This window comes from Arvicanthis niloticus, chromosome 5, assembly GCF_011762505.2.
Source record: "Arvicanthis niloticus isolate mArvNil1 chromosome 5, mArvNil1.pat.X, whole genome shotgun sequence".
In the NCBI taxonomy this organism is placed as follows: Eukaryota; Metazoa; Chordata; class Mammalia; order Rodentia; family Muridae; genus Arvicanthis; species Arvicanthis niloticus.
In genome coordinates this window covers 15,726,213-15,797,203 of record NC_047662.1, presented here as the reverse complement: position 1 = coordinate 15,797,203, position 70,991 = coordinate 15,726,213, and the positions used below count along the sequence as shown (strand labels likewise).

The 70,991-nt window shown below is 48.1% G+C and overlaps 2 protein-coding genes across 2 annotated transcripts; both read right to left on the bottom strand.

Annotated features, from left to right (window-relative positions):
* Positions 1-620: 620 nt before the first annotated feature.
* On the bottom strand, positions 621-12,490 carry Nbl1 (NBL1, DAN family BMP antagonist). The gene is made up of 4 exons (XM_034503538.2): positions 12,329-12,490; positions 4,346-4,540; positions 4,105-4,216; positions 621-1,931 (listed from the first exon to the last, which is right to left on the bottom strand). The coding sequence occupies exons 2-4, from the start codon at positions 4,510-4,512 to the stop codon at positions 1,674-1,676; spliced, it is 537 nt and encodes a 178-aa protein (XP_034359429.1). The 5' UTR covers positions 4,513-4,540; positions 12,329-12,490; the 3' UTR covers positions 621-1,673.
* An 11,032-nt stretch (positions 12,491-23,522) lies between these two features.
* Positions 23,523-52,491, bottom strand: Micos10 (mitochondrial contact site and cristae organizing system subunit 10). Its single transcript, XM_034503304.2, has 4 exons — positions 52,334-52,491; positions 25,603-25,650; positions 24,765-24,874; positions 23,523-23,746 (listed from the first exon to the last, which is right to left on the bottom strand). The coding sequence occupies exons 1-4, from the start codon at positions 52,482-52,484 to the stop codon at positions 23,738-23,740; spliced, it is 318 nt and encodes a 105-aa protein (XP_034359195.2). The 5' UTR covers positions 52,485-52,491; the 3' UTR covers positions 23,523-23,737.
* Positions 52,492-70,991: the final 18,500 nt, after the last annotated feature.

The window sequence follows — 70,991 nt, the reverse complement described above, 5'->3', positions numbered from 1 at the left end:
GGTGAATGCTCGTGCCAAACTTGGCATGGATTCTGGCCCAGATTGTCTGGGTTTGATTCTTGGTGGCATTTAACAAGATGGTCCTAGAGAGATGACTAACTTCTCTGCACCTAAGATGCCTCAAGCATAATATATATAATATATATATATATATATATATATATATATATATATATATATATTCCAAATGGCACTGAGGGCTAGGTAAGATGATTTATGTTGTGCAAATGGACTAGTGCAGGGCCCGACCTTATATTCATCTGTAATCTTCGATTTTAGGGTTCATCTGTTTCATCTCTTTCTGGGGCTTGGTCCAGGTTGGTGACATGTACCAAAGCCCGTGCTGGATCACTGAGAGTAAGAGATGGCGAGAGAGATCCCAAGGGATCAAGTGTCTAGATCTAGCTGGCTAGGTCCAGCCACGTGTAAGCAAGGCAGAAACGCACACCCAAGACCAAGAGAGGAGCTGAGCCATAGGTGGTGCCATAGGGAAGCGAGAGGACCACCAGACGAGGGAGGATACAGGGATACCTCAGGTCAGTCCCGCACTGCCCAGACCAAATCCAACCCCCATCCCTGGGCCCAGCTGGGACAAGAGAGCCAGTCCACAGGGAAGAGAATAGAGGCGTTGAAGACATTTATTCGTGAAAACACTCGGGTTCAGGGGAGATGGCTACTGGTTACAAGCTCTAAGGCTCTCGTCAAACAGCCATGGGCCAGGGCACCCCCAGGGAGGGGGTGAGCTGGCAGCCCCCTGGACACAAACCATGGTGTCAGCATATCAGGGGACAGAGGGCCCTTCCTCACCACCTGCCCTGCCTTAGGGTTAAAGTGCAGCTGGGAAGAAGGAGTGGATAGAATAGGGCACTAGGGAAAGCCGAGGTCAGCAGGGTCCCTATGCAGGGGCTTCCTGTCCACTATGGTCCCAGGTGATGGAGTTAGATCATCACCTCTTTCAGAAAGACCAGCCCCCAAGACAGTGGGGCTGGCTGCAGCTGCTTCCCTAAAGGGTCCAGAACGTGGGGAGCAGAGAGTTAAGATCTCTGGAGGGAGAGACAGAAGGGATCTTCTCTCTTCAGTGACACTCCGCACCTGAATCAGCAGGGTCCTGCCCCAGCCTGACTCCTAAGCCACTGCATTGAAGGGGTTACTTCCTTGGCGGTGGGGAGTGAGGGAAGCCTTTAGGGAAACCTATGGGGCTGGAGCTTCCGACTTCTGCCAGCGGTCTTCCCACCCAGATCCTCCTGCAAAGGTGATTCGGACATGATACCCACCCTCTACCCATCACTGGGGATCCTGCCCCATTAGTTGTGTGGGTCCTGGACTGGGCCTGCCCTATTTGAGGCTCTCAGTCATCCTCAGCAGCTCAGCCCACTTCCTATCTATCCCAAGGGCGCCTCTCGAGAAGGCTGAAAGGAAAGACCACATTTCACCTTCCAAAAGAAAAGTCCTGAGGATGTCTGCTTCCTCCCCCCATCTTGCATATATTAAATTGTGCAGCTTGGCTCCAACCCCTCCCTTCAGATCTCCATGGCAACCATGCAGCATTCCAAGTCCATCCAATGCCAAAGGGGAAGGGGGGGGGGGGGCTTCTGCCTATCCCCTCCCTCTTCCCTGGAGGGTGGGACCCAACATTCCACAGGGGACAAGAGGGGAGGAAGAGTTGGGGGCCCTCAGTCCTCAGCCCCCTCTTCCTCAACCTGAGGGGCTCCAGGAGGTTCCTCAGGCTCAGGGGTCTGGCTACCAGGGTGGGGATGAGCGTGGGAGTGTGGTCCAGGCTGGGAGCCCGGCCCGTCTTCACCCTGCACGTAGACATTCAGGCCCTCGTGACTAGGTTCCTTGCCACAAGCCTGACAGCTGCAGTGTACAATCTTCTCCACCAGTTTATCCACTCTGGGCACCTCCTCGTGGCCAGGACACTCCAAGGTCACCTGAGGGGGGCAGGAGGAAGAAAAGGGATGTCTTCTGAAGTTTGGGCAGGTGGAGAGACCCCCAAAATAACACATCTTTGGGAACCAAGAATCCCAGAGTCCACCTGTGACAGCCCAGTGTTCTGTTAACCCATCTGGAGGGGCTTGAGGGGACTCAGCCCCTGCAAACTCCTATTTCTCCTTCTCCTTCTCCTTCTCCTTCTCCTTCTCCTTCTCCTTCTCCTTCTCCTTCTCCTTCTCCTTCTCCTTCTCCTTCTCCTTCTCCTTCTCCTTCTCCTTCTCCCTTTAATGTACTTTTTTTTTTTTTTTTTTTTTTTTTTTTTTTTGGTTTTTTGAGACAGGGTTTCTCTGTATAGCCTTGGCTGTCCTGAAACTCACTCGGTAGACCAGGCTGGCCTCGAACTCAGAAATCCACCTGCCTCTGCCTCCCAAGTGCTGGGATTAAAGGCGTGCACCACCAGTGCCCAGCTAATGTACTTTTTTAAAAGATTATTTTATGTATGTGAGTACACCGTCACTGTCTTCAGACACACCAGAAGAGGGCATCAGATCCCATTACAGATGGTTGTGAGCCATTATGTGGTTGTTGGGAATTGAACTCAGGACCTCTGGAAGAGCAGTCAGTGCTCTTAACCTCTGAGCCGCCTCTCCAGCCTCCTCTCTCATCTTCTTACACATCTCTCATCTTCTTACACACAGTCCTACCCTTCCTACCCATTCCATTCCTCCTGGCATGAGAGTAGGGGTAAACCCACCCTCACACATACACACTATGCTCCCAGTGAACTTGGAGACAAATCCTGACCCCTTTCTCAGTTCTTCAGGCCCTACAGGCTGGTCCTGGGCTGACCTCACCATGCCAGACCCTGCTGCACTAACAGTAACTCACTGCCTGATCTGCCCCCAGAGACTACTAATGTCTTCCTTCTTCGGAGAAAGTTCTGGCTCAACCCATCCTCCCCACTGGTCTCAAACTCTGCACAACTAACTTCTGGGCAACTTTTGGGTCTGAGCTCCACCCCAAGATCCTGACGAAGCAAGGTTCACTCTATAGCAACCCCCTTAGCACCCCAACTCCTGCCTTGTAGTAATGCTTTGAACTGTCTTCCTCCCTCCCCCTCTCTTCCACAGAGCATCTACCCCATGACCGCTCTTGGGCACAGGTGCAGGTGGGGCACAGGTACAGGTGGGGTACAGGTGCAGATGGGACGCAGCTGCAGGTGGGGCACAGGTACAGGTGGGGTACAGGTGCAGATGGGACACAGGTACAGGTGGGGTACAGGTGCAGATGGGACGCAGGTGCAGATGGGGCACTGGTGCAGGTGAGGCACAGGTGCAGATGGGGCACAGGTGCAGGTGGGGTACAGGTACAGGTGAGGCACAGGTGCAGATGGGGCACAGGTGCAGGTGAGGCACAGGTGCAGGTGGGGCACAGGTGCAGGTGGGGCACAGGTGCAGGTGGGGCACAGGTACAGGTGGGGCACAGGTGCAGGTGGGGCACAGGTGCAGGTGGGGCACAAGTGTCTGATATATTGGAAAAACTGTATATGTATGCGACAGTTGCCCAGTGCAAAGGTATACATCGCTTGAGAGCCTATGGCACAACTTGACTGGGTCAGAGGGTCTGAAACAGTGCCCTGAAGAAACAATACTTGAGTCAAGAGCTAAGAACTAGTAGAAGTTAACTAGCTGAGGGAAAGGGGATGGGGAGGGGGAAGGGAAGGGGTGATGGTTCAGAGCAAAGCAAAGCGCATATGCAAAGATCCTGGGGTGGAAAGAACAGAGCAGTTAAGAAGGACTAAAGTGAGGTGGGCTTGCTGAGTGTCAAGTTGTTGAAGAGAAAGGAGGTTCTAAGAGAGTGCTGGGAGACTGGTGAGCCAGACTGCGGGAAGGTGTTGGGGACACTGTAACTGAAACATTGTCCTAGGCACGGGGCTGAGTGGGGCAGAGAAAGGCAGAGATTCTGGTAACGGTGAGTGGAGACTGAAGAACTGCAATCTCTGTGACATGGATAGAGCCTCGGAAATATCTGGAATCTTCTACAGGTTGGTGTCAGACTGAGAAGCCCTGGAGCAAGGACCCCATGTGCCCATCAGGAACCCTGCAGCCCCCACACATGGCTAAGTATCCAAGGCCTCCGGCTATGGCTCCGGGATTGGGCAGCTGTACTCACAATCTCCCACATGGACTGGGCCGGCATGCAGGAGTCACAGTGCACCAGGGACTCTGTGGACTGCGGGAAGGTGTTGGGGACACTGTAACTGAAACATTGTCCTAGGCACGCCCTGTGGGAGGAAATGTCACTGAGCCTGACCTCCAGAGGGGGGCAGGGAGGGGCAGTCCCGGTGTTCCCCGCCCCTCCCTGGGCCCCTCTCCTCACCCTCTCCCCCCACCCCCCACCCTCAGAGTCCCACCTGTTCTGGATAGACTTGGCCTCACAGCCGCTGTGGCCCACAATCTGCGTGATGTTCTTGGCCTCACACCAGGCACTCTTGTCCGGAAACAGGGCCAGCTTGTTGATGGGTGGCGGGGCAGCCAGCAACATGACAGGGAGGACAGCCCCCACCAGGACCCAAAGCATTGTGCCCGTCACCTCCGGAGCCCTGGAACTAAACACAGGTGGCAGGTGAGGTGTAGTATAGCCTCGGAGGTTAGGTGCTTGGGAGCAGGGGTGTCTTCCAAACATGGGCTATGATCCCAGGATTCAAAGCCGGATCTCCACGGACAAACCAGTAACTTTTTTTTTTTTTTTTTTTTTTTTTTTTTTTTTTGAGATATGATCGTATGTAGCCCAGGCTGGCCTCAAATTAAGTCTGTTTCCAAGGATGACTTTGCACTCCTAATTCTCCTGATCCCACCTACTTATGGCAGCCCTACGCCCAGTTCCAAATACACCTTGGACCTCTCTAAACCTCAGAAGCAGCTCTATGTAGCATCACACGTGACAGCATTGGGGAGATTGAATGGTTTTCAGTAGGATAGTTACTGAAGTCAGACTGGGGGTGCTCCTCGGAGGTACAGTGTGGGCCTAGCTTGCACGAGGACTCTGGATAAACCCCAAGTAATCCTTTGATCACAGTCTTAGAGATTGCTGGCCATTGTTCATGCCTCCTAAAAAGGCACCGATACTCAACTCTATGCCACTCAGACAGATGTGTCTCTTCTTAAGATTCTCCACCGGGGTGTAGCACACACCATTACCCCCAACAGATCCTAACCCAAGTCAAGACCGGTACAAAGTTCTCTGCTTCGGGAGAAAGACACCAAATTCCAGAGTCAACCACGAGATGGCGCTGCAGGACAGAGTCTGTGTTTAAAAGAACCACTTGGAGGGGCACTTCTGCCACCTTCCCCAACTTTATCTCTGTAGGCTTCACCCACTCCCCCAGCCCACCCGACACACACTTCAGAAACAGAGGAGGATGGGGGTGTTCAGAGATACTAAACAAAGGGAAATGCTTCCAAAAGCTCCATCCTCGACCCCTGTGAGACAGAACACGGAGGAAAGGGATCCATCTGTCTGTCTGTCTGTCTAGTGCTTTATGACCCTGGACCTTCGAGTCTCAGTTCCTCCACTTGTCCTCCATCTGTAAAATAAGTGGCACTTTCAACCTGATAGTGTATCAGAATTCCCTGGGGACTTATGGTGTGAAAGCTCCCAGCTAGGATAAGATTCACACTTTCCCAGGGTGGTTCTGATAGGTCCAGTCAGAGAATATAATATACCCAGCTCAGATAGTTGGTAACTGTGTCTTAGTACAGTCCCCAGAGAGGCCTGGATGAGCGTGCCTGTGGGGCAGAGGAACAAAGACATATTCCTCTAGTCCTCTGGAAGCTAGGTACCAGGAGTGGGGAAGCCACGTACTATACCTACCTCCACTGCAAAGTGGCGGAGGTGGCAGAGGCAGGTGTTTTGCAAAGTGTCCGGGGAGGTGACAGTGAGAATCCAGGTGTACTGAGCAAAGGTGGGATGCCAGGGAGGGTCACCGAATGCTCCCCCTCTTCCCAGCTATTGCTCCTCCCGCTGAGAGGTCCTGGTCCCTGAAGATGATCTCTGTCCCTGGCTTGACAGGGATGGGGACAGCTGGGGGTGGGGCTGGACAGTGTGCCTGGATCCCAATAACTTTCTATTGTGACCTACACAATCCAGACTCGTCGACAAGATCTACAGCAAACCTACATTTTTAGAGCAAGCACACCCTAAAGGAATCTACTGGACTCCTCCTACCTGCTACACAACAGCCTCAGCCTCTTGCGCCTGATAGGGCCCCTGCCTTCCCTCAGGAACTAGCCTGAGCCAATGTGTGACTTGGCCTTCTAAAGTGTTCCAAAGCCTGTCGAAAAAGACCAGAGCTCCTGAGCCCTCCCTGTGCTGGACTAGCCCTCTCTCAGCATCAGAGAAGTCTCTGCTATGTCACCTGACTCTGTGACACTTTCTTGGCCATGACAGGCAGGGATTGAGTAAGAGCCAGGTAGGAAGTGAAGCTAAAGTCCCAGTAGGAGTTAGGATTGAGATCTGAGCTCTGAGTACCAACAACAGTCAAGAGATGGACATAGGAGTCGAAATGGAAGAGATGAGGTTTGAGGCTGCCAACCAACATCAGACTGGCTAAAGTGGAGATCAGCCTGGAGGTTAACCATGAAGCTACCTGAAGACAGGGACATTTGCAGTGTCCCTGGCCCAGAGATCAGGCTCTGTTACTGGAGCTGGCAGAAGTTGAGAAGAAATGAGTTAGGCTGAGTTAGAAAAACACCTCCTTTATCTTCCTTTACAGGTGCCCGGTGGGAACAAGGATTAGCCATGCCCTTCAGAAGAACGGTATATTCCAACCCACCAGACCCTGACCAGGATCTGGAAGCAGAACACTGGGATCACCCTTGAGCTCCCAGAACAGCAGCCTGAGCACCGATAAACCGACCCTCTGTCCCTGGGGTTCTCAGTGTTGGAACTCTGTAGCCTAGGAGCTGTGTGGGTGTAAGAAAGAGTTTATCTCTCACAGCCCACTTCCCTTGTGTAAAGGAGAAACACAACTCCTTCCCAGAACTTCGAGGTTCTTATGACAGCACCCAGCACCCAGTATACAATACCCAACATCCAACACCCAGCAGCCAGCATCCAACACTCAGCTCTAGCACCCAGCATCCAACACCCAATACCCAGCACTCAGCATCCAATATCCAGGACCCAGCATCTAACATCCAGCATCCAATATCCAATATCCAGCACCCAGTATCTAATACCCAGGACCCAGCCTCCAGCACCCAGCATCCAACACCCAGCACTCAGCATCCAATATCCAGGACCCAGCATCTAACATCCAGTATCCAATACCCAATATCCAGCACCCAGTATCTAATATCCAGGACCCAGCATCCAGCACCCAGTATCCAACACCCAGCATCTAGCACTCAGCACCCAGCACCCAACCAACACTAGCTCACTTTCCAGGAGGGATCATGAGTGAAGCAGGGCAGTGTCAGAAGGAAGGCTAAATTTTCCATTAGGAAAGCCCCTCCTCTGCCCCTCCCACCCTACCCAGAGGCCATGGTGCCCAGTGCAGGTTTAATCTGTTGATTCTACTTGTTTGTGTTCTCAACCAGCAGCTCGGCTCATCTGTGTCTAAGCAGCGGTTGGACTTTCCCTTCCTGGGCTTTCAGAGCCTCACCCAGCTTCTCATGCCTTCCACCCTGAAGGCCATGCAGAGTGCCAGAGAGCCAGGGCAGGACCAGAGTCATCTGTGCAATCAACACCCAGGCTCCGCAGAGCTTGTCCCAAGACAATTCCAGCATCAGAGAAGAGCCATGCCCTCCTGTGGGCTGTTTCATTCCCTGTAGCTGGCAAACCCTTTCTAGGTACCTTCGAGGAAGGTGAGAGAGAAGGGAGGGTGTAGCCGGAGGGCCCTTCATTTACCCACAGGGGCAGTGCAGACATGCCTGAGTGAGGGGGGGGGGTAGAAGATCATAATTCTGGGTTGAACAGAGGATTACAAATGGGTACTAGTGGGGGTCGAGGGAGGAAGCTCCTGGCTGAGAGTTTGCTGCTAGAGCGAAGACCAGAAAAGGGGATAGTGCCCCAAAGCCTCTCCTGCCTGGCAGGGAAATGTGGGTCCTAACTGCAGCTGCTGTTCAAAACGCTGTCCCATGTCAACTTACAATCACTGTATGGGGAAGGCCCCATCTCCCTCCACTTTCTACATGAAGACCGGGAACACACACGGGGCAGCTGGAACTTGTGTGAGCTTCTATGTTCCCTCCTATGTAGGGAAAGTCAAGTCTTGATCCTGAGCAAATCAGGTGGGCTGGCAGCCACCTTCACAGGTGGAAGTTTCACGAAGTGGGAGAAAGGGAAAGCAAGAAATGGGAGAGAGAGGTGTCCATGGAGTGGGGAGCTGGGATGGGATTTGGGGTATCCTGGGGGCTACCCTCCTCTCCCTGTCAGAACTCTGATGTTCAGCCACTGCCTCATCTGAAACCTGGCTCCACAGACAAGAGTTTGAGCCCCACTCCTGGATCCCCAAAGATGGTCACAACAGAACCTGGTTCCTGGGGTTTGGATAAGTGAGGAGTGTGTCCCCGCTGGGAGTTCAATAGCACCCTTAACACAGGTGGAGTTTATACAGGTGCCCACCCTGGCCACACCTCAGACTGGGGGATGGGGTGGAAATTTCGAGTGAACCTCTCAGGGTTCTAGATTCTGACAGGTATAGGCTTTCTTTCAAGCTCCCCGTAAGGGGCACTTTGCCTTTTCTGAATTGCCACTCAAACAGAAAAGAAGCGCCCACAGGGTGACATCCACAGGGTGACATCCACAGGGTGACCCATGCATCTCACACAGGCCAAGAAGAGGCTTGCCCATCTCTCCCAGGCAGGAAGGGGGCAGAGAGCACTGTGGCAACTTCCCTGGCCCTTGACTCATGGGGCCCTTCAGGAATGCCAGGGGGTGGAGCTGTGAATACACGGGGCTTGGCTCATAGCACACCTGCCAGACTCTAGCAGCTATCCTGAGACTCACCAGAGAGGTAGAAGCCCTGGGCCTAGCCTGCAAAATCAAACCACCAAAGACCATTCAAACTGCTCAGGGGTATGGCCTGAACAGGCATCTATCTGTGTTCCCCACATGACTCTGAGGCCCAGCCAGGTCAGGAGCTGTGCCCCACCTCCCGCTCCCCAGGAAAAAAAAAAAAAAAAAAAAAAAGGCCCCTTAATGTCAAGACTGACAGAGTTCCTTCAGTTGCACAACTGGGTTCTAATGGCTATAGCAGGATGGGACTTAGCTCTCAAGGACTTAGCTCCTAGCAATACCACCCACTAAAGCCTTAAAGCCTTTTGTACAGCAAAGGGGTGACTTGAAGTGTGGAGGGAATAATTCCCTCTCCCCAGTTTCCCCCTTTTTTATTTTCTATTTTATTTTTTTAATTTTGAGACAGGGTCTCACTTTATAGCTCTGGCTGTCCTGGAACTCGTTATGTAGGCCAGGCTGGCCTGGAACTCTCAGAGAACTCTCTGCCTCTGCCTCTGCCTCCCAAGTACTGAGATTAAAGTCATAAAACACTTATGCCTGGTCCCTAAATTCCTCTTTTGCTAAATATGAAAAAGTTAAGACCATTCAATCCCCACAAGGATTTTCAAGGGAGATTGTCCATACACACACCCCAGGCTTATACACACACACACACACACAGTCTCTCCTCACTCTCCACAACTACCGCTGGCTCAGGTTCGGATCTCTGCTCAAACACCTGAAGGTTTGTGTGCCTCAGTTTTCTCATCTGTAATGTGGGAATAGTAGAGGCCACTCCCCCAGGCAGCTGTAAGAGCTAAACTGAAGAGTGTATATAAGGTTGTCACTGTGGGGTTACAGCTTCAGGAAGTCACCATGAGCAAAGGCTTGCCCTCACCCCGGGCCTCTCTTATCCATCTTAGCCTCTAGATCCAGTTTAATCCTTAGTGTTTCTCAATCCAGGAAGCATCTGCCAAGTGATAGGAATTTAGGGGATACCTTGAGTTGAAACTTAAGCAAGCAGCAGGATGGCTGGGAACGGTTTCACAAGCTGCCAAGTGTCACTGACACACCTACTTGCCAGGGCAGGAGCTGAGGCAAGACTTCACCAAACTCTACCCCTTCGGAAGACAAGGGCCCTGAAAGTGTAACCCCTTCTAGAGCTAGCTACGAAGACTGCAGGCTATGCCTGGTGCCCACTGCGCATGCGGCTGGTGGAGAGGGTGTGGTGCTTGTGGCCGCTGCCCTGGGCTTGGGGATCAGCAGGGTGGGGCGATCCTCCAGGTCTTGGAATGAGTACAGGGACTTCCTTGAATGGATCAACTGAAAAACGCTGCTGGGGAGGGGGCAAAGCAGTATCGGGCCTGAGGTCCGGCTCACACCAGCCAGGCCTGGCTCCGGGTTCCTGGGTGCTGAGGGAGAGCGGTATCCCAGGATGAGTGTCATAGGGGCAGGACTGGTCACACAGAACCGTGTCAGTGACCTGTACTTCACCTCTGTACGCTTCACACTTACCACCTGTGAAATAGACGTCGGCATAGCCTGGGAACATCTGGCTTAGTAGAGTCCCTTGGGGAGAGTCTGGCTCCAGTGTGCCGCTTGAGGCCACAAGGATTCCATGACCCCAGGAGCACCACAGGGTGACTTTCCTTCCTTCAGCTCCAGGGCGAAGCCTGAACAAACTGTGTGGTGGGTGGGTTGATACCCAGGGTTTGTCCCATGCCACCCAGGCCTACCTCCTAGGGCCAGGCAGCCCTGGGTATTCCTATGCAAACAGTCAGGCCCCACAGACCCTTCTGCCCATAGACCAGAAACAGTCTCCAAAACTAATGTATGCTAACTACCGGCTGCAGGGCAGGCCTACACATCTGCTCAACAGAAGTTCCCCTCAGACCTCACCAACAACCCTGCCCACCCCACAGCCTCCGACCCCTGGGGTTGCCAGTAGGAGGAAGGAGCTGAAATTTCACTTAGAGGAGGCTGTATCCCTGGCTAAGACACAGCCTCCACTCCCCTGTCTACCCCTCCAACACACAGGCCCAGGAGAGAGGTCTGGCTTTTCAGGGAAGGGTGGAGAGGGGTGGGGGTCACCAAGGAAACGCCCCAGCCTTGTCTCTTCTTTGGCTCTAAGTCAAGGCAAACCCGCCCAAATAGTTCCAGCATCCGTGGGAGTCTCGGGAGGCTGGTTGCTCAGTGACAAAGAGTGGGGGGCTGCCTGTTGACAACTTACTTCCCCACCCTCAGCCTGTGCCAACAGACTGTTTTCCTGGGGTGTTCCGAGTTTCAGGCTGGTGGCTTCCAGCTGGGCAAAGGCCTTGGAAAGCCTGGAAATGTGGCTTTCTCCCCTAGATGCCCCCACCCCCACCCCCAGCCAGGCCAAGGCAAGCAGCTGCCCCCTTTAGTGACGCTTGTAAAAGATCATCGCCTGGCCCGGGAGCCAGAGCCGGCTGGAGGGCAGGTGGCCGGCAGCGGAGCCCTGCGGTGAACACTGCCTCACTGGGGTGGAATGCTTTACAAGGCTCTACCCGCTGGAAACGCCAGCTAGCTCAGGCAGGCGGGCGCTCACTCTTGTTCGTTCGCTCTCTCTCTCTCTCTCTCTCTCTCTCTCTCTCTCTCTCTCTCTCTCTCTCTCTCTCTCTCTCTCTCTCTCTCTCTCTCTTTCTCTCTCTCCCTCTCTGCCCCTGCAAGTGGGGGTGGGTGACACCGGCCAGACTTTCGAGCAGGGAAGAGCAGGATTTGGGGTCTTTTGTAGTGCCAGAGGCACTCTCCACGAGCCCAGCTGTGGGACCGCGTCTTGGAAGTCGGGGCAGGATGCTTTGATTTGGAGAGTGGAGGTCAGGGAGGCTCTCCGCGGCCGAGAGAAAACAGACAACCCGAAAGCAGAAACACAAGCCCAGAGAAAGTGAAAATCGAGGCGAGAGGGACAGCGGGAGGGACAGAACTAAGAAAGCATAGGGGGCGGAAATGGAACGATGGAGAGCCAGAGACCTGTGGATGGGAGACAGGGACCGAATGAGCAGCAGCTAGGAAGGGACTAGGAGAGATCCAGAGGACGCATGAGCCCAGTGTCCCAGCGCTGCCCGGCGCCTGCCGGGCGACACTCTCCCTCCTACTCTCAGTCCCGGCGGTGAAACTCCTACAAGAAACCGAGCCCCGGGGCGCGGCTGGCGACCGGCTCCGGACGCCGCCGGTGCCCCCTGGCCACCCGGGAGCCGCGCCCACGTCCCCAGCGCGGGCGATCGGAGGCGCCGGGCTGGCCGCCGGGCTGCGCAGTGCCGGGGTCGCGGGTTGGCGGGGAGCAGAGAGAAACTGCCGGGCTCGGGAGACACTGCAGATCGCGGGAGCAAAGAGACTCCGGCTGCCCCGCTCCGGTGTGCGGGCCCCGGGCGAGACTTACCGCGCGCGGCGGCCGCGGGGAGCGCGGCGCGTCCTCCTAGGGGTCCTAGAAAGTGGGGTGCGAGCCGCGGGGGTCGCAGGCCCGGGGTCCTCGGGCTGGGGCGGCCCCGCGAGGCTCGGCTGGGCTGCGCTGCTGGCCGTCTGCGGCCCCGGGCGGGCGCGAGGCGCGGGGGAGCGGCGGGCCGAGCGCCTCCGACGTCAGGGTGTCTCAGCTCCAAATAGGGAGTGAGGGCGGGGGCAGCGGCAGCGAGGGGAGGGACGCGCGGGCAGGGCGGGCGAGCGAGCGAGCGAGGGCCGCTCCCTCCGCGCGCGAGCAGGGGAGCCCCGGCCATGGGCCCCGCTCCCCGACGGTCGGGACAAGAGATGAAAGGGCACCAGGCAGGCACCCGGCCGCTTCCCAGGCTTTGATTCCTCCCTGCCTGGCTTTCCTAGGCTGTCAGGTCTTGCCAGGCCTTGGAGTGACAATAGTGGACCTTTGGAGTGGGAGCCCGGCCTTGGACACTGGCTGAGTGTGGCGCTCCAGCCTATTGGGGGTTCCAAGATCCGGAGCCCATCCGAAGCTGTGCCCGATCTTTCCTCGGGAGGTTGGATTCTGATCTGCGCTGTGTCCTTGCCCCTTGCCCCTCAGTTGCCTCCAAACAACTTAACCAGGGCATCCAGAGAAAAGTCTGAGAGGCCAAAACCGACTCACTCTGGCTCCTTGAAGAGGGGACAGTGCAGTTCCCCTCAGGGAGAGGCTAGCTACCTAAATCCAATAAGGTGGATTGCACTGGTGTAGCCTGGTCCATCCGAGTAAGAAGAGAGCTGCGGATTGGGGCTGTAGCTCACCGTGGCCTCTATCCCCAGCATCCCATAAACTGGGTCTAGTGGTGTCCATACAAGGCCTAGGGTCAACTAAATAGTAAGTTCCAGGCCAGCCTACAAAGAAGAGGAAGAAGGTGGTGGGGCCGCCTTTGCTCCTTGAAGGTGATAGCTCAGGGCACTGTATGACAGAATGGCGAGACTTGGGGACCCAGCTGTATCCGTTATACATGGCCATTTCTTTTGGCAATTCGTTTGCACTCAGCCCTGCTCATCTGACTGTCTCCAAGTTGCCAAGCATGGAGAGTGGGGTGTGGCAAAGAGGCCTCCTAGGGGCCTAGTGGTAACATCATGGCTGCCCTAGGCAATCTGCTCGGCAACTCCAGCTGTTGTGCTGTTCTTCAGCCTAGAATTTTCTGCCTCCCTTCATCTCCCTAATAAATGGAGAGGGCTCAGAGACAACGTAAGTAGTTCATCCAAAAGTTAAACAGTTCGAAGCTAAGGTTTGGAGGACCGTGCACCGCAAAAACCAGGCTTGCTACATTGTATCATGTGTAGGGCATTTTACAGCCAAAGCTTGCCAGCGGTCTCATTTCAGACCTTGGACAGGACTGGAGTGGATGTCTACATTCTGTAGATGCTGTAAGAGCCAACCGATTCCCAGGAGACATGTAATCCCTACAGTTGGAAGGTAAAGACTGAAAGGTCAGGAGTTCAAGACCAGCTTCTGCTAGTTACATGCTAACCAGGGCAATGTGAGACCCTAGCTCAAAACAAAACAGGAGCTGATGAGATGGCTAGGTGGGTAAGGCCACTGACAGCTGAGCCTAACAACCCGAGTTTAATCCCCAAGACCCATTATGATGAGAGAAAGCTGACTTCTACAAGCTGTCCTTTGACCTCCACATATGAGCTATGGCACAAGTGTGAACACAAACACACAATAAATAAATAAATAAATAAATAAATAAATAAATGTAATTTTGAAACCAAGCATATAGAAAAGGATATACCCCCACCCTGCCTGCAGAAAGAAAGCTCTGTAGAGTAATGTGCTTGTCAGATCACACATACAACCATTGGAGAAGGCTGGAATCCCAGCCAGTGCCTTGGCAGGTCAGTCCAGCACCCTCTCAAACACAGTAAGGTTCCAGAGCAAGTTTAGACACCTAATCAAGGACAGGAAGTTTGAAGCTGAGTTATATCACATAGCAGTGATGACAGACAGGAAGCTTCAGTGTGGGCAGAGGGCCTGCCTAGGAAGGGACTCAATGTCTTTTAGCAGCTACCATTTTATACCCAGCTAAGCAGTCTGCTGTATCTCATCTACTCTTGCCCACAATCCCATTGCTCCCATTGTACCAGTGAGAACAAAAGTATCATTAGCCACCACCCCCACACAAGACCACACTAATAGTGACTGACAAAGGCTAGATTTGATTGCGCAGCCCAGGCTCCTGTGCTCACCACACACTTTTGGCTGCCTCAGAGCCCCTCCCATTGGGATGTTGCACCCCTGAGATCCAGGATAATGGGGCCCCAGCAGGAAAGGCAGAACCTGTCAAGTCAGAGTCTCCAAGCTCCAGGAGATACACCTGGTTGGCAGCACAGCTCCAGCTGCCCAGGCAGGCCTGGCTGGCACAGGGCATGGGCTCATGGCCAGAGCCTGCTGGCCCTGGGCCAGTCTCTTGGGGCCAAGGTAAAGTGGGGCCCAGAGCTGAGAGCTGAATGCCCCTCTCCCAGCTCATTAGCAAACATCTGGGCTCAGGAAAATGACTGACCTGGAATGTGACTGGGCTGTGAGGAGCTGCCCCCTCCAGAGTCCCTGGGGAATGTGAGCTCCCTCCTGCAGGGCATGGGGCTCAAGCCAGCTGTTTCCTCTAATCCTGTCAGCCTGGCCTCCTTGGGGGTCCAAACCTCTGCAGTCTCAGGGACAAAGAAGAGTCAGAGCAGCCAAAAGTCTTCCTTCTTGCTCAGGCCCACAGCCTGAAAACATCCACAGGATCCCTGTCAGCGAGGTTAAGGAAGAGCCAGGCTCTTCCTACATAGCGTGACGACTCCATGTTCTGTATCATTCATGGATTCTGGGGCTCTGTGCAAATTATTGCATCCTTGTGCCTTGGTTTCTCAGTCTGTCCGATGCAGTTAGGAAGAAGGCATGTGCTAACATTCATTCATTTTTGTTTGTTTGTTTGTTTGTTTGAGACAGAGTTTCTCTGTGTAGCCCTGGCACTCACTCTGTAGACCAGGCTGGGCTCGAACTCAGAAATTCACCAGCCTCTGCCTCCCAAGTGCTGGGATTAAAGGCGTGCGCCACCACTGCCCGGCTCATTCATTTATTTAACAACTATTTATTGTGTCTGCTATGCGCCAGGCAGCCATGAGATGCTGAGCGCCTACACGAACTACACCAGGAAAGAGCCAAGCTTCCAGAAACCTAAAAACAGAGAGGAAGACATCATAGGCAGTCAACGGATGGGAGGATTTTATGGTTGTGAGTGAGTAAGGCAGTGGGGGAGGGGAGAGTTGTTGAGAAGCTTCCAGAAAACAAGGCAAGGAGGTGATGTTTAAGGTGAGATTCTGAGAAGGAGCCAGGATTGAGGGAGATAAATGAATGCAAAGTGCTGGGCACAGTTCCTGGAAACTAGCACGAGCTCCATAGAATGAAAGCTATTTTAGGGAGGATCATATGCACAGTGCAGCCAAGGCGCTGGACTCAGATTCCCTGGATGGAGTCCAGGTGTTAGCACAAAGCTTCCTCGCCCGACTCCAGGGATGTGCTCGCAGAGCCTCAGTTTTCTCATCTGGCAATTAGGAACACCAGTGATTTCCTGGGATGCAGCTGAGAGGTACAGGCAGTCAAAGGGAGCTGGGGGGGGGGGGAAGGGGGAGTCACAGTCCTCCATAGCGTTGACTCTGGTAAGTTGCCCTTGCTCAAGTAAGTAGCTGAACCTATGTTCCTGTAAGCAACCCTGCCTAAACTCAGTGCGTCAGAGCTAGAGGGGGTGGATCAGTGGTTATGGGCACGTACTGTTCCTCCTGAGGACCCAAGTTTAACTCCCAGCACCCACATTAGGAGACTCATAGCCACCTGTAACTTTAACTCCAGGGGAGTTTGATAATTCTTCTCTTTGGGCATCTGCATCCACATGCACAGACCCCTCATATATAAATGCACACACAAAAATCACACAAAAATATATGTGTATGTGTGTATATGTTAAAGTTTTTTATAATTCAGTGGATTACAAAAATACATATATACATAAAGACATGAAAGTAGGAAGGGTACTTACTAAGAAGGGAGATTCAGCAGGAAGGGAAAATAGGAGAGAAAACCGAGAGGAATATGGCTAAAGTATGCCATCTCTATGTATGAAATTGGAAATTTTAAAAAATGTTTCATTTGACTGTGTATGAGTGTTTTGCCTGCATGTATGTCTGTGAACAACATATGCAGTGTCCACAGAAGCTAGAAGGGGCCATGAGACTGGACCATGGGATTTCGTAGAACTGGAGCTATGAATGGTTATGAGCCACCCTGTGGGTGCTGGGGATTGAATCAGGGCCCCCTGGAAGAACAACTTAACCTCTGTGTCATCTTTCCAGCCCCGAGAGAATAAACAGATAATTTTGTTTTTAATTTTTACACAGAATCTCACTATGTAGCCCTGGCTGACCTGGAACTCTATGTAGACCAGGCTGGCATCGAAAGTCACAGAGATCCACCTGCCTCTGCCTTGAAAGTACTGAATTAAAAAGACATGTGCCACCTAGCCAGGTGAAGAAAATATTTTTAAAAGCTTCACTGAGGGGCAGGCACAGGAAGCAGAGCTCCACCCCCAGAAATGGAAGCACTATTCCTGTTGCACTGTTCTGTCCACAGAGGAAAAAGATTGGGCAACCCACACTCACTTGCAAATCAGTAGCAGGAAGATCTGGGCCCAGAAGCAGATTTCTGACTTTGGGCCTACGCATCCAAGTTGACTGTGTCTTCTGGGTCTCGGGCAATGGGAAAAGGGACCGTGGATAACAGATCTGTCCTCCAACAGTGTGTGAAGTAATTAATGTTTAGCCAGTCCTGGAGAGTAGGGATGAAGGCCAAGCTTGTGTTCTCTTCTTTCCTCACATCGTGCATGTGTGTGTGTGTGTGTGTATGTGTGTGTAAGTGTGTGGTGTTTGTATTTGTATGTGTGGTATGTGTATGTCTGTGTGGGTATGTATGTATGGTATGTGTGGTCTATGTGTGGTATTTATCTGTATGTGTGGTATATATGTGTGTGGTGTTTGTATCTGTATGTGTGGTATATGGTGTGTACATGTATATGGTATGTGTATGTAGTATATGTGTGTGTGTGTAGTGGACTATGTGTGTGTGTGTGGCATGTATGTGTATACATGTGTAGTTCTCTCCTTCCACAATGTGGTTTTGGGGATGGAACTCAAGAGAGTTTGTTGGTCTTTTCAGGGTAGGAAACTGAGAAGTAAGGCGAGGACTTACTTCTGTCAAGAGTGAGAGGAGTGAGAAGAACTGGCGTAGAGAAGAGAAACTGATGGATTCTGAGATGGAAATACAAACCCCACAACTGTCCATCTCAGATGACATGTCATCCCAGTTGAGTCTCGCCAGCAGAAATCAGCTTGGATGTGCATAACGGCCAAGATGCCAAGACAGGAAGGAGAGTGGAGTGAGCCAGCTGTGCCCCATCCCTCCTCCCCCCCCACTCCCCCCCCTCGCACCTTCCTACCCCGTGCTCCCCAATATGCCTCCCACAGCTGAGTTCTCATCAGCATCAGCCTAGCAGTGACACAGACTGGTTCCTAGTTCAGTCTCCCATTCTCCCCTTGTCTCTCCCATTTTTCAGCTCCCAGAGGACCACAGCACCCATGAGTGGGAGGAGGGTTTTCCTCTCTTCTCAGAGTTAGCCTAACAACCCACAGGGCAGGGGCTTCCTTAACATTTTTTTGTGCTCTAGGCAAATTCATCAGGGGAAAGAAGTGACAAGCCCCATCCTGACTGGTGGACTACAGCTCAGTGGTAAAAAGCTTGCCTAGCCCACCCGACATTCCAGGCTTGGACCCAGTGTGGCAGAAACAAAGCCTTTGTAGACGCATCTGCTGGGTAACGTGATGGATTCTGTGCTTTCTATTCTGTGGCTGTCTCCTGGCCCTCAAGGAGGGGTCTCAGTAGACACAGAGGATCTACAATCATTTCTATAGTCAACAGTTTTCTTGGTAAGGCAAGCAGAACTGTGTTTTATCTGGGGGGGTGGGGCAAAGTCTGGAGGACAGCGAGTCTTCTGTTTCTCAGGCACAGTCTACCATTTCAGGCCAAAACTGACTACCTACAGCCTAGATGGAAAGCAACTCTGGATGACATCGTATGTGACCATGTTATTAGCTCACTGGCCATTTAACTTTCTTCCTCAATAATGAAGCGTTCAACCTTCCATCTGAACTGTGATGCTCCAAGAGACAGGGCTCAGCACAGTCCAGGAGATGAGCCAGCTGTGCCTCCTCCCCTCCCCCCCCCCCCCGCACCCTCCTACCCCGTGCTCCCCAATATGCCTCCCACAGCTGAGTTTTCATCGGCATCAGCCTAGCAGTGACACAGACTGGTTCCTAATTCAGTCTCCCATTCTCCCCTTGTCTAGCTCTAGCGAACCAGATGCCGGGATGAGCAGAGGACACGCTATGCCAGGCAGGGGTTCTCAACCTATGGGAATAATAAACCCTTTTATGGGAGTTGCCCGAGACCATCGGAAAACACAGGTATTTACATTATTCATGACAGTAGCAAAATTACAGTTAAGAAGTTGTAACAAAAATCACTTTATGGTTGTTGGTCACAACACTAAAGGGTTGCAGCATCAGGAAGGTTGAGAACCACTGCTCCATAGTCAGCAGAAGCCTTTCTTCAGATTGAAAGTCACTGAATGGCAGCCATCAGTAAAGGCTACCCACTGAATGAGCAAGTTAGGTTTAGGGACTTAAAAGTATTACTAAAAGGAGATGGTGTGTCTTGAATCCCAGCACTTGGGAGGCAGAGGCAAGCAGATCTCTGTCAGTTGGAAGCCATCTTGATCTGAGTATTGAGTTCCAGGACAGGGAAGAATACATATTTATGAGACCCTGTTCAGCTTTAAAAAAAACAAAAAAACAAAAACAAACAAACAAACAAACAAAAAACAAGCATGAGGAGCTGGAGAGATGGCTCAGTGGTTAAGAGCAAGGACTGCTCTCCCAGAGGTCCTGAGTTCAATTCCCAGCAACCACATGGTGGCTCACAACCATCTGTAATGGGATCTGATGCCCTCTTCTGGTGGGTCTGAAGACAGCGACAGTGTACTCACATGAAAACCAAGCATGGGGCTCATGAGATAGCTCCCCAGTTAAGGGCACTGCTGCTTTTGCAGAGGACCCAAAGTTTGGTCCCCAGCAGGCATCTGGCAGCTCACAGGCACCTGCAACTCCAATTTCAGAGGATGCTATGACCTCTTCTGACCTTTGCTGGCACTTCATGCACCTGCACTCATAAACACATACACAGACATACACACACACAAAGTCTAAGGAAAAAACCCCCAGAACTATTTCCAAATAATAAATGGACTTAGAAAAAAAAAAAAGCTGATTTCAAACTATTCTTACGAATTTCAAATCAATAATAGGCCACTACCAACTACAACTGGCTTAAAAGCATGTCAAATCAAGTTTAAACTGGTTTCAACCAGTTTAAGTCAAATCAAGTTTAAACAAAATGAAACCACTTGGCAAGAACCGGAGGCAGTGTTTTTGAGGAGCACAGCCCAGGGAAGAGCCTGAGTTGTGGGTCAAGGCCAAAGCGCCCTTCCTCACCCCCCCACCCCCCCCGCATTGTTACCCACTACCTCTTGTTCTTCAGTGAGTTAGTGAGTTCACTTAGCTCCTGACATCTACAAAGTGAGGACAATGCTGTTCTCTCAGGGGACTGCCACGGAAACTAAGTGTGGTATACGTGTGCACAGTAACTAGTCTGTAAGACATGCTCAGTCAGTGTTAACTCGATGATCATCTAAGGCAATCAAAGTAATGTTGGCTCAAACTGGCTAGACAGAAAAGAAAAAATAACGGTAATGAAGACCAACTTTTTTTTTCCCTACCTTTCCTCACCCCTCCCCCTTTAAATTTTTTATAGAGACAGAGTCTTACTCTGTAGCCCCAGCTGGCCTGGAACTCAGAGAGCCACCTGGCTCTCCCTCCTGAGTATTTAAGGATATTGCCACTAAGGCTGACTTTCTACCCTCTATTTCTTCATTACTGAAGGGTCCTCACTTATCCCCCCCCAAAAAAAAAACTGCTGACATCACACAACACACCACACACCCCGAGCTTCCAGCTTGGAATCCCCAAATTGAGGGTCAAAGTCTATAATCCTGGACACACACACTCAGCAGCAGCCATGGTTCTCAGGCAGGTGTGAAGCTGTTTTGTAGGTTTTCCCGTTTCTTTGCCGTCCTCGTCTCTCCTTTCCATCCTAGCCTGCTACTGAAGTCCATGTGTTCGATGAACAAGTCAGAAAGCTACTTTGGATTTCAGGCTGGAAGTTGCATGGTCTCACCAATATGCATCGGAAGAAAACAGAGTGGAGTCAGGACACCTTAACTCATCCTTAACTCCCCCAAGGACAGGCATTTTCCACTGAGTGGCTGGCTCACTTACAGCTGCCTGCCCTGGAGCTTGTGGATTTTAACTCTAACAGAAACCACCTGACTGCCTGGCCTAATCCCATGCACCGTGTGCCGAGGATGGAACCTAGGGCCTCTTGCCCTTCAGGCACTCCCATCACTGAGCCCGAAGCTCTGCCCTAGACAGTGGATTATACGGCCGTGCTAAAAGCACACCCAAACGAACCGAACCACAAAGCCTGCAGGGTGGGAATTCCCCTGATCTCCTTTACAGATGAAGAAACTGAAGTCTGAAGACTTGGAACCTTCTGCTGGTGCCTGGCAGGTGAGGGATGGAGCAGGCGCATGGGTCCAGCCAGGGCTTGACTGTCCAGCCTGTAGGTCTGAAGTTTCCTACTGTATGGCTCTTCCTCTCCCTCCTTCCCACCCTTCTGTTCCTCTACTGCTGCCTATCCCACACAGAGCTGCTTGCCGGTCACAGGACACCTCCCCTGCGCCTGCCCAGGACATGTGCCCGGATACCACCCGTTGCTCTCAGCACACTTGAAGGAAGTGGCGATGGCTTCCAGATGAGTTTATTCTCCTAAATTTAACATTTTTTTTTTCAGCACTTAGAATTTCCACTCTCTCCCTTCCACCCCTTTGCATGTATGCAATTAGAAAGCATGCAACAGGAAACCATTCAGTCCGGGGGAAGGCAGACCCAGCTCCATGGACTACATCCTTGTGGAAACACTCTGCAGAGTTTATTTGGACAAGCTCAAAAATAGTCCTTCCAACAATGCAATCAGATTGAACCATGACAAGCAAAATGCAATTATGGGTTGGTTACATTAAAAAAAAAATGTAAACAGAGGTTTGAGAACCAACAACAAAAGCAAGATCCATCTCCCTTCGCCCAGTGCCTGTTTTCTGCAGCAGGATTGTGGGACTGCATTCTTGGGCCTTTTGAAAGCAGGGAGAGGGTGACATTCACTCAAAGGGACAGCTCAGCAAAATGCTCCAAAAGCCATGTCTCAGAACAAAGGCACGCCTCTGTAGACAGTAAATGTGGCCCAATAAAGGCTCCCCAGCCACTCAGAATGCAAAAGTCATCCACCTCAATGAGTTCAAAATACATATTGTTCTGGGCTAAATTACACAGTGTCAAGCTCAGACTGTATGTATTTATGTATGTTGGCAGCGCAGGCCACTTCTGGGGCGCCACGGCTTTGCTCTAGTATCCTGTGCCCAGCTGGGTGCCCATCACTGGATCCTTAAACTCATGAATTTCCTCATGTTTGATTCCAGAAGGGCAAAGGATAGGTGAAGCCAAAGCTTCCCAACCCCACAAGGGAGCAAGGCCTCCAGAGGATTTGAATTTCGAATGAAACTTCAAGTAGAATAGAATGCTTCCCCTTGCCAACAAGCTCCGAAGCTTCTGAAGACTCATCTGAGGTGGGGGCAGGGACTACAGGACAACATCAGGCTCTGTGCTTCCCATGCCCTCTGCAAGAGCTACAAGGTGGGGATACTAAATGCTCTGGGACCAAGACAAACAGCAGATCTTCCTTTGCCTGGCCCAGAATCACTGCCCTTGGGGGGGGGGGGGAACTGGTTCCTGGGGCACTTCTGCAGAATCCCAGGGTGCTGAAGGACCAGATTGGTGCAACAGAGGCCTAAAACCTCACCAGAGATGTCCCTGTCCATTCCATGTTTCTGTCGTTTTCTACCTAGAGACTCAAGGGCAGAGTTTTCCCTTTGTGTTTTTGGATGGGGGAGGGCTGTCACTCAACTCTGAAGGCAGAAAAGTAGGGGGAACTAGAGGGGCACTATATAAAAAGCTAATTCGAGGAGGAGCTGGAGGGGGAACCCAGCTGCAGGACTCTTTTTCTACTAATGGCATGGGCTGTTCTGCATGGGTTAAGAGGCCATGCAAAAACGGCCAAGCGGCTGAGACATGCCATGGCCGTGACCTGCTGTCCTGGGCACAGCGATCTTCGGCAGAGCACCCCTGCTGCCTGTTCAGGTCCATGGCCCCAAACATGTTTCTGGAAAGGGCAATAGAATAAAGAATAAGGGAGAAAAATGCAGAGGGAGGGGAGCAGCCACCCTGAACTTACTCACTAAAGCTCTTCTAAGGACCACCATGCCCTATGCTGGCTGATTTCCCTCCAGCTGCCCGCTCTGCTCTCTCTAGCTCATTAACTGTCCTTTTCCAGCTACAAGCACTTCCATCACCCAGAGCACTCGCAGTGGACACCTACAAAAGCCCGAGCACAGGCATGCTGCACACATCAAAAAACAACTGGAAAACAGTCTATGTCATGCCTCCCAAACCAACAAGGACAGACAGGGGGAAACTGCAGTGGTCATTTGTCCTCAGACCTCAGCATGTGCTTCTATCCAGGCTGTAACCACCGACTCCACACTGTCAATCAGAGCCCCATGCAGCACATGGACTGACACCGTGGAGCAGACTTGGGGTCTGTAAGTGTAACAGCAGGCGTGGCAGACTGGTGCACTGGTGAGCCAGGGCGCAGGCCGAGAGCATCGTCAGAAAAGTGCTCCTGAAGACTTCACCACGTCAGCACACGGGGAGGGGTGCCACCAGTCTTGGGTTGGGAAGGACAATTGTGCATTAGGGGAGAAGGGAGGGCATGCCTGTGTCTTCAGGAGGTCACAGAGGCCACAGCTAGGCCATTCAAAGAGATGCCTCCTGCAACATAAAGGAATAAAGGCCTTGCATTGGGCTTCCCGTTTTTAATTTATTTAAGACCTCCTTACAATTTCCAAAGAGATGATACAAAAGCAACAGACTTGGTTTCAAACACAAACAGTGGCTGGAGTTGAAAGCGTTGCTGATGGCACCGTCACAGGACGTCAGCGCACTCCGGGCACTTCAGTATTCCTGAGGAATAAACGGTTTCTCTTTCCTCCCACTGGGATGTTCTCAGCATAAGTCACTGCTCCTATGAAGCAAGGATACTGAGTTAGAACAGGCAGGAGATGCTCTGACACCACCTGTTGCAGCCTCATCCAACCCCAGGACCAATGGCTCTCCATCACTGCAAACGTTCTGTTTCCATCTGTTTCACAAGCAGAGGTCCCAGCCTGAGAGGGAGAAGACCAGAAGGAGCAGTCATGGACAGTCAGTTCCGACCCAGGAGGTCACAGGTGAGTGCCAAGCACAGCAGAGGCAGCAGTCACTAACTCTGGTCACTGGCAGCTCCCTCGCCTCTGTAAGACTCTTCCCTCTGCTGAGTGAGGATACAGTACCTCTCCCATAATCTACCGGGAAGGGAGGAAGAAAGACTATGAAGAAAGTCCCCAGGGAGGTACAGAGGACCTGGCCAGTGTTTGCCCAGCAGCTATCACAATACAGCCATCTCACATAAGCCTCCAAAGGGATCTGGTTCCTATGCAGAGAGAAGGATGACAACATCCAGGCACAGACTCAAGTCCAAATGAAGTTACAGCCATTTGAGAGTAGCGTGTGCAAGGCTGTAGGAACTGTAACATTTTCCACAGTACCTCCCAGCCATTAACCATCTCATATGTGGAATCACCACTGACCCATCATCCAGCACAGCTCAGCTTGGAACAATGGAAACAACGAAAAGACCCAGGCTCGGCCTGCTCCTTGTTGCCCACCTGCAGCCAAGCTCTGCTGTCAGGAGGGTGCAGAAGACGGAGCAGAGGAGCAGCCTGCAACCAGGTCGTGCAGCAGTCGGCCTCTTGCACTGACATCAGGCAGAAGCACTGAATGCTCTTAGAGAGGTCTCTGGTGCAACACCCACACGGTGGTTCACAAGCACCTGTAACTCCAGTCCCAGGGGATCTCGTACACTTCTGGCCTCTGTGTACCAGCATGCACACAGTACACAGACATACATGTAAAACGCATAAAATAAACACAAACATAAAACAATAAAATTAGTAAACCTTTAGAGAATTCCATCAAGGGAGAGACATCAATTCTGTACTTACTTTGACGTATTTTCCATGTAGGAGATACGGAGTCTGAAAGTCATGCTGACAGTTGGAGTAGGCCATCCCCAATCCCACGCCAGAACCAAAGGCTAATGGCCACATTCTTCCTATTGAGCAGAAAAAGAGAAATCCCAGCAGGGAATTGTGAAGAACAGATAAAGCCTCCGCCTCAGATGTGTGCTCACAAATCCTCAGCAGACATTATATTGCTGACACGTGACAGGCAAGCATACAGCACTGTAATCCAGCACATTAGGTGCCTGGGCTGCTACATTTGATGCAGATAGCGTAGTCTGTCATTTGTGCACCTGAACTATAGTTTCTTAGCCTTGTCAGAGGAACATCTATTAGTCAGGTGCTTGAATTGTTAATTACTGCTCTCACAACCCTTGGTTATACACAGTCGCTCGGAGCTCACTCACACACACCTACAATCCTCTAGTCCAGGCCTTGTCAGCTCTTCATGAAAAGAGGTCAAGGTAACCTGTTTGGCTTCTAGTCGATACTCAAACCAAGTTTTCCCAAGAAGGGGATCCTGTTTGCCCATTGCTCAGACTCTTAGGAAGAAGCAGGGACACTTCTGGCTCTCTCGCCTTTACTACCAGCAAGCCATATCTCCAGATCACTTCAGAAGTATGTGGCCATGCAGCCTGGCCAGCATGAAATGGATGTCATGTGTAAGACACAGACAGCCCTGACTCACTGCCTCCAGGGAACCCTGGAGATGGCCACCTCATGCAGACCTCACCCAGTCTCCATCTACCTCATTCGACAGTGGACAGACAGGATGGCAGGGTTGGTACAGACACTGTAGCGTGGAGGCAAAGTCACTTACTCTTAAAGAAGGTGAGGGAGAAAACAATTCCTAATCCAAAACCAGTACCTGCAAAATGGAAAACGGTGTTAGTGGGCAGTGATCCAGCAAGCCCCAAACCAGCTGAACTAAGAGCTCAGCGCTTTTCCAGATGAACATTACAGACCAGGCGGATAGCTTGGAAGTCTGTGGTCTGGGTTGCTAGCCTTTCTTACTGTCAGGGATACTGCACATGCCTTCTGTCTCGATGCTCACAGAGGAAATGAGAAACTTGATTCCTTATCGTTTGTCTTGAAGTGTTACAGGGTGGGAGGGTGCGGATGGAGAACCTAAGGTACTGCCCTAGCCTCTTTCTGTACTCCGACCAGCAGCCTCCTCCGTCACAGGAGACTCACTGAGTAGTCCGCCTTGTCACGCTGGTCCTCAAGGTGGTGCGTACCATTTTTTGAAGTGGAAGAAATGATCTAGAGAACAATTCCAAAAACTAAAGGTCGCACTATCACACAAGTCAGTGTCAAGAGAGAGGGGGAGAAGCACTTTCCTCACCCAGAGCTGAGGATCCTATGCTGATCCCTCACACATGACAGGCAAAGGCTCTAGCATGGAGCAACATCCCCAGTCATGTAGCCGAGTTAACGCCTCACTCTGAACCTCAGCTTGGAAAAAGTTCTGGCTTTCAGGATAAATTGAGTCAGAATTTACAAAACCCTAGTTTGGATGCCAACATTAGAATTTCTGCTTAGCCACACATAACTTACACTGTTATTTAGTTGTTTTCTTTTAAGAGAGAAAAGGACACAACGCATGTGTACGTGAACTGAAATTCACCTTAATAACAGAGTTGGTGTGATCAACGTGGGCGCTAGCTGTGTGTTCCCATCGAGTGCATGAAGAATGTCTACAGGCCCACTGTATAAGGAATTGCCCCAGGTTATCATCTACCGACACTTCTGCACTAGAGCCTGGCTCTAGCTGTTCTCTTTTTGAGACCTGCAAACCAAGAAGTTCAGTTCATCTGATGCTCTAGTTCTGGTTCTGAGAGCGAGCCTGACTCTGTAGCCCAGGATGCTCACAATTCTCAGTCCTCCTACTTAGCCCTACTGGGATTACAGGCTGCACTGCCATGCAGACCCAGATTATTCTGATGTTCTGTATGTCTGCTCCATGACCCAGCAGAGCCTTGGTCCAACCTTTTTATGAGTAAGCCACAAAAAATACCAGTTCTCACCTGCTACGAACCTGTGCTGCCGAAATCTAAGTTTTTGTTGCTGTTTTGTTTTGTGAAGCTACACCTTGCAGAACAGCCCTGGCTGGCATATGATACTTTGGAGTCCAGCGTAGCCTCAGCCTCTCAAGTGCTAGGATTCTAGGTGTGTCCGCACACCCAGCTTTGTGCTGCTGGCTGGGGTTCTTGGTTTCTTCCTACTGGGGAAGGGTGTGACTTGGTGGTACAGCACCTACCTCACACAAGGCCCAGTGCTCAGTTTCCAGAATCACATACATACATAGAGACATCACAGGGAGGGGCGAATTCTCTAGGTAGTGCAATACCTCAGAGTATTCCTCAAGCACACTAACTTTTCTGTTCTGAAGACAGAAAGCTCAGGTGTGTAGTTTTGACCCTGTAACTCTCTTGTCACTCATGCAGTCTAGACAGACTCTGTTAAGAGTTAACAAAGTATACATGCTACCACACAAATTGGCTTCTGTTTATTAGTGTACTTATTCTTTTAGTAGTGTGTGCGCGTGTTTGCTTTCACGTGTGAAGGCCAGAGAACTAGCTCAGGTGTTGTTCTTCAAGAACCATCGACTTTGGGTTTTTTAAGAGATGGCCTCTTGCTGGCCTAAAGTTCAACCACCAGAGTCCAAGGGATTCACCGATGTCCCCTCTCCCTGCTGGGTACAAGCACACCTCCAAAGCTGGGCTTTTATTTCTTTATAATGTGGGTTCTTAAAATTGAGGTCCAGTTCTCATGCCTGAATGGCAGGTACTTTACCAACTGAATCATCTCTCTGGTCCCAGGAAAATTATTAGCGTTTTCTGTGGGGGGGGGGGTAAAAACAGGGTCTCACTGACTAGCCTGGAATCACTCTGTAGACAAGGCCAGCCTTTAACACAAGATACAAGCCTTGTCATAGGACAAGGCCCGTTTCTGCTTCCTCTGTTGGAATTAAAGACATGCACCACCCTGCTTATCAGGCTTTCCATCATTCTACCACATACGGGACCGTGATGTGTTTCTTCCATAGACAGACAGGTACATAACATGTGGTCAACGACAGACTACATGTACATGTGTAGTGGGACCACAGATTTCCTGGGGTTGAAACAGGAACCAGCGGTGGAAGAAGAGACCAGAGAAAGGCAAGTGCAGAAGGAAAGCCCAGAGAATTCCCAATGAAGGGCCTAGCAGACGCTTTTAAAGACTCAACAAGCTCTGTACAGAGTTAAACAGGACCCCACACCAAGAGGGTTTTATTACCAGAGAGGAATGTTCACGGTGCATTCTCTGCCACCAACAAACCTGGGGAGAAAAGGGGAAAGCAAAACAAAGCAAAGTACCCTGGCTGGTTCAGAAGAAGACACCTCAAGCAGGCTGTCCAGGTGCCCCACAGTGTCACTGACATCACAGGTGGGAACAGTTCTGTGTGCTTTACTGCAGCTTACCTTCCAGGGGGTGTGACATGGAGCTGGAAGGAGGTGTCATGAATGATTCTGACCCGAGGAATAAATGCAAGCCTAGGACACTGCAACACTGCATGTGTATGTGGGGGTAGGGAGTAGAGTTAAATTTTAGCAAAAGAAGAAACTTAATGTAAAAAAAGAAAAATTAAAAATAGAGCTGGGCAGTGGTGGCACACGCCTTTAATCCCAGCACTTGGGAGGCAGAGGCAGGCGGCGCATTTCTGAGTTCACAGACAGCCTGGTCTACAGAGTGAGTTCCAGGACAGCCAGGGCTACACAGAGAAACCCTGTCTCGGGGAAAAAAAAAAAAAAAAGAAGAAGAAGAAGAAGGAGGAGGAGAAAAGATTACAGAATATGGATATAAAAGAAATACCATAAAATGTGTTTATATTTCAATCTAAATGCAACTACAAAAGAATAAAAAGTTTGCCAGGAATGGTGGTCATGACTGTAATCCCAGCAGAGGCAAGAGGAGCTCTAAGCTCAGACTGCACTGGTCTATATAGTGAGTTGTACCCAGCCAGGGCTGCATGGTGAGTTTGTATGCTGTACTCACATTACCCGGGCACACTGACCCTTACAGGATACTCATAAACCTGTTTTCTTCCAAAAAAAACCAAACCAAACCAACAAACAAAACAAAACAAAACAAAAAACCCCAACAACTAAAAACCACCAAGATAAGACGAGCTAAGGTTAATTTATTATTAACGAAAAAAACATTTAAAGCGTAGTCTAGCCAGTCGGTAATGGTGCATGCTTTAACCCCAGCACTTGGAAGGCAGAGGCAGGCAGATCTCTGAGTTTGGGGCTAGACTAGTAGTCTACAAAAGGAGTTCCAGAACAGCCAGGGTTACACAGAGAGACCCTGTCTTGAAAAAAAACTAACCCAACAACAACAGATCCCAAGTGTAGTCTGAGTATGCCATGCCCATGATTGTCTGTCTGTACTAACAGTCCAGGTGTCCAACTCCCCCAGAGCAAGCTCTCATGCTATACTGATTATCTGTGTTTTCTTTCTTTCTTTTTTTTGGTTTTTCTGTGTAGCCTTGGCTGTCCTGGAACTCATTCTGTAGACCAGGCTGGCCTCGAACTCAGAAATCTGCCTGCCTCTGCCTCCCAAGTGCTGGGATCAAAGGCGTGCGCCACTACTGCCCGGCGATTATCTGTGTTTTCATGATGCTGTTACACTCTGATGGCTTTGGACACAGACTCTTGCCACTTTGTCAGAGCCACCAGAGCATTCAGTATGTAAGTAATGCGCTGCAGGTTTGTAGCCCCAGAGAGCAAGTCGCCATGACTTGCCTATGTGTGCAGACCTACCCTGTTTAGGTCTAAGGACAAAGCCTGATGAAACAGAGAATTCACCTAAGGATACAATTCTATGAATATAGCTGCACATCTGACATACTGGATACATGGCCAGCCTATGCCAAGAAAATTTTAACTAAAATCAATCATGGCCCTGTCCAACAAAGCCTGTGCTATGAACTAGTTTGGTACCAAATTTAAAATTCAGTATCTAAAAATCAGTAATGCCGCCCCAATTTTCACTTTAAAAAGTCTTGGGGAAATAGTTTGCCAAAGCTGGTCTGTAAGTAGTCTGTTGAGGTTGACAAAATGAAAAGGAAGGTAAATTAACATTGAATGTTACTCATGAATGCCCAGCATCTCCTTTCCAGAAAACTCATCATTTTATTTTATGGCATGAGTATTCTGCCTGCAGGTATGTTTGTATACCATTTGCAATCCATGCCTATTGATCATGGATGCCAAAAGAGGCTGTTGGATCCCCTGGAACTGAGTTACAGAGGTTGTAAGATGCCATGTGGGAGCTGGGAATCGAACCTGAACAACCAAACCCTACCTCCACCCCGACCCTTCCAGGAAGAAGAACCAGTGCTCTTAACCAGTGAGCCATTTCTCAGCCCAAGAAAGTTCTTTTTATATCAAACATTTTCAGGCATGCTAGTACAATCCTATAATCCCAGCCCGTGGGAAAGGGAGGCAAGAGGATCAGAAGGAGTTCAAGGCCATCCTTACTTATATAGCAAGCTCAAACAAGCCTGAGCTACATGAGAACCTGCTGCAAAAACTAAACCATCTCTGGTAGTATGTCCTTGTTTTTGAGATGTAGAAAATAACTGGCCAGAACAACCTATCACTTATAAAGTAGTTCAGTGGGCCCAATTCTGCCAGTCTCATTATGCCACTGATCCCAGGACATTCAGGAACAGGATTCTCCTCTATTTTCAGCCCATCAACACTACCTTCCAAAGGAAATTGGAGTATCCCGGTTTCTAGGAATGAAGATACAGTTAGAACATGAACCATGCTCTCCATGCAACAGCCCAGAGTGCTAGGCAGCCAGGCTAGTAACAAGGAGAACTTGTTCACGTTCCTTCCCAGACTAACCCTACCATACACTCCACACATACTAGTCTACCTGGCAGGACTGGAGAACTTCAGAGGCCGGACACCACTGCCATCACTACACCAAGCCCTGGAATCTGCCATTGCTTGGCTTACAAAATGGCAGAAGGATTGGTTTCAACGCAACTTGCCTCATCCGGTGCAGCTGCAGAATGAGTAAGCAGCAGCAGAGTGGTACTAGAGTGTGAGGTAACGGGTTTGGACTGGCTCACAGAGGCAGGTCAGCAAACGCAGGTCAACTACAACCAGGGCTTCTGCATGTCTCCAGCTGGAGGCAAGGTTTTGGCAAAGGAATCTAATGCCCAGAGGAAACCATTGTGGTTGTTTCTTGTCCCTTTGACTGTAGACCTGCTCTTACATTCTTCCCAAAGAAAACAAGCTCTTTGACTTCCTAGCAGCGGACTACAAGTGATGCTCCTCCCACTGCTATCAGCACCACTCAATCAGAAGATGAGCTACACCCAGACCAACCAAGAACAGCCATCAAGAGTTCAGTTACGAACCCAGCCTGCCAACTCCTGCCAACTGCACTTATCTGAAAGTATTCAAAGCCCCAGGCTGATCAGCCAAACCCAGTTCTCAAGGAACCTTCTCTGTGGTCTTAATTAGACTGGGGCTGCTACATTTTTAATTCCTAACCGAGACTCTACCCTCCACCTCTGTATTGTTGAGACACAAGACTTCTCTGTACAAACAAAGGGTTCATATCTGCTTCACCTGTAATACTGCACTTGCAGTCAGAGATGCCGACGGTGGAATGCCGAGCTTACGGAGTCAAGCTCTCGCTCGCTTGCTCGCCCCTCGGTTCTCTTTGAAAAGGCAGCATGCTGCTTCAAAGAGTCCCACCTGGGACTGCAGCTGCTTCCACTCAAGACTGGCACCTCTAGGCCAGGTTTAACTTTACAACAATAAGATGGAAAGGTTTGCCTTACAATGAAAACAAGGCAGCACAGAGAGAGAAGCGCCTTCTCTGCCTTTGGCCACTTCTTGTTGTTGCATGACAAGCTCTTCTGGAAGAAAAGCCAAGGGGAAAAGTACAAAGCATTTTTCACCTCCCCTGAAAGCAAATATTTAACTACAAATGCAGTTTATATAACTTTAACTACGAATGCCTCCCTGCTCGGTGCTCTCAAAAGCCAATGCTGTCTGACATGACAAAGAACCCTCAGGTACAGAGTGCTGCTTATCAGCACACATATCCGAACGCACGGCAAAGTCCAACTGTCAGGGAGAAAGGAGAGGGACAAGGGGAAAACAACACGAGAGCCTTATGGAATTGACATTAGGCCCGGAGCCCGTGTTTTCTGCAGCCATTTCTTTTTAGAGAGGAAAAAGAATTGGCACAAATCCTTTCAAAAACATTATTTCAAATTCTGCTAACCAGGCAAGCTGGTGCGCATTTGCTGCCCCAGAGGGTGTCAGCAATCGGCAAAGAACCATTGTTTTGGGAGTGGAGCAGTCCCTTAGGTGATCATTTGGTACTTTTTTTTTTAAAATCATTTTTAATTTATTTATTTTATGAGTACATTGTAGCTGACACAGATTTAAACAAAGAGCAGAGAATGAAATTTCTAACCACACATATAGATAGCACTAACTTATCTTGTGCCTCCAATGCATGCTGAAGCAAACTTTAAAGGTACCAAGTGTACACTGTAAGCCAACAAGGCGTAAACACAGCATGAAACATTCAGACACAGAATCTGCTCCCAGGCTACAGGTTAGGCATAAAGTCCACGTCACTGTAGATGAAAGAAAACCCAACCTGCAAGAATCCCCAAGCAGGCTCAAATGCTGTCATCATCAGCCCCGCACAGAGCAAGCTGGAGCAAAGCAGTCTACTCTGTGGAGGCTGAAACTGCATCATGCTTCCAACAAGGGAGCAGTAGTCCCAGAGAAAAAAAACAAAGTCATACAGAAACTCCCTGTAGGACATTAAAAAAAAAAAAAAAATCACTGGTTGGAGGGAGCCTGGAGAGATGGCTGAGCAGTTGAACACTGGTTGCTCTTGCAGAAGACCTATATTTGATTCCCAGCACCCACATGGTGGCTCACAACCATTTATAACTCTAGTTCTAGGGGGTCCAATGCCCTCTTCTGACTTCTGCAGGCACCGAGCATGCATGTGGTACACAAACATACATTCACATAAAATAGAACATATGTAATAAACAATTTATTAATGTTTATTAAAAACCACTGGGGACTAAAGGCTGCAGGCCTGCAGTGCCAGCTACTTCTGAGGCTGAGGGAACAAGGGGACCCAGGTGTTTAAGGTCAGGCCGTACAACCCAGCAAAATCATCTTGGGGGAGATCACATGTTTGGGGGGGGGTTACCTATCACAGATTCTTTTTATTTACCAACAAAAACAAAAAAGCTGTTTGTTTGGTTGTTTTTTTTTTTTTTGGGGGGGGTGGAGTATCAAGACAGGGTTTCTCTGTGTAGCCCTAGCTATCCTGGTGCTCACTCTGTAGACCAGGCTGGCCTTGAACTGAGAGATCAGCATTCCTCTGCCTCCTGTGTACTGGATTACACTTATGTGCCACCACTGTACAGCCTCACAAAAACCTTCTTAAATGACCACTTACTAAGACCTCATATCCTACTGTACATTTAACATTTTAAAGAAGAATTCACTATTCATAAGCCTGGAGCCAGCATAGTTATCAGGGCTAAAACTTAATCTGTATCTAAAAATTAAACTGGAAAGCAACTCCACTTGTTTTGTATAGCTCATATGGTACTGTGAGGAAGACTCATGCACCTCTCAACTGCTTATTATAAATGTAAAAAGGTAAGAAATCGCCCAGTCCTTAAGTTCTTAGTTGCTGTGTGCCCAACAATGTCTGACAAAAAAGGCAAGAGTTAAACACTGGAGGACCACTCTCCTGATGGCTGCAGAAAGGCCTCAAGGCAATCCCCAACTTTAGGTCAGTCACTTAACCAGTTCAGCCACGGGGGAAACAGTCTGCCTCCCTCCCAGGGCTGCTGTAAAGCAGCTCCATAGACTTCAGGCCTGCCTAGGGAAGCGTGCAGTACGGACTAAGCTCAGTCATTGTTGTTGCAGAACTCAAAGATGTCAAAAGCCTAAGACTTAATCCTCTTCCAGTACAGCTCACTGACTCACACCATAGCGGTCATCAGGTGAGCTCAAAACCTGCTCTGTTCTACTCAGAGCAACTGGCTATATTTCACTGGCAGTAGCATCTGTTTGTATGAACACATCTGGAATGTGTGAGTGTGTGTGCATGAGTGTACACAACCTGGTTATGTCACTCAGGCTGGCCTTGAACCCTCAAATTCTGGGATTATAAAATGTACACCACCACACCCACCCAATTCTTGTCTTTAAGAGATAACCCCTTCAGCTTTATTGCAACTAGATCATTTTGCTTTAAAATATAATAATGAAGATTTCCCTAAAACTGTCTGGTTTAATAAAACTGTATTTACACACTAAGATGGACTGAACCAAACTAACCTATTTATAACAGGCATGTTTTCCTGTCAATCATGTTTCTATCGATGATATCACACAGTCAAAAAGGATTTGTTACCACAGAACAAACAAGAATGTGCTTTTATAGAAAAGAACACTTGGGTCTGACTTCAGTGAGAAACACATTTCTAAGAAACATTCCTGATTTATGAAAGATGCTCTAAGCCCAACTTGTAAGAGAAAAAATACAGTTGTAAGTCAGCTCTATATGGTGCTAATTAATCCTGAGGCAAAGACAGGCTATCCCAAGTGTCCTAGGTAAGTAAATGCTAGGTCCTATGGAATAGCCAAGATGCCAGTGCCAGACCAACCAATGGTGGCTGAGGGTGTGGATTGGCTTCTCAGGAGTCAGCCTTGCCTGGGCTGTGCAGGAAAAAGACTAAGGAGGTGTCTGTTCATGGGATGTTGCTGGCGTGTCTTCAGGGATTTTCTGGGTGAGTGTCAATCACAAGGGTTCTGATCAGGGCAGGCAGAACCCCTGCAGAAGAGGCATGGAGGGTTGAGTGTGGAAGTTGTTATGGGAGCACTCACTCCGAAGGGCTTTGAAAGCAACACCTGTAGAGTGCACTTCAACTGAAAGCTACACAACCCTCAAGACGACATGAAGCAAGAAACATGGCTGTAGACATTTTCCTGACATTCAGTTAATTCATACCCGTGTGGGAACACCATGTGGGAAAATGAGAAGCAGCTCAAAAATTGGTTATTAAAGGGAGGCTGAGGTAAACAGCAGACAGATCATTATGTAGAAACACATCAAATGCTCTCCCATGCTCATCGGGGTGCCTTGTTCTAAGGTCAGCAGTGGTGAGCTCTGTACTGCCGTGCAAGCTTCACTATGAAGCCATCTCACAGGAAGACATGAACAACTCAGAACGAGTAAGTGACTCACTCAAGCACACACACCTGAAAAGGCACAACTCAAACCCAGGCTGGATGACTGCACACATCCAGGAGGGGAATGCCGAGTCATTCCACAGAAACAGAGTTCTGGGGCGCGCAGACATTCCTAAAGAGGTGGAAAGGAGGAACGTGAGTGAAGCTAAACTCTGGTCCATCTGAGAGATCTGTGTGGAACACCATGGAGGGTTGACAAGAGATGCTTTCTGGGCAGAATCACACCACCTAACAACTGATGGAAGTGCTGTGTGTGTGTGTGTGTGTGTGTGTGTGTGTGTGTGTGTGTGTGTGTGTGTGTGAGAGAGAGAGAGAGAGAGGGGGGGGGAGAAAGGGAGGGAGAGAGGGGGAATTTCAAAGCATCTACACTGGGCTGGAGAGACAGCTTAGCAGTTGAGAGTAACTGGCTGCTCTTCCAGAGACTGGGCTCCATTGCCAGCACCCATATGGTAGCTCACAATCATCTGTAACTCCAGTCCCAGAGGGCTCTAACTAATGCCCTCTTCTGGCCTCTTCAGGCACTGCACACATGTGGTATACAAACATATAACCAGGCAAAACACCCATACACACAAAATAAAAGTTAAAAAAATTTTAAAGTCTACACTGTGTTTAAGAACTACACAGTAGCAGAGTGAAGGTCCTCACTAGGTAGGGCTTGTGTTCCTGGGTTTCTTCACTTAATCTTTACAATAAACTTCTATGTAAGACCTATTTCAGAGAAGAGAGACTAGGTCACAACAAAGTTAAATTCTTGCCCTCGGTAACACTTAGGTAAACTAGCAAGTCTTTAACCATTATAATCAAGTTAGACTCAGCACAAGAAACTAACTCCTTTCAAATGCATTTGGGCCAGTAATTCAGACATTCTCTTAATTATACAAACTGAATACCTACTGTGTGCTGTTTAAAGCTGTGGGAAATGACATCACCACATAAGTGCACTTGGGACTGGGGTAGGTAATGACCAGAAAGCAGAACTGTAAGGCGCAATCACAGAAGGAAAGAAAGGAGATGAGAGCTGGCAGTCAGCAGCTCCCTGCTGCTGTTATGGAGCTAAGGGAAGAGATAAAGCAAACCAGCCTTCATGTCATACTAAGCCACAGCCACGGCCTCATGGCCGGTGCCTGCTGAGCAACGGAGAGACAGTAAAGGGCTCACATGAGGGAAGCAGCCCAGCCCATCAGATGTGCACTGTATGCAGTTGACTCGGGCAGAGTCAAAAGTGTCATAAAGGAGGAGACAGCACTTAGGGGAGCTTACAGCAGGAGACATGGTGCAGACTTGAGGGCCCCTCCATAGTGTCAGATTTGTTCTGAGGTACCTCTCATGGAGCTCTGGGCCTGAGCAGCTGGGTAAAGTGCCTCCCCTGAGCCACATGCAGCCCCTCCTTAGGTACAGTCTTTGCAGTGTCCACTTGCTGCCTGTCCTCACCCAGCCCAGGACTCCAGGCCAGGCAAAGGTGAAGCCTGCTACCACAGGCAGGCAATACGAGGAAGGCAAAGGCAGGCTCTGGTAGCACTTAGGAACTTCTGAGGATCCAGAGTGGCTGTGCCTGGTGCCAATGTTTAGCTAAGGGATCCAGAGAGAAGGATGCAGCAGAAAGCCTCCTGGACAAAGATGAATGAAGATGGGAAAGGAACAAATGTTTTCTTAAAATATATTTAAAAAAAAACATTTCTTGTGTGTGGATGCTTGCACACTCACATGTATGAATGTATGAGCCTGGAAAGCTACAGAGGGCACCAGACTATGGAGCTATGATTTTAAGTGCCTGACCTGGGCTCTGTCTGGGAACTGAATCTGAGTCCTCTGGGTTTGTTTGGTCGGTTTGGTTTTTTGAAGCAGGGTTTCTCTGTGTAGTCCTGGCTCTCCTGAAACTCACCTTGTAGACCAGACAGGCCTTGAACTCAGAGATCCACCTGCCTCTAACTCTTGTGTGCTGGGATTAAAGGCGTGCGCCACCACCACCCAGCTCACCTTGGGTCTTTTCTAAGCAATACATACTTTTAACCACAGAGCCTTCTCTCCAGGCCCTTTCATTATATTAGAGTATATTCTCTAGGACTTTATATATAACTGGACTTGTGACGTCACAGAGACCAGCAGTGAGTCCCTTCCCAATACTGAGTTTCTTGGTGTAGGGCTGGTCCACAGCTGTTGCTCCACTACTCAACAGCAGAGCTGTTCCGAGTGAGTTTAGGAACATTCACGTAGGCCTGTGTGGCCTTGTTCTCCTTTCTCTTAGCTCCACCACTTTGGAAGAAACCTCCAACATTCAGGCAAGGTAATCCTATCTGCTCACATTTCCTCCTACGGTGTACAGCGCCATATCCTGCTCCATATCTCCGTGACACTATTGTCTGACGTTACAGCTCAGCAATCTTAATGGCTTTTCGGGTACCTCAGAATCTTACAGGTTTCCCCTGTGACTGCTGATGGAGCTGTCCTTTCCTGTACTTAGTTACCGTGAGTAAAGCCCCTTTCAAATACCCTACCATAGTTAGATGCAGAGCTCCCGTGTGCTGAAAACAAGTCCTCCGTCAGCTATATGCACTGGTAAGATTCCCCAACATTGAAAAAGAAAAAAGAGGAGGAGTAAAGAGAGGAAAAGAAAGAAGAGGGAGGCAGGCAGAGATGTAGGAGCCATGGAGAACCACGCATGTATGGGGAGCAACCCTAGGTAACAACTTATATCTAGGTTAGTTAATTGATTAACACTTCCAATTGTGTGGGCATCTTGTTATTTGAGCATTACCAAATATATAAAGCTATTGGATAATCTTAAAAAGAAAAGAAAAGAAAAAGAGCTGGGTATTTGTGGCGCACGCCTTCAATACTAGTTGAGAGGCAGGTGGATCTCTGAGTTCAGAGGCCAGCCTGGTCTACAGATCAAGTTCCAGGACAGCGAGGGCTACACAGAAAAAACCTGTTTTGAAAAACAGAAATGAAAACAACAACAACAAAAAAATCCCAATGCTGCCTTTCAGAAATCAGTTTTACAGTGTGAGCAAACCTAGTGTGTCTTCTCTGTAAGCTCTGCTGTTTGTGTCCTAGGGCCCTTCTCCAGCCCAGTCACAGACACACTCTGGTCTGTTTCCCTCTGAAGGGTTTGCGGCTGCAGCTTTTATACTCAGATCTGTCCATTCTGTCTCTGTGTGGACACAGCTGTTCCTGTAGTTTGTTGAAAAGATTTTCTTTTCCCCATTAAACTGTGTGTGTCAAAAATGAACTAGCCACACATTCTTGGCCTACTTTGGACTCCGTACTATCCTGTGTGTATATCCTTCCCCCAATACTGCCCTGCTTTGTACTTAAATAGGGCAATCTAAGTCTCCAGCTCTGTTCTTGTTTTAAAAAAAAGTTCTTGCTAACATCTGTAATCCCAGTACTTGGGGGTCAGTGCTGGGAAGATCATTCCAAGTGCAAGGCCAGCCTGGACTACAGTGAAACTGTCTAAAAGCAACAATAAAAAGCCCCTTTGTGAACTTGTACTGCTCATAATTTTGCACAGATTTTTCTAACTTTTGTATTTATTTTGTATGTGTTTATAAGTGTTTTGCAGGGTATGTTTACCATGTACATCCCTGGTGCCCAATGAGGTCAGAGGAAGGCACTGGGTCCCCTTTAACTGCAGTTATGGATGGCTGTGAACCCACAATGTGGGAGCTGGGAATCAAACCCAGATCTTCTCTAGGAGTAACCAGTGCCCTTAACCACTGAGCCATCTCTCCAGCCAACTTGTGGAGATTTTAAAATCAGGAGGTGTAGCTCAGTAATACAGCAGATGCTGCATGCGCCACTGCCTAAAGTTTGATCATAGCACCAAAAACCAAACCAACAAGTCAGCCTCTTAATTTCTATGCAAGCTTTAAACAGTATTTCTCTTGCTAGAAAAACAAACAATAACCAAAAACAAACAAATACTGATGTGGTGGATAGCCCTAGCCTCTTGTTGTCATGGTAATTCCACTCCTGAGAGGGGATACGAAGGAGGAGTGAATCTGGGGAAGAGAAGAAGAGGGGAAGAGAAGAAGAGGAGAAGAGCCGTTGAGGCAGTTGGCAGTTGGTGGAAGGAGAGAGGATGAAGACCTTGACCTAGGAAACTGCAAGTTGATAAGAGCTCTCATAGCCGGGGAATAGTGTAGTTTAATGGTAAATCTGCCCAATCTAGGCATGCAGCATTCATTTGATATTTATTGACTTGTGTCTTTATTCTATGGACTCCTCCTTATGGGCAAGAGATTTACCGCAACACACTGAAGCAGGAACTGTCTGAGCCAGAGGCCGGAACAGACACACAGGCTCGTTCAGGACTGTTTCTCAAAGAAGGATTACCAATTTCTCTAATGAATCTCTCATTAAGAAAAACAAATCAAACAAAACAGGGAAAGTGTTCATGTACCAAACACCGCAATACTGAGCATTCTGTCAATGTTAGCGTCTGCTTCTTCCCTCCCTGGATTCAGACAGGCTCCAATGGAGTGATGCCCTAACATTTCACTAGGGGGTCAATAGCCACAGTAAAAATATTACCACACCAAACAACTTCTATAAGTAAATATTTAAATTTTTACTTGGACTCAATCCTGAAATGCACTTGCCAAAGAAAGCAATTCAGCGTATTTACTAATAAACTGTTTCAGACCACATTTCAGCAAAGTATGAAACCACAGCAGAAGAAAATTTAAATGTTTCCAAGTCCCATATATCACCTAATTACATTATTCTGTAATGCCTGCAGGACATTGTTCTCCAGCAAGATCACAATGTCCGTTATTTACACCGCTGCTACAGTTTGCTTACATTGTTTTGAAAAAAAAAAAACACAGCAAACAAAACATGACTACCAATCCAACAATTAACATGGACCAACTTGAAAACCTCAACTCTAAAGAACCAAAGTCTTTTGAGTATCTAGTTTAGCGTGACTGATAGTGATCCATGAAGACCAGGCATCCGCTTGCAAAAGTACCAAAAGGCACTCCCTGGGAGCCACCAATGCTTGTGGTAACCCAAACTCATCAGATGAACTGGTACTTTAAGGAAAAACACTAACCCGCTTTCCTTTTCCATGACTTCATTCAAAGGTTTCTCAGTGAAATGTTTAGTAAACAGCTTTAAACAATTAATCTAAGCAGACTGATTCCTGGCTCTGCTGGCTAAGCTTTCCTAGCAGGGAGGACAAGGGCAAACTCAATTTTAGTGAACAAGATACTGGGCAACTTCCCCCTCTACTGACTGAGCTGTAGATAACCAGGATCCCAATCCCACCATTCCACAAAGCCACAAGTCACCAACAGCCACAGACAGGCTCAGTGCAGCGTTGTCTTGAGTCAGCTTGCTGCCCATCCTGCTCCTAAATTCTGCTGCTTGCCTCCACCTCTCACCTTGGTAGGATTTCACCATGGCACACCAACCTAGGCCCCACTTTTCTTTTACCCCCACCTCCTACCAATTTATTCTCAAGTACTTGAGTGATTTTTCTGATATCTGAGACTCTACCATGTCCCTCTTAAGGGACAACACTTAATGAATTTCTCTAACACTAAGGCGAGCTGTTACACAATCCAGCAGTTCCATCCTAGGCACACACCCAAGAGAAATGAAAACCTGTCTGAATAAACCTTGTAGGCTTAGATTTAAAACAAACAAATAAAGAAATAAACAACAACAAAGCCCTACTTTTAATACGAGTTCTTACACACTTTGAATCCCCTTCTAGTCCACCATCCAAAGGTAGGGGAGAAAGGATAGTAAATAGGACAGGGGGATATGGACCTACTTAGAATTACTGCTTTGGGGCGGTTCCAATCCATTTGTCAGGTACTGTCAAACAAAAATCAGCAGCGGTTGGCTGGATGATCCAGCAGAAACAGCCAGGCCTCCACTGAATCGGCAGGAATCAGACGGAGTGACCAGAGCCAACAGGGACAATGGCAAGAGAAGTTCTCTCTCAACAAAGTAAAGATCAGCGAAGACTCCAGACCAACGAAGCACTGTCGGATGCTGTCTATTTATGCTTTCTCCAAATATTACGTGTCGTCCCTCAGGCCTGACCTTAGCAAAACACCACTTGAGTCTTTATCAGCAAAACAACCAGTGTATCTGCAACACCAGACACATCTAGAAACGTCCACTTCACCTTGTCAAGTTATAGCAACAGTCCAAAGTAATAGTAGGAATCTGGGGGGACAGCTCTGTGAGAAAAGAGCACTTGCTACTCAAGTCTGGTGGTGACCCAAGTTCCAACTCCTGACACCCAGGTAAAAAACTAGACATGGTATCAAACTAGCAGTCCCTTGGCAAGAGGAGATACAGAGACAGGAGAATCGCTTAGAAGCTGACAGGCCAGAAGTCTGGCTTCCACAGTGAAGTCACAAAAGCAAGAGAGACCCTGCCTCAGAACCAGGAGGAAGGAGAACCAGCTCCAGAAAGCCATTGGCCTCTGCCCTCTACATGCATGGTGCGCTGCCAGCATTCTCTCTTGACACAGAATAAACTACTTAAGTGAATGGATGAGCTGTCCCACCACATTATCTGTGAAGAGCTTTTGGGGCTGCTTGGCAGGAATCTTGTTAGTATTCCGTCTAAACTCCACCTCCCCAGTTACCTGGCAACCGCCAGGTAGCCTGATCCACTATAAAAGGGGCTGCTTGCCCCCTCCTCCCTCTCTTGCTCTCTTGCTGTCTTACTCTCTTACCCCGCTCTTACACCCTCTCTCTCTCTGTCCCCTCCCCCCTTCCTCTCTCTCCACGTGGTCATGGCCGGCCTCTACTTCTCTTCTCTCCCCACCTTTGCCCTTTCCCCTGAATAAACCTCCTCCCCCTTGGAACCGCATGGTCTGGAGTGGTCTGTTCTGAGCTGCGGTCGGACTTCTTCTTAAAACAACAACAAATCTGACATAGGACAAGGAAGTAAGTTCAGGCAGGAATCTAGTTTTAGGCTAAAACAGAGAAGTAAGTTCAGGCAGGAATCCAAGTCTTAGGCTAGAACAAGAAGTAGGCCTCAGGCATGAACGTGACTGTGTGCTAGGACAGGGAAGTAGGCTCAGGTATTTTTGTTATCCCATCCCTATGAGCCCTTAGAAACAGCAATCATGAGAGTGATCACAGAACTTTGTCTATTGCCTTGTTTGTTCCTTATCTGTATCTACTGTATCGTTGTTTCCTCAACCTAGAACTGACCTAAATACTTGGATGTAATTAAAAGGGTTAAAAAGAAAAGTGGGAATAAACAAACCTGCCTTCAGCCTCAGAACTGGCTGGGATCATGCTGCAATTTTGTCTAATCGTCTCTTTTCTTTTAATCCTCACTCTTGTGCTGGAGAACCTGTTGACTGACTGAGCAGGCTTGGTCACATATCATTTAATAACAAAAAATGACATGCTGGCACACACAACAACATAGATGATCTGTGAATCCATTAAGCTGGCTTGGAGAATTGGCTCAGTGATTGAAGTGGGTGATGCTCTCACACAGGATCCAATCAGCACCCACATCAAGCTGCTCACCATTGTAAGGCCCCCCAGAAAGGGAGGACCTCATCCAAGCCTCAGGAATTCTCGGCCACCCAGTAACTCACAAGACACCGAACTTGATACAATCAGCAAGAGGTATATTTCGATCAACATGTTGAGGTCAAGACCTGTAGCCCACGCAGGGGCAACGGGGTCTGACCCCTGGGCTTTGGAGACAGAATTTAAAGCCAAAAACCACAACTCAGGGGGGAAACCACAACCCAGGGGGAGTAAGGGAGGGTTATTGGAGAGTACCTGTGGAAAGTCCCAGCCCATTATTCAGTTTGTGACAGGGTCCAAGGAACAGTCATGGGGAACATTTTGTATGGGCTATTTTCTAAGAGCCTATTCGTAATCAGCCATCTATCTTGTGGTCAGCCAAGTTCCTGAAACACAGAGCTCACGACCAAGCTGACCTGCACTCTTGGTTCTGCTTAAGCTGCTAGGAGTTTTTGAAAATTTTTAACCCTTTCACCATCACCTGTAACTCCAGCTCCAGCAACCTTAGGCCTTCGTGGGCACTTGCATATTGATCCTCTCTCTCCTCCCTCTCTTTCTCCATCTCCCACCCATTAAAAGAGAAGAAAACACTGAATTCATGAAATAACTCAGATACCAAAGACCAAGTGTTGTGTCCTGTTTCGTTTTAAAGAGTCTTACACTGGGGCTGGAGAGATGGCTCAGTGGCTGAGAACACTGATTGTTGCTGGGCGGTGGTGGTACACACCTCTAATCCCTGCACTTAGGAGGCAGAGGCAGGCGGATCTCTGAGTTTGAGGCCAGCCTGGTCTACAGAGTGAGTTCCAGGCCAGCCAGGGCTACACAGAGAAACCCTGTCTCGAAAAACAAAAACAAAAACAAAAACAAACAAACAAAAAACACTGATTGCTCTTCCAGAGGTCCTGAGTTCAATTCCAGCAACCACATGGTGGCTCACAACCATCTGTGATGGGATCAGATGCCCTCTTCTGGTGTGTCTGAAGACAGCTACAGTGTACTCACATATATAAATACAGTCTTACACTGTGGCTCAGGCTGGCCTTCAAGTCCAAGTAATCCTCTAACTTGTGCTACTTGAGTGTTGAGATAACAGGCACAAGCCACACCCTGTGCCACACATCGCATATTTTCATCATGCACAATGTCCAGAATAGCATAGATTAGTAGCCGCTGGGGCTGGGCTTGGGCTTCAAATGGGAGGAGCTGTGTCCTGAAATGAGCCTGAGGCTGACTGTACAATTTTGTGAATACTTTAAATCAAATTAATAGTGTATGAACTACACCTCAACAAAGCAGGTTGGTTTGTTTGGGGGTTTTGTGTTTTGGCTGTACTGGAACTCATTCTGTAGACCAGACAGGCCTCGAACTCAGAGATACAACTGCCTCTTCCTCTCTAGTGCTGAGATTAAAAGTGTTGTGCCACCTACGTCCACCAACAAAAGCAGTTATTTAAAGATCTTTAAAGAGAGACTGCTCTCTGGAAGTTAGAGTGATAACAGGATCTATTTCTACATTTCAAGTTCACATGAAATCATCAAAACAAGAGAGTCTCTACAGACATGAGAAAATGCACACATGCATGCTCTCTCACGCCAGACAGATGGTTCAGAACTGCCCTGTTTTTGTAGTTTGACTCCTACCATCCATGTTGTATGTTCACAGCTGCCTGCAACTCCAGCCACTGAGATGTGCTGCCTCTGGCCCCCAGGGCACTGTGCTCATGCATACATACCCACACACAATGCTTTCATGACGTGCCACTACACGGGGCTTAAAAGAAATCAATCTTTTAAGCAGGGCATGGTGGTACAGCCCTTTAAACCCTGCACTCAGGTGGATCTTGTGAATTCAGGGCCAGCCTGGTCTACAGAGCCAATTCCAGAACAGCCAGGGCTGTTACACAGAGGAAGTGCTGTCTCAAAAAAAAAAAAAAAAAAAAGGAGGAAGAAAGAAATCTTTTTTTAAAAAAAAGAGCAAACAGAAACCCATCAATGGCCCCCCTTCTACCTCTTTTACCTCAGTTCTGAGGACCCCCACATGAGCTCTTTAAGGCACTCCCCACACCTCCTGCATTAAGAAACGGTAGCTTCAATAAGGGCTTAGGGGAGTGGACAAAAGGGTCGAATACACTATGGCCAGAGCTCTGTCCTCACGGCAGAAATGTGAGCAATGTCCTCCCAGCCTACAGCAGCTGGGGACAGCTACTTGTGAGCAATGTCCTCCCAGCCTACAGCAGCTGGGGACAGCTACTTGCTGAGTGAAGCTCCAGCTACTGCCACCCACTCCTGGGATAACCCACCCCATCTCACCAAGACAAGATTTCTCTGTGTAGTCTTGGCTGTCCTGGAACTATGTACACCAGGCTAGCCTCAAACTCTGAGACCATCCTGCCTCAGGCTCCTGAGGATTGAAGGCATACACCCCCAGCGCCTGGCTTACATCGTCTTTCCTCCAGGACACAGAGCGGGTTTCTGGGAACTGGAACACAGGGCTTCTCTCTCTCTCTCTCTCTCTCTCTCTCTCTCTCTCTCTCTCTCTTTTGGTTTTTTCGAGACAGGGTTTCTCTGTGTGGCCCTGGCTGTCCTGGACTCACTCTGTTGACCAGGCTGGCCTCGAACTCAGAAATCCACCTGCCTCTGCCTCCCAAGTGCTGGGATTAAAGGCGTGCGCCACCACTGCCTGGCCACAGGGCTTCTCTAAACGCACTTTCTGAAATTCTACATATTCTCAAGCGAGAGCTTGAATGTTGCCTTTTTCCCCAGACCCTCATTACACGCTTATCACAATGAGTAATATTAACATATTTGGGAAAGTATACTCTTTTATTTTTGAGACAGTCTCATTCTGTAGTCTGCCAGGTATGCAGCCTTAAAGGTATGTCTCTGCCTCCACATGCACTTGAACATGCACCAGCACTCACACACACAAAGTAAATAATCTCCCATGCTGCCCAGAGTGGTTAAGACTGGGCTGAGAGCACAAGCTCTGCAGAGACCAGGACAACCAGGCCTCCTCCAATCCTGGGCACTCTACCTTCCACACCCCTAACAGAGCTAAGTGGTTGTTGAGGCACGCCTTTAATCCCAACACCAGGGAAGCAAACCAGGCAATGTCTGTGGTGAGGCCAGCCTGGTCTACAAGGTGAGCTCCAGGACAGCCAGGGCTGCAGAGAAACCCTGTCTCAGAAACTAAAACCTAAACACCTGTGTGTCTTCTCACGATCTGTCATGGTCACGGGTGTGCACAGAATAAACTATGCAGCACATAAAAGGAAAACATACTGCACAGCCCTTGAACTGAGTGGAGAAAGAGAACCAGAGCAACCCATAAATCTGATAAAACTTAAAAATAAATCCATAAAATTAGCAAAAAACCATTAATGACGCATTCACATAAAACTAATGGAACATGCCATTCATAAAATGTAATATTCCTCACTCCTTTTTAATTTCCTGCAATAAGGCTCTGGCACCACCCTTAAAGCAACATCACCCTCTGCTTGTCTAAACACCAGCATGCTCTCTGCTCTCACCCGACCAAGCAGGAATTATGCCACTTGTTATTGTTGGTTTGTTTGAGATAAAGGCTTGCCATGTAGCCTCAGCCACCTTGACCATCACTGTGTAGACCAGATTGAACTTGAACTGGTGGCAATCCTCCTGCCTTTGCCTTTCAGGCTTTAATATTACTTTAATGCTAAGATCTCTTGACTATAATTCATATCTAACAAGAAAAAAAGTTGGTTAACAAAAAAAAAAGACCCACTGGGAAGTGGTAGCAGTACATGGCAGAGGCAGGCAGATCTCTGAGTTCAAGGCCAGCCTGGTCTACAGAGTGAGTGCCAGGACAGCCAGGACCATTATTACACAGAAACCCTGCCTCAAAAAAATCCGAAACAAAAAGACTAAAACAAAAAAAGCCCCCAAGAATTCAAAGACAATTGACCACGTATGTGAACTAGCAAAACCTGACACAAAATATAGTTGACTTTTTAATTTAAATGCTAATTGACTCGGCTAATAAACATAGGTCTCAGATATAGGCAGAGAATATAGGCTCCAAAATTTGCAGCAATACATGTCATATACTTGACCATTACCATGTCCTCCCTCAACCCAGGGGTTGGAAGGTATCTAGAGTGAACAGGACAGTCTGTTTCTGAAGAGACTGACATTCCACAGAGGATGGACAGTCAAGTTCAGAAGCAAACTGCAAATGTCAGACGGCAACCCCCACTCCTAGGGAAACCACCTGCAGCCTCACCCTAAGTATAAGCAGAACTGTCACACAGACAGTGTCGCATTCATGGAAGATAAGTATCAGCAGGACTGTCACACAGTGTCACATTTATGGATGAACATGACCAAAGAGAAGAGTAAAACTGTGAGGGGGGCTGCAGTCTGCCATGGAGAGCATGCTCTAGGGCCTGGGTTCAGTCCCGGGGAACACAATTGGGGGACAAAAGGAAAAAGTCAGGGTTGGAGAGGAGATGAGAAAGGACCTGGTCTGTCTGTCCCTTGGTAGCTCCTATTCTAAGTCAGGGAATCAGGTCAGATGATCTTATAAATTATCTATTCTTCAACACTAACTTGCAAGAACATAAATAGGTATTTTAAACTGGAATTAACAGAGGGAAAAGACTGTTTTTCTTGGGGGCTGGAGAGATGTCTCAGTGGTTAGGGTTGCTGGCTGTTCTTACAGAGAATCTGGGTTTGGTTCCCAGCACTCAAGCAGGTAGCTCACAACCACCTGAAACTCTGGCTCCAGGGGACCCAACACTACCTTATGACTTCTGTGGACATCCACACCCAGTGCTCCATACAGGCAGTCATACACACAAACACAAAAATCAGTCTTTTTTAAAAAAGATGGGTGAGGTGGGGGCTACAAAGTTAGCGCTGCATCAGTTGGTTTGCGCTTGTCAGTGCAGTGCCTAAGGTGGTCAGAAGAGGGCATCAGAGCCCTTGGAACAGAAGTTAAAAGGTGGTTGTGAGCTGTAACAGAGGTGCTGGGAACAACACAGGACCTCTGAAAGTGCAGAAAGTGCTAACTGCTGAGCCCATCTCTGCCCTGAAGTACCCAGCTGTTCAACACTTGTATTAAAGAGTCCTCTTGGGGCTGAGGGTCCAGCTCAGAGGTAGAATGCAAAGCCCTGGATTCCATCCCCAGCCCTGAGAAGGGCTCATAGTGGTACTGTCTGGTCACAGTAGCTTCTCTGCAGTCTGCAGAGCCAGAGCTAAACCATCATCAAACAGAACTGAACCGGCAGTAACTCTTTCCTCCCTGAGACTCCATCTCCATTCTGAAGTGCCAGGAAAGCAGACAGCAAGAAGGCTTGGAGAGCTGTTGGGAACCGCACTAGCCCCACGTTCGGGCGGCCAAAATATGTCGCGGCCCGAGCAAAATGTTGAGGCCCGGGCTGCCCCGAGTTTGGCGGCCACTGTACCCCGGTCCAAGCTGCCGCTCCGGTCCGCGGGTCGGGGTTCAGCAAGAGAGAGAGTGAGGATGGACTCGAAGAATGGAGACCAGACAGAGTGTGTTTCAGTCCTTTTTATTCTTCAGTCTCTCTTCTTAGTCCAAGTCCCAAGTCTTGAGTTCCTAGTCCCTAGTTCCTAGTCCCTAGTGCCTCCAAGTTCCAAGTTATTTTCCAAGTTCTCTTCCAAGTGCCTGCTACCTAATGCCTAACTCCTACTCCAAGTTGTACTCTCTGAAGTGTCTCTTTCTCTCTTCTGTGTCTCCCTAATGTCTAATTCTCTGCCATCTGCCTCTGCCTTTTATATGTCTCACTTCTAAGCCATGCCTTTTGGTCACACCTATAATCATGCCCTTAGGTCTTGTCTCTAAATCTGATCGCTAGGTCACTCTTAAGTCACACACCTTTAATCTCACATACCCAAGGTATCTAAACCAAGATTATCGGAGTGTGCTCAGCTATTGTAGGCTATTGTAATCCAAGTCTCATGTCAGGGTATATGGCTCAAGATGGCTGCAAAGCTGACAGCCGCTTTCTGCTAAAAGTCCGCCCCCAACAGAGAGCTCTGCCACACCGTTGCCTATGGGGATGGAAGACATGGGCTGCAGCAGAGCAGCGTTCTTCATCCTCTCGGGACCATCAAGCTCACCTGCTGAGTGGCCTCCTCTCCCTGTGCTCTGCTTTCTCTAGCCCCTGCCTGTGGGTCAAACCACTCAAAGCATGAACTCCGGAATTCCCTCAAACCTGAAACCCTTTCCTCAACTGTTATTGGATCATGTTCAAACCCAAGCACTAGAAATGACCAAAACCAGCCAGGAAGTGGTGATGCACACCTTTAATCTTAGCAGAAGCAAGTGGATCTTTAAGTTTGAGGCCAGCCAGTCTACAAAGTAAGTTCTAGGATAGCCCGGGAAAATCATGGTCTGTCCTCACTGTGGGCTGGTGTACTCTGGGATGTGAAATCAGTACTACCGTGGCACTTCCTCTGATGTTTACTTCCAAATTCTGATCACATTTTATCAGTCACTGAACCACAGAGATGGTTCACTGGGTAAATAGCTTGCTGCCAAGTCTGGTGACCTGAGTGGATCAAAGGACCCACACTGTGAAGAAGATAACTGATTCCTAGAAGTTGTCCCACTCACCTCCACATGCATACCATGGGATCTCTCTCTTTCTTTCTTTCTTTCTCTCTCTCTCCCCCCCCCCCTCTCTCTCTCTCTCTCTCTCTCTCTCTCTCTCTCTCTCTCTCTCGCTCTCCCACACACACACACACACACACACACACACTAAATATTTAAATTTTTAAAAATTACCACAAAGGAAAATTCCAACCTTGGTGCTATCCTTCTAAGAAATGAAGACAGGAGAGAGACAATCACCCTGACTTAGTACACAGAAAAAGCACTACACAGAAAACTGGGTTGGCTTAAGAAATGTCTCATGTTTCTTAAAAATACCCACTCATGTTTTACAGATGTCCAGAGGACCTAATAGTGCAAAGGAGGCTGAGGAAGGGTTGGTTAGGAGGATAAGACAGATCAAGAATTCAAGGCCAACCCCCACTACACTTCATGTTTGAGAACACTCTCAATTTTTTTTTAATTTAAAACTTAAAATACTACCCAAATCCAAACCATTGTAAAAGGTCTTTCACTGAAGGGCTCTGCTATCCTTCAGTCAATTCTGAGGCTCTCCAGCTGCCACTCCCACACTCGTGCCCTTCGACATGCTCCCATACCCGGTCTAGCCTGGCTTCATCATCCTGCCTTCGCCTGCCCACACCAACCTCACCACAGATGCTAACACTACCCCAGATGTCCACTGGCATAGCCATTACATCCCACTGTCTCCTGAATATGTACTGGCAGCCACAGTGCTAAGAATTTAACATATCTTCCTACTTAAGTTTCTGTAGAAGCAGCTGTTTGTTTTTGCGGTAGCCTGGCTCAGCCTCAAACTGAAGACTCACCTGCCTCAGCTCTTGTGCTAGGATCAAGAGCGTATCAGCATGCTGGACTCCTCTCGTTTTCTTATCTTTTTAGGTTAATCTGCATTTCAAGTTGAGGAAGAGACCTTAACCAAAGCAGTAGAATTAGTGTGGATGGGGAGGAAAGTGGGGCCTGAATCACAGCTCTGCAGACTCTGAGAGCGCTCTAACCTCCGTTACCACACTGCTTTGGGACTATGTTGGCATATAAATGTTAAATCCTCTTTCAAATTGCAAACCATTAAAAATAATATTTTGGATTAGAGAGAGAGCTAAGTGCCTAAGCTGTTCTCCCACAGGACCCAAGTTCAATTCTCAACTCCACAACTGTCTATAATTCCAGCTCTAGCCAGTCCAACACCATCCTCTGATCTCTTCTGGCAGCAGACATACATGCAGGCAGATCACCCATACACATTCAGCAATAGCAATATTTTTGGCCACTTCCAGAACAATCCATTTCTACTAGCAAGCCAGCCCACTGAACCATCTGACCCACTCTTAAGTTAACAACAGTTACAATTAAACCAGGAAACCAGGCTCAGGGATGTTAGCCAACTTGCCCCTCATGGCAGAACTGATCTTGGCTGAAGCTGGCAGTCAAAAAGTAATTGATCAATTCGTTATGTATTAATACATCCTGAATTATGTCTACCCTCACTCCTCTAGGGCTTAGAAAACACAGTGAAAACATCTACTTTCCCTGTGCTCATGACCTCATTCTTTCCTGATAATCTTTATCTAAGGATATAATCCTAAATTCTCTTAAATAATTTCCATGCAAGAAGTATAAAATATGAACCTATGTGTGGTGGCACACACCTTTACTCCCAGCACTTATGAGGCAGACAGGCAGATCTGTTAGTTCAAGGCCAGCCAGGGCTATACAGTGAGTACCAGTTTCAAAAGCAGGGAAAAGAAAATCTAACTTGCAACAATAAATGTTAGAATAGAAGAAAGAGTCTGGGGAACTCAGTGGATAAAGCCCTAGTCTTAAAAGCACGAAGACTTGAGCTCAATCCTCAGCACCCAAGCAAAAATGCCCTGGAGGGGGAGAAGGCCGATAAAAGCTCAATGGGTAGCCAGTTCAGGCAAATTGATGAGCTCCAGTTTCTCTGAGAGTCCACTGTAGTGGTGCATACCTTTAAATCCTGCGAGCCTGAGGCAGGAACAGAGGATGTCTGAGTTCAGGGCTAACTTGGTCAACACAGTTTTTGTTTGTTTGTTTGTTTGTTTGTTTTTGGTTTTTTGAGACAGGGTTTCTCTGTGTAGTCCTGGCTGTCCTGGAACTCACTCTGTAGACCAGGCTGGCCTCGAACTCAGAAATCCACCTGCCTCTGCCTCCCAAGTGCTGGGATTAAAGGCGTGAGCCACCACTGCCTGGCTCAACACAGTTTTTTTAATGGCCAGTGAGGTCTACATAGTGAGACAATGTCTACATCAATAAATAGGGCCAAGTGCTACTGAGACACTCCTCATCGATCTCCGGCCTACACACCGATAATAGCTGCAGACAGTCAAGAGAAGGATGGAGAGGATGAGGGTCAGCAGAGAGCCTGAGACCCCACGTAAGAAATCCTGGGAGAAATTCTCAACTCTGCCACATTATCGGCGACGAGACTTCAGGCAAGTTCCTTCCCCGAACTCCAACTCACGACGTGGAGGCACATTTCCCAGCTACTGGGCTGAGCGGCGCAGCTCCATCACTATGTGGGACACCCGCCGATCCTCCTTCCCCGACACCGTGACCTCATACAGTGGATCGTCACAGAACGCGTGTCGAAAGGACAACCTGGACTAACGAGGGGACCTGAGGTGGCCACGATCTCACTGTCTGGGGCCACTGACAGCAATTCCCACGCGGCCCGGCGGAGGCTATGAAACGCCCCTCTGACCTTCTTCCGAAGGCCGCTTTGTCCCAGCTGGGGAGCAGTGCGGGCTCCGGCGGGCTGATCGCCCAAGCCGGGGGACACGGGGCACGGAGCGGCAGAGTTCCCCGGCGCGTCCCGCACGCCTTTCCACTCCCAGAGCGCCGCTGCTCCCCCGGGCCTGCACCTCCACCCACCCCGGAGGCCGCCCTCGCCCTTCGTCCCCGCGTCTTCACCGCCCGGCTTGACAGTCACCTGTCAGCGCCCCGCAGCTCAGCGCGCACCGCCGGCCCGCAGCAGGCCGCGGCTTGACCCCTGCGGCTTTCCGTCAACGCGCGGGCCTCTCGGCTGCAGCCAGGGCCTACCAGAGAAAGATGCGCTCACCTAGCTTCACTACCGTGTCGGCCAAGCACCGGTCCCACTTTCTGCCCAGCTCGGACTCCGACATGTTCCCCACCGGCAGCTCCAGCTCTCCACCCGGCCGGCCCCCGCGCTCCGACTGATGGCAAGTCTCGCGAGAGCCGGCCGCCACCATACGCTTCCGGCTGGAGCCGGCGCGCCAAATATCGCGAGATGATGTACGGCTTCCGTGACTTCCGGTTTTTCTTCACTCGGTCGTCAAGGTGACAGGTTGCCTGGGAGCCCGGAGGTGACCCTGACCTTGGAGCTGCACGGAAGGGTAGGGAAGACTGACAGCTTCCAGAGTTTGAACACCCGGAGTTCAGGAGGCCTTTTCTTTCCTGGATTTTCATATTTGTATATAATGTATTTTGGCCATCCCAACCCCCATTCCACTGTTGCCCTGTCTCATCCCCCATTTTATACCCACTGAACCCTTCTTCCTCACAAGCTCCATGTATATAATATATAATAAAACATATAATATATGAATATTATACATTTTTAAAGGATCCACTGAAGATTTTGTTTTCTGTTTATTTGGTTGGTTTGGGTTGGTTTTGTTGTTGTTGTTGTTGTTGTTGTTGTTGTTTTGTTTGTTTTTTGTTTTTTCCCGCCCTGAGACAGGGTCTCTCTGTGTAGCCCTGGCTGTCCTGGAACTGGTTCTGTAGACCAGGCTGGCCTTGAATTAAAAGCTCCACCTGTCTCTGCCCCAAAGGGCTGGGATTAAAGGTGTGCATGGCCTGGACCCAGAGCTTAATTAGGTTTGAGTGAATGACTAGCATAAAAATGGATTTAAACCCCCCACCTCATTTTATACAGCATGTGTGTGCATGAGCATGCCCTCTAATGGCACATGTGGGAGTCAGGACAGCTAATGGGAGTGGGTGCTCCTCCACCCTTTGGGTGCCAGGGACTGAACTCAGATCCGCAGGCTTCGAGGAGGTGCTTTTACGAGCTCAATCACCTAAACAACCCAAAAGTAGTGTAACCAGTGTTTGCTACTTTGATTGGTTGGTTTCGGTTGTTTCCCTCCCCCGGCCCCCAGACAGGGTTTCTCTGTGTAGCCCTGGCTGTCCTGGAACTGGCTCTGTAGACCAGGCTGGCCATGAATTAAGAGATCTACCTGTCTCTGCCTCGGAGGGCTGAGATTAAAGGTGGTGGGTTCTTCTTCCATCCTTCTCCACCCTTTTTCTTCCACTCCTTCAACCCCTAACACTAGATAGGAGATAAGAAAGGGTAGAAAGGATGGTACCATCTCCTGCTGTCTCCTGCTGGTGAAGGTCATTGAGTTCCTCAGGGCAAGTTTGATCTTCTCCAGCAGAGTATCTAATTTCTTATTGTTTCTTTTTTGTGCAACCAACCAACAACCTGGCCCTGGCCTGTGAGCATTTATAAACCCTTTGGAAAGTCCCCGGAATTCCAAACGTCACACAATCGCAAAAAAACGGATCTGCAGCTGGCAGAATCACGACCCTGCTAGAGCATGAGGCAAATCATAATCAGCTGCTGTGGACAATCTGAAGCAGCCTCACTTCCCTTGCAGGGGATTAAGACAAAAAAAAAAAAAAGAAAAAAAAAAAAAGAAAAAAGCACAGTCTTATTTCTGTGATTTTTAAAGAAATCAAATTTCTCACTATACAAATACTTTTTTTAAACTGTTGTGTCTGAAGGCATTTGTCCCTGCTTCCTGGCCTGTGTCTCTCTGTCAATTCATATACCTCCATGACAACACCCTCCCTGATTCTGAGGGTTCCCTCCAGACTCACCTTTTCCTGCCTGTTTAGAATGCTGGTTCTCACACCTTCCTCTAACCACTGTTATGTATTGCTCCAGATGAAATGTCTACCTGATTCATACTAGTGTCTAAGAAGCATTAACTATTAGTCTTTTCAAACAATGTAAAACTTACATTTACAACAAGGAATTTTTTTTAATCTTTCTGGACTTTGAAAACTTTAATGCAAATGTTTTAATCACTTCCACCCCAACCTTATAAAACTTTGTTTATACAAAGGTCTTGCTGTATTCTCATGAGCCCTTCCTGGTCCTTCCTTTCCCTTTTCTGGATTCATTTAAAGCTAGCCAATAACAAAAGAGTGTGAGGTCAGACTCCAGCCAATGGAGTTAAGAGAAAAACAAAGTTCACTTCCTGGCTTGGCATACTTACTCTTCAGAACAGACCCTCAAGAATATATGAGCAAGAATATGGTCCCAGGTATGGGGCAAGTGGAACCATGTTGCCAAACAGAAAAACTGGTAAGGTCCAGCAGATTGAGGAACTCTGGCAATTCTCATAAATGAGAATGGTAGGCGTTTAAATTTGTTCCCAACCTGGTTCCTGTCTTGGAGAATGTGACCACAACACCCCACTAAGAGAAACATGACAACTGGTCATTGTAGCATAGAAATCCAGAGTTCTCCATGCTAACAAGGTATTTAGATGGGCCCCAAGGGTCATCCCTTCCTGCAAAAAGTATTTAATTAATCTCTAGTTCACCCTGAGTAAAGTATATGCATCTATTTTCACTCTGAATTAACAGTCTGGACAAGCAAGGATGGTCTCTTCTCATCAAGGACCGCCATGGAGGAAGGCCTTCATCGTACCAAGCCTCACCTAAGTCTCCCACAGAAGGTCTCTTCACACTCCTGGCATTCACCCTGAGCTAAGCCAGATTCCCCACCCCACATCACCCCCTGGCTCATCTCAGGCCCGAGGGCCCCCATTCTCAACTCTTCCAGTTTCCCAGTGGCAACTGGGTGCTCAATAGTTTGAGGACCACAGCCTTCGCCCCCCCCCCCAGCATTTCTCACGGGCAGGAACCCTATCTTCAACTATGTTCTAGTCTCTTCTGAGCGGTGTGTCATCATCCCATGAGCCCAGCACCCAAACAGGGAAAACTGAGCAGTGTTCTGACACCCAGCAGCTCAGTGACATGCAGAGCCACAGTGACACACAATTTTTATACTAGCACTTGGGAAGCAGAGGTGGGTGTGTCTCTCTGTGAGTTCAAGGACAGCCAAGCTAAAGGTTGCCTGTGTAGACCCTTCTGTTGGAGTGCTGGTCTCTTTCATTTTGAACCCTGGTTTATTCTAACACACATGATTCAGATCCCTTGACTGGCTCTGCACCATGGAGATTTATTTATATCAGAGTGATATAAGCTTTCGTAGGTAGTGAAGAACAAAAGACAAAAGTGTTCAGAGGCCGATGGCTTAGCCAGGATTCTGGAGCCAGGCTGCCTGCTCTCAGATCACAGCCTATCCAGTCACCAAGCCTGACCATGTGATTTTGATCACTGGGACCCCTGTGGTAGGACAAGGCACTGACTCTGGCAAACTGTCCCTTGACCCACATACACATGCCATGGCATTCCCCCCCCCCACACACACAATAAGTTTAATGTAAAGACAAGCCTGCCATACAAACGGGTATACCTGATGTATAGGCCTGACAAACTTGAGTCTGACACAAGACACACTGGAAGGAGAGAATCTTCAGGTCAGAAGGAAGCTCAGAATAAAAGGCTGTATACCAAAGCTCTGCAGGCCTCAGGCTCACTCAGGGCCTGTGGTTCCTCTCAACTCTCCTCACCTAGCCTCTACCCTAAACCTCTACAGTCCATGGGCTTCCCTTCCTTTCCCCCCAGCTTCTTATCACTATATAACCCAGCCAGTTCAGCCATGCGCTCTCTTGGCTCCTCCCTTGGGTCTCTGTCTCATGGTTCTCTGGTCTCTTTCCCCCTCTCTCTCCTTTCTCCTCTGTCTTCTCTCATGGCCTGATTTAGTCTATTGGCCATGTTCTCTCTCTCTCTCTCTCTCTCTCTCTCTCTCTCTCCTCTTGCAGATTCCCCTGCTTGTACTCTATCGAAATCTACAATAAAACCCTTACCTTCAACCATACCTTACATCCGTCATTATATTTCAGCCAACAGTTCACTCCCGGGAAGTTGCTCTCTGATGGCTATGCATCCAGCCTGGTGTGGGCCGCCCTAAGTGCACATTAAGGCTATGGAGACAACTCAGCGGTAAAGGCCACCAAGCCTGACACCTGAGCACCATCTCCCAGACCTCAGCACATAGTGCTCTGATCTCCAAGGGTGTGCGTGTGTTGTGGCATGCACACGTGTACGTACGCGTGCACACACACACACACAGCCTCAAGTTTAACAAAGAAAACAGACGTTTGAGGGGGTCTGAGGTTGTAGGTAAGTTGATATAGTGTTTATGTAACACAGGAGACCCTGATTCCTCCTTCAGCACTGCCGAAAGCTAATTAATTAAAAAGAAACCCTTCACCTGGATTTGGTGGTGCACCTTAATCGTCACTTGTGGACAAGGGCAAGGACCCAGTTCAAGTTCACCTCCATTACACAGTGAGTTAGAGGCCAGCCTAGACTCCATGAGACCACGCCTCCATAAACTAAAAAAGAAAAGAAAAAAGTGGGAGAAGGGAAGAATCATCATAAAATAACATGCATGTGTATATTGTACATGCACACAAACAGTACAATAACATACGTATGTATTTGTTGAACACACACATAAAACACTTATTTTTGTTTGCCTAGGTGTTTGTTTGTTTGTTTGCTTTTCAAAATAGGGTTTCTCTGTATAGCCCTGGCTATCCTAGAACTCACTCTGTAGACCAGACTGGCCTCCAACTCAGGGATCTGCCTGCCTCTGCCTCCTGGGTGCTGAGATTAAAGACATGCGTCACCACCACCCAGTTTATTTGCATATTTTTGAGACAAAAATCTCACTGTGTAGCCCTGGCTAGTCTGGAACTCCATATGTATAGATCTCTCTGGCTTTGAACTCATAGAGATTCACTTGCCTCGGCTTCTTGAGTCCTAACAAATCTTTTGACAAGTTAAAGAAAACAATCAGTGATTCACAAATGAAAAATACATTTCTCAAAGCTGAAATTATGAATGGGGAAAGTAAGGAAGCTCAAAAAAAAAAAAAAAGCAAACAAATGAAAAACCTCTGTGCTTTTGAGTTGGAAATAAGGTTTCAGGTGAACTTATGAAATATTTAATATTATTTAACAATAGATGTACAAACCAGGCACTGTTCTGCATGACTATTATCCCAGTTCTGAGGAAGCTGAGATAGGAGGGTTACAAATTTGAGGCCAGCCTAGGGTACATAGAAAATCTCTGTTCCCAGCAAAAATGAGGAAGAACAGAAGTGGCTAGAGAGCTCAGTGCGCCATGCTATGTAAGCGCAAGGAGCTGAATTTGAATCATGAAGAAAGACCCGCAGGAAAAGCCAGGCATGACTGATCTTTCATGCCTATAATGTGGTGGTTACAATTTGCTGGCTGCCAGCTTAGCTGTAAATTCAGTAAGAGATCCTGCCTCAAAGAAATAAGGCAGAGAGTAATCAAAGACACCTGGTGGCCTCCTCTGGCCTTCACACACATGTGCACATGCACACACACGCATGCACGCACACATGCACACACACACATATGCACTGTGGTGGTTTGAAAAGGAATGCCCCCCCCCCATAGGCTCATTTATTTCAACTCTTGGTCATTGGGGGTGGCGCTACTTGAGAGTGATTGGGAGGTGTGGCCTTTCCTGGAGTAGTTGTGATCTTGTTGGAGGAAGTGTGTTACTGGGATTTCAGAAGCCCAAGCCTAGCCCAGTCTCTCTCTCTCTCTCTCTCTCTCTCTCTCTCTCTCTCTCTCTCTCTCTCCCCTACACACCATTTTCTGGGCCTGTGTGTCTCTATGACCCCAATTTTAGTGTGTGCTGGAATTCAAACCCAGCTGGGCTGGCATTCTCCCCACTGAGCTCCCTCCATAGCCAGATACCATTTTCTCTTCTGTTTTATTTTTTTTAAGATTTATTTGTTTTATTTATATGGGTACACTGCCACTCTCTTCAGACACACTAGAAGAGCACATCGGATCCCATTACAGATGGTTGTGAGCCACCATGTGGTTGCTGGGAATTGAACTCAGGACCTCTGGAAGGACAGTCAGTGAACTGCTGAGCCATCTCTCCAGCTCCCCAGATACCATTTTCTAAACTGTCTTTGAAGGCTCCTAAGTAAAGCACCATTAGCTTGAAGTGGTGAGACATATCTTTAATCCCAGCAGAGGTATCTGGACCAGCCAGGACTACATAGTGAGACCCTGCCTCAAAAATAAATAAATAAATAAATAAGCACCATATGTCCTTAGAAAAATGACTGAGACTCCAAGCTTGGACAGGGGAGGATACAAGACAAGCCTGACAAGCCTAGAGTATCTTGAGTCACAAAATAAGGTCATTTTTAAAAAATGACAGCAACATGTCCAAAGGAAAACAACCCCAAAACTTTTTAAGGGGTGTGTGTGTGTGTGTGTGTACATGAGATGGAGTCTCACTATGTAGTCTGAGCTACCTTCGAACTCAGAGGCTTATCTGCCTCTGCTTCTTGAGGGCTGGAATTAAAGCTCTTTGCTACCACCCCAGGCACTGAAGATTTTTTCATTCATGTGTATGTTCTATGCCCCCTGTGAGTATGGAGACAGTGTGTGCGTGTGCGTGTGCGTGTGCGTGCCCTGTGCCCTCCTGGGCAGAGGAGTGCACGCACCCATTGAGAGGAGAGGCATAGAAGTATCTGATTCCCTGGAACTGGAGTTACAAGTGGTGGTGAGCTGGCATGTGCGTGCTAGGAACCAAACAAGAGTGGCAAGCACTCTTGCTGAACCAAGTCCCCACACTCACCACAATATGTTTCTTGTTTTGTTTTGTTTTTTTAGATGACTCTCATGTGATCTTGGCTAAGCCAGAACTCACAATGTAGCCAAAGCTAGCCAGGAATCCCAGATCCTCCTGTCTCCACCTCCCAATTTCTGGTTTCACGAGATCTGTGCCACCACACCAGGCTCCCAAACTTTTAGGGACCACAAGCTACTGGATCTCTGAGTAAGCTAACTGAGCTCAGGAGCAGGCAGGTCTCTAGTCACCAGGCACTGGCTTCACAGAGAGGGAACTTTGCATTTCAAAGAGGTAAAACCCAGCAAGACAACAAATATCCAAACTGAAGAAAAAGTAAAAAGTCAGAGCTGCAACGTAAGTAGAGCAGGCTTTTGGTTGTCCTGATCCACCAGCCAGAAACAGTCTCTCTGTTTGAGTTACAGGATTGTAATGGCAGAATCGTTAACAGGGGCAATTGGAATGCTTTGCTGCGTGGCACCTACATAAATAATGATGCCACTGACTGCTGTCATGCCCTCCCTTCAATTAAAAGTGGATTCCTCATTAAAAGAAACTTCGAACCTTCTGCTTCACGTCTTCTTTCCCCAAGAGGGGTGCTGTATCTTGTGGCTCCCTCTGGATGACCCAGAGTCATACAAATACTACCTACTGTTTTATTTGGTTCCAGGGCCCAAGTGACCCCCTTCATGTGCATGTTTGTGGGAAATACAGCAAACACCCTCAAAAGGTGTTGAGCACACAAACACACACAAACATGAGAGTGCACACAAGTGCACACACACACACACACACACACACAAACCTGAACACTGATTAAGAGCCAGGGAGATGGCTTGCCTTGCGAGCCTGATGATCCCAGGTTAAAAAAACTGGAGGTTCTGTGTGCAACGCTGTAACCGCAGCAGTCCTGGGAGGTAGACAGGCGAAGGCAGGGGCTTCCTCTACTGCATTATTTTTGTTTCTTTTCTTCTTCTTTAGTTAGTTTTTTGAGACAGGGTTTCTCTGTGTAGCCTTGGCTGTCCTGGAAGTTACTCTGTAGACTAGGCAGGCTTTGAACTTACAGAGATCCACCAGCCTCAGCCTAAGTGCTGGGATTAAAGGCATGGTCCACCATGCTCCATGCCTTCCCTTAAATAAATAAATAAATAAATAAATAAATAAATAAATGTATGTATAATACATACACACACACACACACACACACACACACACATATATATATATATATATATATATATATATATATATAGAGAGAGAGAGAGAGAGAGAGAGAGAGAGAGAGAATACTTCTTAAGCAATTAGTTTATTTAGTAGAGAAAATCTTCCTAAACATGGAATCCAATGATGGAGAAGCAGAAGTATTTGTTGTCAGGCAACAACGGGTTGGGTATCTACTTCTAAATTGCTCCTAGAAGACTTGTATTGGCACTCAAGTCTTGTTTGTGTGGTTGGTTGGTTGGTTTGGTTTTTTTTTTTCCAGGCAGGGTCTTATATGACCTTGACTCCTGATTCTCAGCCCTCTGCCTCCTGAGCGCTAGGAGTTAGACCACCAAACTATCAGCTTCTAAAGTTACTTGGGACACTAATGGATGGATAGGTAGCGGAGGGTCTGTCAGTCACTGAAACTCTAGGCAAATCGCTCCCCACCCCTTGCATTCTTGGGGCAGAACCTAAGGCCTCAAGAATCTGGGCAAGTGCTTTACCCCGGAGCCCAGCCCTTTTACAAACCTTAATGTGTGTGTTTGCGTATCCAATTTTTCTTAAGTCCGCCCCATCCCCCCTTCTTCACATTCTCCAAAGGACCTAATGTGCCAGGAGAGTTAAAAACACCTTGGCCCTGAGCCAAGACACAGGTCTAGGGCAGGATGCCCACTCTCCAACGGAGGGTGTGGCACCTGAAGTCACTTTGACCCCTTGGTTATGAAAAACTTCTGACGGTGAGCAAGCCTGGCCTAACCCAAGGGCTCAAAAACAAAACAAAACAAAACAACTCTAACCTTCCTTTGCTTCTCTCTCTGGGGTTGCCTTTGAAATTCCACTTCTGACCCCCAGAGCCACATTAGAGTCCAAAGCCAGTGAACTCAGTGCTTCCCCAGAGACAACTTTGACCAAACCATGTCTTGTTTTGTTGTCCGGACCTCAAGGAAAGGGGTAACATTGCTATCTCTCCCCCTGTGTATTAGTCAGGGTTCTGAAGGAACAGAACTGATAGAATGAGTCTGCAGAGACAGAAAGAGGATTGATTAGAATGGCTTACAGGCTGTGGTCCAGCTAGTCCTAAAATGGCTGCCTACCCAAAGAAGGACCAAGAATCCAGTGGTGGTTCAGTCCAGACGCCTGGATGTCTCAGCTGGTCTTCAGCATATACCAGAATCCTGAAGAATTCTGCTCTGTCGGTGAAGAAATGAACTTGTCAGAGAGAACGAAAGCAGACAGGCAAAGAGAGGGAGCCTCCTTCCTCCTTTTATATATAGGCTTCCAGCAAAAGGGGTGACCCAGATTAAAGATGGATCTTCCCACTTCAAATGATCCAGATGAAATTATTTAAGAAAAATTCCTTCCAACCAGGCAGTGGTGGTGCACATCTTTAATCCCAGCACTGGGAGGCAGAGGCAGGTGGATTTCTGAGTTCTAGGCCAGCCTGGTCAGAATGAGTTCCAGGACAGCCAGGCTTACACAGAGAAAGCCTGTCTCGAAAAACCAAAAAGGAAGAAGAAGGAGGAGGAGGAGGAAGAGGAAGAGGAGGAGGAGGAGAAGGGAGAAGGAAGGAGAAGGAAGGAGAAGGAGGAGAAGAAGAAGGAGAAGGAGAAAAAAGAAGGAGAAGAGGAGGAGGAAGAGGAAGAAGAAGAAGAAGAAGAAGAAGAAGAAGAAGAAGAAGAAGAAGAAGAAGAAGAAGAAGAAGAAGAAGAAGAAGAAGAAGAGAAAAATCCCTTCCAGGTTTGTCCAGCCGCTTGGGTTTTATAGTCAGGTAGACAACCATGAACGGCCATGATACCCCAGGAAGGAAGTTTACCAAAGCTAACTCTCCACCCTTATAGCCTTCTCTGGCTGACAAGCAATGGTTCGTACTAGTTAAGTTTCAGAAAGACAGAGGGAGTGAGCTACAGAAATAACTGGAGAGATTCTAAAGGACCCAGAGAGATGTTAATGCAAAAATCCTGGGGCAGTAGTCTTCCGAGTTCTTTAGAGACACAGGGTGGTTGGAAAGACATGCACAAGCCAGGCTGGGGGAGGTACATACAGGAGTCTTAGATGCCGCACAGGTTCATTTTGCTCAGCGCCGGGAATAGAACGGTGGGCACAAGGCCAGAGGCAGAACCAGATAAACTTTGACAACTCTGTAAGAAAAGATGGAAAAGGAGGTAGGAGATGACCTTGGATTCCCAGTTAAGACTCAGCCCTCGGGCTGGTGAGATGTTCAGCAGATAAAGGTGCTTGAGGGCTAGGTGTGCTGTCCTAAGACTTTAATTCCCGCAGAGGCAGGTGGAGCTCTGTGAGTTTGAGGCTAGCCTGGCCTACAGAGTGAATTACAGGCCAGCCAAAGTTATGTAGGGAGAGCCTGTCTCTAAATAGCTATGTAAATACAAAACACTGGCTGTCAAACCTAACAACATGAGTTCGATTCCTGGAACCCACACGGTGGAAAGGAGAGAAGTAACTCCTAAAAGTTGTCTTTGGACCTAAATAAACATTCGACTGTTCAAACATTCACACACACACACACACACACACACACACACACACACACACACACTACATTTAATAAATAAATAAAATGTAAAAAAAAAAAAAAAGACAGTTCTCTGTATCTGTAGGTTCTACACCTATTTGTCCAATTATGGGTTAAAATAAACGTGAAAAAATGTAGTTATAGAGCATGTGTCCAGTGTGTACAAGGCCCTGGGTTTGAGCCCCAGCACAGTGTCAAAAAACTGTGCTGAGACTAAACATGTATTCCTCATTATTCCCTAAATAACACAGTACTAATGTTTACATTGTACGAGGCCAACAAGATGGCTGGGCGGATAGAGGTGTTTGTCATCAAGCCTGATGACCAGAGCTCAGTTTCTAGTATCCCAGTGGTAAAGAACAAACCCTGATTCCCAAACGTTTCTCCTTTGTTCTCCGAATGAGTGCTTCAGCACCTGGGTGCACGCACACACACACTAAAAATAAGTAAGTGCAATAAAAATTTCACTTTTTTTTTTTTTTTTTTTTTTTTTGGTTTTTGGTTTTTTGAGACAAGGTTTTTCTGTGTAGCCCTGGCTGACCTGGAACTCACGCTGTAGACCAGGCTGGCCTCGAACTCAGAAATCCACCTACCTCTGCCTCCCAAGTGCTGGGATTAAAGGCGTGCACCACCACTGCCCGGCTAGATTCTGTTGTGTTGTTATTATTATTAAGTATAAGCAAATCTCAAACAGGAGGGTGTGAACCCGTTATATGCTCACCCTGCAGCATTTTTTATTAGGGAGTTTAAACTTCTATGAGTCATGGTGCCCAGCGTTGGAGAGTCCTAGGACTAATTCCCACGAATGCCAAGGGGTGACTTTTTAAACTCCCCATTTTTATCTCCAGCTGTGACGCCCTCCCTGCTTGCTCCCCGCTCACTGGAATGTTGACTTAGCCTGGGCTCCTTAGAAATCACAGCCCGAGGCAAAGCTTCCAACCCACGCTCTATTAGAGGAGAGGGAGGAAGAAAGGGAATGGGGCAAGACTAGGCAAAGCAAACACAAGGGGGTCTCGGAGCCAGCCACGCATGCGCAGGAAAACATAGCTGGGTTCTCATCCACACAAGGGTATCTCCTGAGACACCAGCCAGAACCCCAGCACCTCTGCCTCCTAAGAAACAAAAGGTACAGGGATGGGGAGCTGGCTCAATGCATATGTGCTTGCTGCTCAGGTATGAAGTCCTAAATTCAGAAGCCTAGAATCCATGTAAAGCCAGATGTGGTATGTCACTTCTGTAATCCTCAGTGCTTTTATGGCATGGGAGATGGAGACTGGAGAATCCCCAGATGCTCAGGAGGCCGCCCACCTAGTGCAATTAAAGACTGTCTTCCGAAGGGAGGAAGTGGAGGACTGACATCGGATGTTGTCCTTTGACCTCCGCACGCTCATGGCATACCAATTGTTAAAAATGAAGAAAGAAAGAATGAAAGAAAAAGAGAGGGGGGGGAGGGAGGAAGAAGGTAGGAAGGGAGGGAGGGAGGGAGGGGGTAGGACTGGGAAAAGGCTCTGTGGGTAAAGCACCCTCAAAGGTACCACAATGCAGCAATGTTCAAGTCCCTCATCTAAAATGAATAGTGTTTGCTTATAACGTAAGTAGACTACACTTCTATTAAAAGAGGGCGTGTGGGCAGTGATGGCGCAAGCTTTTTTTGTTTGTTTGTTTTGTTTTGTTTTTTGTTTTGTTTTTGGAGACAGGGTTTCTCTGTGTAGCTCTGGCTGTCCTGGAACTCACTCTGTAGACCAAGCTGGCCTCGAACTCAGAAATCTGCCTGCCTCTGCCTCCCAAGTGCTGGGGATTAAAGGCGTGTGCCACCACCGCCCGGCCATGGCGCAAGCTTTTAATCCCAGCACTTGGGAGGCAGAGGCAGGCAGATTTCTGAGTTTGAGGCCAGCCTGGTCTACAGAATGAGTTCAGGACAGCCAAAAACCAAAAAAATAAAAAATAAAAAATAAAAATAAAAAGAGGGCATGCTTTGATCTTTGAGCTCCGAGGAGAGTTAAGAGAGGAGACTCAGAAGTTTAAGGACTGTGGGCGCGCATAGCAAAACAAAACACAGTTATCTAGGTCAATGAAAGCCTAGCAAAGTGACCCTCAGAATCAGCATCAAGGAAGTAACATTGGTGACACCGATAAGGATGTTACTCACAGAGTGACTGGAACCAAATTGTCCAGAACCAAATGTGCAAGGGAGAGAGTTTGAGCTAGGAGTGGGGGGAGACCTTATCTACTGGTCTGGTAGATAAGGGTAGACCATTTCTTCCATTTACTTTTGCAACAGGGTCTCCTGTAGATCAGGCTGGCCTCAAACTTGCTATTGTACCTGAGGATGGACCTTGAGCTCTTCTGTCCCCCCCACCCCCATCTGTCTCTTAACTATTGGGCTTGTATGCCAGCACCACAATGTCACATTTATACAGTTCTGGGCCTCAAACTTGAGGCTCACAAGCACTCTACCAGCTGACTTAAATCTACCCAGCCCCACATGACATCACTGTGAACTTCCTCTGTAAGGGAACAAAGAGAAGAGAGAGTAGCTTGGGAATGGGGGCAAGGTTATAGTGGGAGTGTTTTGTATGGGAGAAATAATCAAATAATCTCAGCAGAAGATGCAGGCAGATCTCTGAGTACGAGGCCAGCCTGGTCTACAGTGTGAGTTCCAGAGTAGCCAGGGCTACACAGAGAAACCCTGTCCTAAAAACAACAACAAAACAAAACAAAAGACTCAGCAGAGATGGTAGAAGTATTAAGATGATGGTAGTGATGATGATGATGGTGGTTAGTAAGATTGAGATGAAGCAAGGGAGGGGAGGAAGGCAAAAGAAAAGAAAAAGGGAGGGGGGATCTGGAAATTCCCAGAAGAAACACTGAGATCTGAAGTCTCGGGACCTGGAGGCAGGAGGTTTCCTTTTGATGGAAAGGGAATTCCAGCCATCTGGATTCTCCTTGCTATGGCTGCCTGTGTCTCTGGGGCCCAACTTTGAAAGTTGAATACTTACTTTCTGATGTGGTTACAATCCCCGAGCCTGCAGTATGTTCCCAAGAGTATTTAATTAAATGGGAATCTGGTATGCATCTGTGACTAATTAATGCTGATCAAAAACAATTAAATATTAAATGTCACTGCTGTTACCTGGTTCCTCACCAATAATTGCAAAAGGCTGAACGTAATTATCAAGTCTTGACCTCATGGGGACCAAATTCATGTTAAAATAACGAAAGACCAAAAAGGGGCTAATGAAAGGGTGGGCTTTGTGAATTTAAAAATGTACCCTGGGATGGGGATATAGATCACTGGCAAAACAATTACCTAGCTATGCATGAGGCCTGGAGCTGCATCCCCAGTTCTACCAAACAACAACACCAAACACCCCCTCCACACATTTGAACAAATGTAACAGGTATTTACAGCTATTTGAAGCTACGTAACAGGGCAGAGGTTTCTGGGGATTCTCTTTCTCAACCTCTGGGTCTACAAAGACCCCACTCCTCCCCACCCCCCAGAATGGAAGCTCAACTTATTAAGACAGTAAGCATTGTTTTTAGATTTATTTTCATTTTGTGTGTGTGTGTGTGTTTCCCTGCATGTGTGTGTACCACCTTTGTGCAGTACTCACAGAGGCCAGCAGGGGGCGGAAGATTCCCTGAACTCTGACGTAATAGGTGGCTGGGAGCAACCTTGTGGGTGGTAGGACTAAGACCTGCGTCCTCTGTTAAGGACAGCCAGAGCTGCTAACCTCTGAGCCATCTCTCGGGTCCACAGTGAGCACATTTGACTGTTCTCTTTTTATGCGAAAGGGTCTTCAGTGGCTGCTCTGTGGGCTAAACCAGTGGTTTGATCAGATGTTTAACAAAGACTTCATTTGGGCAAGTTCCATGCTAACCTCTCGTAATAAACAGCTAGCAATTGTAAACTATGAATTGAATAAAATAAAATAAACACTAAGGCCTGCTTATAGTGAACTCTGTCTTCGAGATCTAGGTTAAAGTCTAGGCTTCTGGTCCTCAGAGAGTACCCATGTATTTTCAACATACCCATGTCTCGAAAGGAGAACCTGAGGACGGCACCCTGTTTCTCCCAACATTCACTGTGCCCATTGGATAGGGGTTACTTTCTCCTAGTTTTCTACACAATACTCTTGTTTCTATTCTATTTCCTTCTTCTATCCTGGTTTTTGTTTGAAGTTTTATTTATTTTGTATGTGTGTGAATACACTGTCACTGTCTTCAGACACATCAGAAGAGAGCATCATATCCCATTACAGATGGTTGTGAGCCACCATGTGGTTGCTGGGAATTGAACTCAAGACCTCTGGAAGAGCAGTCAGTGCTCTTAACCGCTGAGCCGTCTCTCCAGCTCCTTGTTTGTTTGTTTGTTTTGGACACAGGATCTCTCTCTATGGCCCAGTATCTCAGGCTAGCCTAAAACTCATTGTGTCAATGCTTTGGAGGTTTGTTGTTTGTTTGTTTAAGGAAGTAACAGTGGCTTTGCTTTATTCTACCATCTCAAAGCTGCAGGCCAGTACCACCATCCTTATGGTCCTAGTGAGAGGCAAGTTACATCTAGTGGATCCCACAGATAGGCTCCTCCCCAGGGGAACAGTGTGTCTGGGGGGTGAGATTCAAGGACAAAGACCCAAAGCAATAGCCTGGAACTCCGTGGCTGCTGGGATCCAGAAAAATGAGTCATGCCCAGTAGACCAGCAAAGGGATGGGTGGAGGAGAGAGACTGTGTCTGTAGCCAAAACAAAGAGCGTTGAGAACCAAGAAATGTCTGCACAAGGAGTATCCGGGTGGAAAAAACAAGGAGGTGGTCGGGAAAGGTTCCAGAGACAACCCGGGGGTGTGTGTTGTGACTTTGAATCACATCCTGGCCTGGACTAGATATGTCACTCCTGGCCATTAAAGAGAGAAGTCAATGGACTGGCAGCCTGACAGCTCCTCCACAGCCCCTCTCAAAAGTGCGGCTTGGGGGCCCGGAGTGTGGTTCAGTTGGTAGAGTCCTTGTCCAGTGTGCACCAAGCCTTGGGTTCGATTCTCACCTGTGTGTAAACTGGTATAGTGGGAGCGGAGGCCGAAAGATCAGAAGTTCAAGATCATCTTCATTTATTTAGAAGAAGAAGAAGAAGAAGAAGAAGAAGAAGAAGAAGAAGAAGAAGAAGAAGAAGAAGAAGAAGAAGGAAGAAGAAGAAGAAGAAGAAACAAAGTGACCAGAGGATGGCTCAGAAGCTAAGAGTGTGCTCTCTTCTTACAGAACATAAGGGATATAAATATGAGTCTTTTCTATTTGTTTTTTTTTCGAGACAGTATTTCTCTGCATAGCCCTGGCTTCCTGGAACTCACTCTATAGAGTGGACTGGCCTCAAACTCGAGAAGATCCTCCTGCCGCTGCCTCTACTGGAATTAAAGGTTCACACCTTCATCCTCCTCCTGGAATTCAAATCTTTTCATTTCTACAATCTTGCATGCAAATATTTTAATCACACCCTCCACCCCACCCCCCAGCCTTGTTTACTCAAAGACCCTCCTGCACTTTTGGAACTCAAGTGAATTAGACCAGTCTTTTCTGTTTTCTCCACTCCTAGGCTCCAATTCCTTTAAAACCAGCTAATCTGGGGGCTGGAGAGTGGTTAAGAGCACTGGATGCTCTTTCAGAGGTCCTGAGTTCAATTCCCAGCAACCACATGGTGGCTCACAACCATCTGTAATGGGATCTGATGCCCTCTTCTGGTATGTCTGAAGACAGCGACAGTGTACTCATAAAAAAAAAAAAAAAAAAAAAAAAAAAAAAAAAAAAAAAAAAAAAAAAAAAAAAAAAAAAGATAATATTAAAAAAAAAAAAAAGAGCCGGGCAGTGGTGGCACACACCTTTAATGAAGAAGGAAACTCTGCCTCTGCCTCCTGCTTGCCCTTGCTCACCATGGCAAGTCCATTCCTTCAGGGGCACTAGAGATGACTTCTTTGAGATTCCAGTGTCTACTGAAGACCATCTGAGACGTCCAGCCTCATGGACTGAACTACTACTGGATTCTTGGACTTTCCTTTGCTCGACAGCCATTGTTGGACTAGCTAGATGACAGCCTATTAACCCACTCTAGTAAATTCCCTTTCTCCTCTCTCTATATTTATTGTTGTGTTTTATAAAAAGAAAGAGAGTCCCAGCACTTGGGAGGCAGAGGCAGGCGGATTTCTGAGTTTGAGGTCAGCCTGGTCTACAAAGTGAGTTCCAGGACAGCCAGGGCTACACAGAGAAACCCTGTCTCAAAAAACCAAAAAAAAAAAAAAAAAAAAAAAAAAAAAAAAAAAAAAGAGTGTGAGTTTGGCAGAGCAAGAATATTGGACCAAGAAGAACACTTTTTTTTTTTTTTAACCTAACAGTCTTTAGAGATTGGCTGTATTTTTGTTTTTTAGAATTATTTATTTATGTACATGAGTACACTGTCACTCTCTTCAGACATACCAGAAGAGGGCATCAGATCCTATTACATATGGTTGTGAGCCACCATGAGGTTGCTGGGAATTGAACTCAGGACCTCTGAAAGAGCATCCAGTGCTCTTAACCACTCTCCAGCCCCCAGACTGACTGGTTTTAAAGGAATTGGAGGGTCTTCTCGAGTTTGAGGCCAGTCCACTCTATAGAGTGAGTTCCAGGACAGCCAGGACTATGCAAAGAAATACTGTCTCGAAAAAACAAATAGAAAAGACTCATATTTATATCCCTCTGGACGAGCAGTCAGTGCTCTTAACCACTGAGCCATCTCTTCAGCCCCAAACTCACACTCTTGATCAAGAGAAAAGTCTGCTTTATAGGAACACCTCAGTTGGAGTAGTGATCTCTTTATGAACCAAATGTTTGTTGTCAATGTCACAGAAATCCACCTGCCTCTGCCAGCCCAGGGACTGGAATGCAAGGCATACGCTGTGATACCTAGCTCTAAACTTTTTTCTAACTCAGAGGACCTGAGTTAGATCCCCAGGACCCATTATCAGGTGGCTTGTAACTCTGTCTGTAACTCCAGCTGTTACATTGTTGCAGGGGAGACCTGAAAACCACTCAGCACAATCAATGGCCAAACTGAGAATCTGTGTTAAGCTGGCTGTCCTCTCCTGGAGAGAAACACTTCATACAGAGAAGCCTTAAATGTATTTTTCAGGAGATTTTAAAGGCAAAGAACACACACACACACACACACACACACACACACACACACACACACACTTATTTTCTGGTTGGTAGTTGAAGGGACAAGTAAAGCATGCAAGCAAGCAAGCAAGCAAGCAAGCAAGCAGTTTAACAGAAGCCAAAAACATGCAGTTAGCTGAGGCATTTCGGCCTCAAGAGTTTCTAGAACTTTCCAATGGGACTTTTCATGGTGGGAGTAGAAAAGGGAAGGAGTTCAGTTTCAGTTTAATGCTTTCAGTTGAGACAAGATGGAGAACCTCCTGCCCTGTCACAGACATTTGCAGCCACATGTGCATACCCACAGACAAACACATACATTAATTATGTTAATGAAATACTAGTTAAAGGTAATAAAATAATTCTTTTTAAAATATTTATTTATTTATTTTATGTGAGTACATAAATGTCTTTAAACACACCAGAAGAGGGCATCAGATCCTATTACAGATGGTTGTGAGCCACCATGTGGTTTCTGGGAATTGAACTCAGGACCTCTGGAAAAGCAGTTGGGCTCTTAACCGCTGAGCCATCTCTCCAGCCCCCATAAAATAATTCTTAACTCTTAGAAAAAAGAAAGAAAAAAAGGGGTGGGGGAGCATGAAGACCTTTTTTTAGAACTTTTAACTTTGGGGTCAGTGGGTGTCTTAGTCAGGGTTTCTACTCCTGCACAACATCATGGCCAAGAAGCAAGTTGGGGAGGAAAGGGTTTACTCAACTTACAATTCTACATTGCTGTTCATTACCAAAGGAAGTCAGGACTGGAACTCAAGAAGGTCAGGAAGCAGGAGCTGATGCAGAGGCCATGGAGGGGTGTTACTTACTGGCTTGCTCAGCTTGCTTTCTTTTAGAACCCAGGACCACCAGCCCAGGGATGGCCCCGCCCACAATGGCCTACAGCTGGATCTCATGGAGGCACTTCCTCAAGGGAGGCTCCTTTCTCTGTGATAACTCCAGCTTATGCCAAGTCGACACATAAAACCAGCCAGTACAGTGAGCTAGCTCACTACCTAA

Bases quoted from the DNA above. Each gene is read 5' to 3' on its own strand.
- Nbl1 (XM_034503538.2), bottom strand. From the start codon at position 4,512: ATGCTTTGGGTCCTGGTGGGGGCTGTCCTCCCTGTCATGTTGCTGGCT. The intron at 4,217-4,345 runs GTGGGACTCTGA...TTCCTCCCACAG, and splicing joins GCCAAGTCTATCCAGAACAG to GGCGTGCCTAGGACAATGTT. The intron at 1,932-4,104 runs GTGAGTACAGCT...TGCCCCCCTCAG, and splicing joins CCCAGTCCATGTGGGAGATT to GTGACCTTGGAGTGTCCTGG.
- Micos10 (XM_034503304.2), bottom strand. From the start codon at position 52,484: ATGGTGGCGGCCGGCTCTCGCGAGACTTGCCATCAGTCGGAGCGCGGG. The intron at 25,651-52,333 runs GTGAGCGCATCT...TCCATTTTGCAG, and splicing joins CGACACGGTAGTGAAGCTAG to GTACTGGTTTTGGATTAGGA. The intron at 24,875-25,602 runs GTAAGTGACTTT...TCTGCTCAATAG, and splicing joins CTCCCTCACCTTCTTTAAGA to GAAGAATGTGGCCATTAGCC.